The sequence below is a fragment of the Rutidosis leptorrhynchoides genome, chromosome 2, assembly GCF_046630445.1.
Source record: "Rutidosis leptorrhynchoides isolate AG116_Rl617_1_P2 chromosome 2, CSIRO_AGI_Rlap_v1, whole genome shotgun sequence".
NCBI lineage: Eukaryota > Viridiplantae > Streptophyta > Magnoliopsida > Asterales > Asteraceae > Rutidosis > Rutidosis leptorrhynchoides.
The window spans coordinates 498,002,982-498,075,070 of record NC_092334.1 but is presented as its reverse complement, the minus strand read 5'-3'; the positions used below and the strand labels follow the sequence as shown (position 1 = coordinate 498,075,070).

The window sequence follows — 72,089 nt, the reverse complement described above, 5'->3', positions numbered from 1 at the left end:
CCTGAGAATAAACATGCTTAAAACGTCAACAAAAATGTTGGTGAGTTATAGGTTTAACCTATATATATCAAATCATAATAATAGACCACAAGATTTCATATTTCAATACACATCCCATACATAGAGATAAAAATCATTCATATGGTGAACACCTGGTAACCGACATTAACAAGATGCATATATAAGAATATCCCCATCATTCCGGGATACCCTTCGGATATGATATAAATTTCGAAGTACTAAAGCATCCGGTACTTTGGATGGGGTTTGTTAGGCCCAATAGATCTATCTTTAGGATTCGCGTCAATTAGGGTGTATGTTCCCTAATTCTTAGATTACCAGACTTAATAAAAAGGGGCATATTCGATTTCGATAATTCAACCATAGAATGTAGTTTCACGTACTTGTGTCTATTTTGTAAATCATTTATAAAACCTGCATGTATTCTCATCCCAAAAATATTAGATTTTAAAAGTGGGACTATAACTCACTTTCACAGATTTTTACTTCGTCGGGAAGTAAGACTTGGCCACTGGTTGATTCACGAACCTATAACAATATATACATATATATCAAAGTATGTTTAAAATATATTTACAACACTTTTAATATATTTTGATGTTTTAAATTTATTAAGTCAGCTGTCCTCGTTAGTAACCTACAACTAGTTGTCCACAGTTAGATGTACAGAAATAAATCGATAAATATTATCTTGAATCAATCCACGACCCAGTGTATACGTATCTCAGTATTGATCACAACTCAAACTATATATATTTTGGAATCAACCTCAACCCTGTATAGCTAACTCCAACATTCACATATAGAGTGTCTATGGTTGTTCCGAAATATATATAGATGTGTCGACATGATAGGTCGAAACATTGTATACGTGTCTATGGTATCTCAAGATTACATAATATACAATACAAGTTGATTAAGTTATGGTTGGAATAGATTTGTTACCAATTTTCACGTATCTAAAATGAGAAAAATTATCCAATCTTGTTTTACCCATAACTTCTTCATTTTAAATCCGTTTTGAGTGAATCAAATTGCTATGGTTTCATATTGAACTCTATTTTATGAATCTAAACAGAAAAGTATAGGTTTATAGTCGGAAAAATAAGTTACAAGTCGTTTTTGTAAAGGTAGTCATTTCAGTCGAAAGAACGACGTCTAGATGACCATTTTAGAAAACATACTTCCACTTTGAGTTTAACCATAATTTTTGGATATAGTTTCATGTTCATAATAAAAATCATTTTCTCAGAATAACAACTTTTAAATCAAAGTTTATCATAGTTTTTAATTAACTAACCCAAAACAGCCCGCGGTGTTACTACGACGACGTAAATCCGGTTTTACGGTGTTTTTCGTGTTTCCAGGTTTTAAATCATTAAGTTAGAATATCATATAGATATAGAACATGTGTGTAGTTAATTTTAAAAGTCAAGTTAGAAGGATTAACTTTTGTTTGCGAACAAGTTTAGAATTAACTAAACTATGTTCAAGTGATTACGAGTTTAAACCTTCGAATAAGATAGTTTTATATATATGAATCGAATGATGTTATGAACATCATTACTACCTCAAGTTTAGTAGGTAAACCTACTGGAAGTGACAAGAAATGATCTAGCTTCAAAGGATCTTGGATGGCTTGAAAGTTCTTGAAGTAGGATCATGACACAAAAACAAGTTCAAGTAAGATTTTTACTCGAATTAAGATAGTTTATAGTTATAGAAATTGAATCAAAGTTTGAATATGAATATTAACTTGAATAAGAAAGATAACCTACTGTATATAACAAAGGTTTCTTGATCTTAGATGATTACTTGGAATGGATTAGAAAGCTTGGAAGTAAATTAGTAAACTTGAAGGGATTTTTGAAGTGTTCTTGAAGTGTTCTTCCTATGATGATTATAGCTTGATTCTTGAAGTGATTTTTGATGAAGATGATGATTAACTACTGGAAAAATACATTCATAATAGTGTGTGTGTGTTGAGAGAGAATTAGAAAGAGAATTGGAAGTGAAATGGAGTGAATGATGAGTGGTAATTGGTGAGTGGTGAGTGGGGTTAAAAGGAGTTCTAGTTAGTTGACTAGCTCATGGTAGAAGTTAAAATTGATTAGTCATACATGACATAATCAAGAGTGGAATCCCATGCTAGTTCCTATTGGTATATACTCATAGTAAGTACGTTTTGAAGCTGTGTATAATACGGGTAAGAATACGACTAGAATTCTTGATGAAAGAAAAGAATGGAAAAGTAACTGTAACCATTTTCGTTAAGTATGAGTGTTTTGATATATGTCTTGAAGTCTTCCAAAAGTATTTTAATACATCTAAATACACTACATGTATATACATTTTAACTGAGTCGTTAAGTCATCGTTAGTCGTTACATGTAAGTGTTGTTTTGAAACCTTTAAGTTAACGATCTCAATTAATGTTGTTAACCCATTGTTTATTATATCTAATGAGATGTTAAATTATTATATTATCATGATATTATGATATATTAATATATCTTAATATGATATATATACATTTAAATGTCGTTACAACGATAATCGTTACATATATGTCTCGTTTTGAAATCCTTAAGTTAGTAGTCTTGTTTATATGTATATAACTCATTGTTAATATACTTATGGAGATACTTACTTATCATAATCTCATGTTAACCATATGTATATCCATATATATATCGTCATGTCGTTTTTACAAGTATTAACGTTCGTGAATCGCCGGTCAACTTGGGTGGTCAATTGTCTATATGAAACATATTTCAATTAATCAAGTCTTAACAAGTTTGATTGCTTAACATGTTGGAAACATTTAATCATGTAAATATCAATCTCAATTAATATATATAAACATGGAAAAGTTCGGGTCACTACATTAAGAACATTATAAACGATTCACAATAGTTGATTACATCGCGAGGTATTTGACCTCTATATGATACGTTTTACAAACATTGCATTCGTTTTTAAAAGACAAACTTTCTTTACATCAAAAATTGACGGCATGCATACCATTTCATATTACATCCAACTATAATTGACTTAATATTAATCTTGATGAACTCAACGACTCGAATGCAACGTCTTTCAAAGTATGTCTTGAATGACTCCAAGTAATATCCTTAAAATGAGCTAATGCACAGCGGAAGATTTCTTTAATACCTGAGAATAAACATGCTTTAAAGTGTCAACCAAAAGGTTGGTGAGTTCATTAATTTATCATAATCCATCATTTCCGTAATAGTAATAGACCACAAGATTCCAGTTTCTATAAATATCCGTACACTCGCAAGTGTATAAAAGTATTCTATAAATTGTAGGCACCTGGTAACAAGCCTTAACGTTCATGTTTTACCCTCTGAAGTACACCAGATCAGGTGTGTTTAAAATAACCTCGAAGTACTAAAGCATCCCATAGTCAGGATGGGGTTTGTCAGACCCAATAGATCTATCTTTAGGATTCGCGCCTACCGTACATAGACAAGTAGTTTAATGTTACCAAGCTAAGGGTATATTTCTGGTTTAAACCCACATAGAATTAGTTTTAGTACTTGTGCCTATTTGGTAAAACATTTATAAATCAGCGCATGTATTCTCAGCCCAAAAATATATATAAAAAGGGAGCAAATGAAACTCACAATACTGTATTTCGTAGCAATTATGTATATGATGGCACTGAACAAGTGCAGGGTTTGTCTCGGATTCACGAACCTATATTAAGTATATATTATTATATGTTGGTCAATATCTGTGTAACAATTTAGGTCAAGTCGTAGTGTATCACAATCCTAATGCTCGAGACCGACATGCAAAAGTCAACTTGACCCAAAATGACTTCCAAAATCTATACATGTTTATTATATAACTTATATATAGTAGTTTTATATATTTAAATATATTTATCAGATCTTATTATACTAAATAATACAAGTCATTTATTAATAAATAAAATTTTATATTAAAATTCATATATGATAAAAATATACTTTTATATATCTCAAGTAATAAAATTTATAAAATTCACTTAATATCATAAAAATATAGTGATATGTATTATTAATGTAATTACATTACGTGTGGTAAAAATATCTTTGTGCGCATATTTATTTAATAAAATAATATTGTTAATAATGATAATGATAAAAATAATAAAATGATAGTTTCAATAAAAATATTAATTTTTAGTAATAAAGATAATTTTAGCAATAACATCAACTGATAACAGTTATAATAATCGTTTTAATAATAATATTAAAATTAATGATAATTCAGTTGACCATATCTTTTAATCCGTTCATCGAAATCACACGATTTCTAAATGAAAAGTTATTAATTTTTTCTTCAGCTTTTCAACGACATGCATATCATATAACTTATCTCAGTAGCATATGTATCAAATTCGTGATTTATCATAAACTATTTAACGACGAAACTAAGCATACAAACATGCATAATCATATATACTCGAGCACTAGTTAGGGATACACTATTAATATATAAAAGATAAGATATGAATGCTCACGTATCAATATTGTGATTCAATATTGCAGGAAAGTACGTAGACGCAACGAAAATGATAAATGTTAGGTTGACCTCACGAGCAATACCCTCGATCAATACCCATAACCTTCATAGCTATAACCCATAATTTCCTTAGCTCTATCCCATTTGAAAACTTATTTTGAAATCGTCTGAATATAACTCCGTCGTAGTATTTTATGTATACTAATAATATCTTGAAATAATACTAAGTAAATATATATATATATGTAATTCGATTGAGAGAGTTTAGAGAAATATATTTTCAAGTTTCTATGAAATAATGAAACCTATTGAATTCTATTTATAATAGATTTTTGAATTATTAAAGTGAATTATTAAAGTATGAATTATTAAAGTATGAATTATTAAAGTGAATTATTAAAGTATGAATTATTAAAGTGAATTATTAAAGTATGAATTATTAAAGTGAATTATTAAAGTATGAATTATTAAAGTGAATTATTAAAGTATGAATTATTAAAGTGAATTATTAAAGTTAAAGTAAAGTAAAGGTAAAGTTAAAGTATAGTAAAAGTATACAAAAGTATAAAACTATGTACGTATAATACGCGTATAAAAAAAATATATAATATTAATTTAAATCGTTTTATATATTTAATAAAATAAAATATAAATATCGTTATCTTTATCATACTGGTTAAGTATTGAGTTGTCAAAAAGAATAGATTTCTTAAATCACAGTGGACCTCATAACATAGGCCCGTAATCATATCATAATGTATCTGATAATTCAATTATTTGATATTATCTCTTAATTCTGTCGATAAGTATATCGAAACAAATATGTTCATGTAAAGTATCATATATCTAATACTTTGTTAATGTTTTCAGTTAATATTATATATTATATATACATATCTATATACACATAATTGTTCGTGAATCGTCGAACACGGTCAAAGGGTAATTGATTACATGAATGTAGTTCCAAACTTTTTGAGATTCAACATTACAAATTCTGCTTATCGTGTCGAAAACATATAAAGGTTAAGTTTAAATTTGGTCGAAAATTTCCGGGTCGTCACAGTACCTACCCGTTAAAGAAATTTCGTCCCGAAATTTGATCGAGGTCGTCATGGCTAACTATAAAAATGTTTTCATGACGAATATGAGTTGATAAATAGAGTTTTATCATCATTGAGTAATATAGATAAAACAATTTGATTACGCGAAGAGTATAAGTGAAGCTATAGCAAGAGAGTGAAATGAGTAAACGTATATTCATTTTAACCGATGACGTAGTTATGATTGATTTTCGAAATTCATGGGATTTAAAGAAAATCTTTGCAATAAGATTTGGTTCTTCGGCGATTAAGGAAATCAGGATCTTCTTTGATTAAATGCGATAATCTGTCTCGATTTCTCTGTCTGATATTTTACTATAATTCCACCCCCTTCGTTTCTTTATTTCCACAGCTCACACCTTCTAGTCTTTCTCCCCAATTCATACTTTAAAGCATTCGTTAATATGCTTCATCCAGTATTGATTCTTGATATACTCTTAACTTTCATATCTGTCATTCTTCTTTTTCATCTACCACCGGAGGAAGTTATTTTCTTCTACCATTACCTTGGGGTTATTGTGTTTTTTATTCTCCCGTATCTTTATATTGCTATACGCATTGATATACACGGTTTGTAATTTCGGGATTGTTATCGGGCTTTATATTCTCCATTATATTTCGGAGCTTCATGCTTTCGTTTTCTCTTCCCGACCTTAAGTCAAGCGGATAATGGTCCAGAATTCATAGATATGAATTTTTGGATGAACATAGTTAATGTTCCAAGAAGAAAATCTTAATGGCACGATCTTGATTTGGCAAATTACCAGAATATCCGAAAATATAGAGCTATCAAGATGATATGTTCTTAATATGTTTGAAAATTGGGTAGAATGTAAGAGTCGTGTAAACAGTACATGATGACGGTATGTTATGTGAATCATCACGTTCCATTAGAAACTCAGCATGACTTACTGTAATATAATCACGTTGATCAAGTGTCATTATATTATACTAACTCATGCTTCAATTCCCAACACTACTTTAAAAACATTCCTATTTTAAATTCAAATTTTTTTTTTTTTAGAATTTAGAAACTAACAAAGTTTCTTTTTATGTTGTAACGCAGATATTGCGAAGAGATAAAAGATTTCGTATAAGAATAGTTGTGAAAATATCTTCAGGAATATCGAAGATATTATAATAAAAGATACGATAATATGGATGATGAAGAAGATTTGTCTGTGAAGGTTTAGAATAAGAAGTAAGTTGTTTGCTAACGATTTCAGTAGACACTGAATCATTTGGATCCTTTGAAGGCAGGTTTAGTCTTTGTGATTTGTCCACAACCTCCTTCATGGTCTGCTCAATCAGTTTTCCAGTTTCAAACCTTCTCTTTTTCTCAGCTTTACCACCATACTATTCTTTATCATCAAACTTTTGACTGTTAAAGTTGTTTACAGTTTTTGCTGCTTCATCAGCATTTTTCCAATTTCGGAGAACTAGTTCATAGTTTGGGATGTTTTTCAGAAAATTCACATTCGAAGTATGTAAGTCTAGGAGATAGACGTTATATGTATAACTTTTGACGTAAAATTGTCGCGAAATTCAAAATACTGATTGCTAATTCTCAGTAGTTGGTGTGACAATTATTGTTACAGGATGTAGGTGAGTACATGATGGGGTTTTAATGAATAAGTATAGTGGCTTTTCGGAGAGGCTTAAGTCGAAGGTTAATGAAGTTGTTGATAAGTTTACTGCTAATGTGGCGAGATATGAAAGGTTCCCCGGTAACAATGATGAAGGGGTAATTGTTATAATAAGGTTTATTCGTATAAACAAATGAAGGTGATTTGCTGGAGCTGTGACAAAACTGTCTATTTTGGAAAGAGATTGAAAAATTATATTTGGTAATAAATATCAAAGGATCTGACATGGATACGTGTTAAACTATAACTTTGGTTTCGAGAGCTTTTCAGATGCATGACAGTGGGTAATATGTGGTTGGATCATCATCTCGCATGTCTTTAGGAATTTTGAAGTGTTTGAACACATATTGTAATTGTTAATATACATATGATGTTCTAAGATTTTGAATGATACAAATATTTTTTGTGAGTTCCATGAATAGAAATGAGGTTCTAGGACAGTTTTGAAGTCAAAGTATAGTTTTGAAAGATGTAGGAATCTAAGAGTGATGATTTCGGTTATATCTTGAATCGAATTCTGAGATTTCAAAATCAGAATATGTAATTAGATTTTGAATGAGTATGGTTGTTTTGATTTCTATAAAAGAATGTATATTGTTGTGAAAGTAGGGAGTATAATGGATGATTTACTGAATCAGATTCAAAGAATGCAGCATATTAATTGTGAATTTATATATCTCTCGGGTATTACCTGTAACGACCCGGAAATTTCCGACCAAATTTAAACCCTAATCTCTATATGTTTCCGACACGATAAGCAAAAACCCTAATGTTGAGTCTAGAAAGTTTGAAATCTATATTTGGATAATTAGTTACCCTTTGACCATGCCTGACGATTCGCGAACAATTGTTGTTAATATATATATAACTAAATATAAGTGTATATATTAATTAGAAATAAAAAGATATATTTTAAAATATAAAGTAATATATATAATATAACTACACTGTGATTTAAAATAACATCTATATGTAATTAATACTATATGAATTGTAATGTATATATAAAATACAAAAATATTAAACATTCAAATATCATATAAACTAAGTATTACATATTTAACAAATTGTGAAGTTAAGATATTACAATTTTAAGTTTAAAAGTTGTTACATTAATATTTACATTATTAGTATTAATATTAAAATTAATACTAATATCTATTTTACAAATATTACTATTATTTCAAATATAAAAAAAAAAATATAGATATGAGATTTGATATATGTAATTTATTATCTCCTAGTTATTATTTGTATTATCATCATTGTTATTATTATTATTATTATTACTATTAATATTATTATTATTATTATTATTAAAAGTATTAATATTATTATCATTATTATTTTATTTATTAATCTTATTAGTAATATCATTATTATTAACAATATATATAATATCAATATTTTTATAAGATAATTATTATTTAATTAAAATTAAAATAATTTATATAAATAAAATCAGATATTACGCGTTTATGGTGATATGTCTCTATCTAAATTGATTTTTTTTTTATTCTGCTGTTTACATGTGACTTTTGGTCGAATCTATATCTTTATATAAACATCGAAGTCCTATATCTGTGTTATGAATATCTATATTTTTTTTTTAAAAAACCTCTGTACGCACTACTTTTTACCAAGGGTCCAAATTCGATTAATTCTTCAAAATCTAATATTGTGGTTGTATTAGAAATCTGTTACTCATTCTATCTGTGAAATTACAGCTTTTAATCTTCAAAATTGAATTCGAATTTTGTAAATCAAAGTTTGGAAGCAAAAAGGTCAAACCTTGTTCATCCCTTAAATTCGAAGTTTCTGTGATGAATTAAGTTTAATTCACGAGTCAAATAGTTTCAAAAGATGAATTAAAACCTGTTTCGTTTGATAACCTCAGTCTAAAAAGCTGTTAATCTCAAAATCATATATTTTTTTTTTTTTTTCTAAACAACGAGCACAGCAGCAGTTTGATATAATTTTTGTTTTTGTTTTGTTTACTGTTAAACCCAATCAACTCAGTTAAATCGTGTTGTTAAGTCATGAAACCGTTTCACTAAATTGATATTATGGTTGCTAATGTTCACTGGACGATTAGGTTTGGGTGAAGAAGAAGGTGAGACAGTAAAGTATGTTAAATAAATTCGGGTCTAGTAATAAATCAGAAAAATAAAATGGAGCAGATGGTTGGGTACGAAGAGAAGGAACGAGATGGTTGTGGGATCGATTCTAGGCTGTTGCATATTCTATTTTTAATTCTAAATAGAAGCTCTTGGGCTTCTACTATCTGTTGGGCCGTATTATATTTGTTGGGCCGAGTCCCTTTACTCCTGTTGGGCCGAACATTGAGACTGACAGAACGGTTTATAAAATTTCGGGTGCCAAATAATTTAGAAAAACAGAATGGGTAGAGTGGTGTGAGTCTTTGGTCGCTAACGAGAGGTTGAGGGTTCGAGTCTTGATTGGTGCATTTTTTTTGGGTATATCTTTTCTCCTCATTTTTATTTTCATATTCATTATTATTATTATTATTATTATTATTAATATTATTATTATTATTATAAATCATTATTGTTATTATTATTAAGAATTAGTATTATTGTTATTATTATTAACATTAATATTATTAAAGTATTAGGAATATTATTGTTATTATTATTATCAATATTAATATAAGTATCATTTATATAATTATTATTTTTTTTTGTATTATTATCAGGATTATGATTATCATTATTATGAAGAAAATGCAAGTTATTATTATTTTTATTAAAATTAGTATTAAAAACACTTTTGTAACTATTAGTATTATTATTAACAACATCAGTTTTGTTTATTAATATTTTACATAACTACAAATATATCAACCTTATTAATATGAGTTGTATAGATATTTACATATAACAAACTATTGATTTTAAATATAACACTAAACAATTATATATATATATATATGGATATATTAATATAACTATATAAATAATAATCATTTTGAATATAAACATCAATTAAAATATATATATATATAAATTAATATATAAATAAACTGTTCGATTGCAAGAATATGTTTTAATACATATATGAATAATATAGGTTCGTGAATCCGAGGCCAACCCTGCATTGTTCAATGATGTTATATGTATTTTTACTACAAAATACATTAGGTGAGTATATAGTCCCACTTTTAAACTCTAAATATTTCGGGATGAGAATACATGTATTTTATGTTTTACGTTATGGACACAAGTAACTGAAAAATATATTCTACGTTGAGTTGTACCACTGGCATACTTCCCTGTAGCTTGGTAACTAATATTTACAGCGGTATTGTAAACGCGAATCCTGTTGATAGATCTATCGGGCCTGACAACCCCAACCGGACTGGACGACCAGTATTCAACGGTTGCACAGTACTTCGTTTTGTGACTACACTTGGTACGGTGTAGTAAGATTTCATATTAAAGGGAATATGCGACGTGATTGAATGTTAAGTATGGTTACCAAGTGCTCAACCACTTAGAATATTTTTATTAAAATGTTTACATATGAAATCTTGTGGTCCACAGTTATAACGCTGCTAGCATCAAACCTATATATCTCACCAACTTTATGTTGACGTTTTAAAGCATGTTATTCTCAGGTACGAATTAAGTCTTCCGCTGTGCATTTGCTCATGTTAAGGACATATCTTGGAATCGATCATTGCAATGGAACCAAATGTTGATGACTTCGTCCAGGAGGATTAGGACGGGTCTTTACAGGTGGTATCAGAGCGTTGGTCTTAGCGAACCAGGCCTTGCATTAGTGTGTCTAACTAGTAGCTGTTAGGATACATTAGTGAGTCTGGACTTTGACCGTGTCTATCTGTCAAAAAGTTTTGCTTATCATTTCTAGTCGTAAATTATTTGCTTATTATCCTTAGGGAATTGCCTGCTTATCATTCATAAGTCTAGACACGTCTTACTGCATTTAGTGCATCGATAGTGTATAGACAAAATTCATATCTTAGCATATCTGTTACTTTGGACTTTAGTTGACATCTTTTCAAAGATTCTCCGTAATTTACGGGATTTTGGTATTATATATACATATGTAAAGTATGTATAGAAGAGTACCAAATCTAACTTCTATAATCTATTTCATGCCAAAAATTCATTTTTCCGATTATACAAGATGGATTCCGCATCTAGTTCGAATTCCTCAGATTATGACGGCTATGCCGATATGGATTTTCATTCAAGCTCCGAAGGCAGCATCACCGGAATGGATCAACCAATCTCCCATCATCTATTCTGGATGAATTGGGGATGGGTTCGTAATATACTAAGTCACTGGAGACATGAAGAGGGTGATCCCTTCCATCCACCAAATTGCCCTCTTGGCGATGAACCTGAAGCACTTACCGGCGAACCTGTTCGAGAAACCATTTTCTCTCTCATTTCTAGAGTATCTCGTCACGATTATATACTATCCCATATTTCAGATCTTGTTCATTCGCTCACTCCAACCACCAATCATCCCGGTGTACTAGCAGAAGTTAACGAACTTCGCGCTCGCGTGACGGCTTTGGAGAATATGGTGCGAAGGTTACAAACACCAGCAGCATAATCCGTACCACCATCATCAACACCGACAGTACCCATATCACCCTCAACCACAACCGCGTCGTAAACCTCAACATCACAATTTGTACCTCGGATATCAACATCACACATCTCAATATCTCTATCTATACTTCGAGTATGATCTTCATTTTACATATCATTCTATATCGATTATCTTCGCTTTACTTATCGTTCTATCTCATTTATCTTCGTTCGACATGGTAATTATGTAATCTTTAATGTTTTAGAGATCATGTAATCAAGTATTAACGATAAATCAAAAAATTTAATATCTTAGTGACTCATTAGATCCATGATTACATCTGAAGAAAATATATATACAAGTATATTTTCATAAAGATTGTAATTAAAAATTCTTTCGTACAAACTGTTAATGATGAAAATATTTTAACGGGTAGGTAGTACCCGAGGAATATTTAGATCTCACATTAATAAGTTACAGTGTATATTCTTCAAATCTGATTCAACGGTCATTTGCTATCCTACTTACAGTCACCGATATACGTATCTGTTCACCCCAGATTTACCATTTCCATTTCAATTTCAAATTTGGATTTTTATCTATCAGAATCCAACAAGTGGCATAAAGAAGAAACATTGGACAAATTAAAAATTGTTAGAAACACACGAATTAACTAATTGAAATATGTTAAGGATTCCACGCAAACTGTTCCTAGTTAACTGTTCCCAGCTAACTGTTAATTCCGTATTACATTTTATCGCAATTTAGTTTATTGTCATTTAAGTTCTGTTATTTATTTTACGCACTTTAAATAACGGGACACGTATACAAGGTTTCGACCTATCATATCGACCCATCTATATATATATTTCGGAACAACCATAGACACTCTATATGTGAATGTTGGAGTTGGCTATACAGGGTTGAGGTTGATTCCAAAATATATATATACTTTGAGTTGTGATCGACACTGAGACTGGTACACGGGTCACGATACGTATTAGTTAATTCAAATATTATATATTTAATTTATATATGAATATATTGGATCATTGTACAATCGGACTATTGGACTGCTAACTTTGGACAATTAAAATGAATTAAAATATTGATTATAACATATGAAACTAAACTAATCTTCAAGTTTGCCACTTGATTTCATCCTAAACCTCATTTGTATCTCGACGTTTACAATCCGCGTACAAACCTATCAGGATTCTTGAAAATACCTCAATCGAGAAGTTGAACCGACCGCACTTCATCTACAGAAGAAAAGATCTATACACATGAAAAACTCTTGAACCCAAAGTCATAGTTTAACACGTACCGCGACTAATTCTTTAGCATTTATTAGCAAAAAACAACCTTACGATTCCTTTTCAAAGTAGCCAATTTTGTCACAGCTTCAGCAGAACAACTTCGACCTTTCATTCGAAAAAGTCTTATTATAACTTTGATATATACGATTGGTTTTCCTCATCGTTACCGGGAAACCTTTCATACTCCGCCATTTTATCATCAGCATTTAATCATCTAAAAACACAATTCGCCCAAAAACACCTCGGATTGATAATCGACGATTCAGATATGACTGCATTAAATGCAGAGGAAACAGTAAAATTTTAGATGGCCTAAATGGCCAAAAGTTTGATGATAAAGAAGGGAATGTTAGGAATGCTCGATAGAAAATTTAGTGCTGAAAAATGGATTGGGCTAACCGTGAAGGAAACAAAGAACAAATACAAGGAATGAACCTGCCTTCAAATAATGCAAATGATTCAGTGTCTGTTGAAACCGTCAGTATGAACCCTACTCCTTATTCTAAACTTTTTCAGATGATATTATTCATCATCATCTTATCTTAGATATTATAAGATATCTTCATATTCTCCGCTATACATATTCTCCATATTTCTAAAGATATTTTCACAACTATTCCCATCTGCAATCATCTATCTCCCCGTAATATCTGCGTTACAACATAAAAGAAACTGTGTTAGTTTCTAAATTCTAAAACCTTCGAGCTCAAAATAGGAATGTTCTGAAGCAGTGTTGGGAACTGATACATGAATTAGTATAATATAATGAAACTTGATCAACTTCATTATATTACAGTAAGTCATGTTAAGTTCTTAATGGAATGTGATGATACATAGTACCGTTATCATGTGCCATGTTACACGACTCTTACATTCTATTCAATCTCCAAACATATTAAGAACATGTCATCTTGATAGTTCTATATATTTTTTTTAGGGTATCTTGGTAATTTAACGAATCAAAATCGTGCCATTACCATTCCTTTCTAAGAACATTAGCTATATTCATTCTGAATTTCATACCTACAAATTCCGGACCATTATTCGCTTGACTCGAAGTCGGGAAGAGAAAATGAAAGCACGAGGCTTTGAAAAATAATGATGAATATAAAGGCCGATAACAACTCCGAAACTACAAACCGTGTATATCAATGCATATAGCAATATAAAGACACGGGAGAACTAGAAATACTATAAACCCAAAAGTATAGTAGAAGTAAAGAGATCCTTCCGGTGGTAGATGAAAGAGAAGGATAACAGATGTGAAGATTAAGAGAATATCAAGAATCAGGATTGGATGGAGCATATTAAGGAATAAGTAGAGGGAGAAAGAATATTAGGTGTGGAGAATAAGAAAAACGAAGGGGGTGGATTTATAGCAATATATCCAACAAGGAAATCGAAACAAATTGCCGCACTAAATCAAAGAAGATCTTGACTACCTAAATCGCCGAAAACACCAAATCTTATTATGAGGATTTTCTTTAAATCCCGTGAATTCCGATAATCAATTATAACTACGTCATCGGTTAAAACAATTATATAATTACTCATTTCACTCTTCTGTGATAGTTTCACTCGTGCGCTTCACTTGATCGAACCGTTTTATCTATACCTCTCAATAATGATAAGACTCAGTTATCATCTCATATTCGTCATGAAAACATTTCTATTGTTATTTATGACAACCTCTACCAAATTTCGGGGACGAAATTTTTTTTAACGGGTGGGTACTGTAACGACCCGGAAATTTCCGACCAAATTTAAACCCTAATCTCTATATGTTTCCGACACGATAAGCAAAAACCCTAATGTTGAGTCTAGAAAGTTTGAAATCTATATTTGGATAATTAGTTACCCTTTGACCATGCCTGACGATTCGCGAACAATTGTTGTTAATATATATATAACTAAATATAAGTGTATATATTAATTAGAAATAAAAAGATATATTTTAAAATATAAAGTAATATATATAATATAACTACACTGTGATTTAAAATAACATCTATATGTAATTAATACTATATGAATTGTAATGTATATATAAAATACAAAAATATTAAACATTCAAATATCATATAAACTAAGTATTACATATTTAACAAATTGTGAAGTTAAGATATTACAATTTTAAGTTTAAAAGTTGTTACATTAATATTTACATTATTAGTATTAATATTAAAATTAATACTAATATCTATTTTACAAATATTACTATTATTTCAAATATAAAAAAAAAAATATAGATATGAGATTTGATATATGTAATTTATTATCTCCTAGTTATTATTTGTATTATCATCATTGTTATTATTATTATTATTATTACTATTAATATTATTATTATTATTATTATTAAAAGTATTAATATTATTATCATTATTATTTTATTTATTAATCTTATTAGTAATATCATTATTATTAACAATATATATAATATCAATATTTTTATAAGATAATTATTATTTAATTAAAATTAAAATAATTTATATAAATAAAATCAGATATTACGCGTTTATGGTGATATGTCTCTATCTAAATTGATTTTTTTTTTATTCTGCTGTTTACATGTGACTTTTGGTCGAATCTATATCTTTATATAAACATCGAAGTCCTATATCTGTGTTATGAATATCTATATTTTTTTTTTAAAAAACCTCTGTACGCACTACTTTTTACCAAGGGTCCAAATTCGATTAATTCTTCAAAATCTAATATTGTGGTTGTATTAGAAATCTGTTACTCATTCTATCTGTGAAATTACAGCTTTTAATCTTCAAAATTGAATTCGAATTTTGTAAATCAAAGTTTGGAAGCAAAAAGGTCAAACCTTGTTCATCCCTTAAATTCGAAGTTTCTGTGATGAATTAAGTTTAATTCACGAGTCAAATAGTTTCAAAAGATGAATTAAAACCTGTTTCGTTTGATAACCTCAGTCTAAAAAGCTGTTAATCTCAAAATCATATATTTTTTTTTTTTTTTCTAAACAACGAGCACAGCAGCAGTTTGATATAATTTTTGTTTTTGTTTTGTTTACTGTTAAACCCAATCAACTCAGTTAAATCGTGTTGTTAAGTCATGAAACCGTTTCACTAAATTGATATTATGGTTGCTAATGTTCACTGGACGATTAGGTTTGGGTGAAGAAGAAGGTGAGACAGTAAAGTATGTTAAATAAATTCGGGTCTAGTAATAAATCAGAAAAATAAAATGGAGCAGATGGTTGGGTACGAAGAGAAGGAACGAGATGGTTGTGGGATCGATTCTAGGCTGTTGCATATTCTATTTTTAATTCTAAATAGAAGCTCTTGGGCTTCTACTATCTGTTGGGCCGTATTATATTTGTTGGGCCGAGTCCCTTTACTCCTGTTGGGCCGAACATTGAGACTGACAGAACGGTTTATAAAATTTCGGGTGCCAAATAATTTAGAAAAACAGAATGGGTAGAGTGGTGTGAGTCTTTGGTCGCTAACGAGAGGTTGAGGGTTCGAGTCTTGATTGGTGCATTTTTTTTGGGTATATCTTTTCTCCTCATTTTTATTTTCATATTCATTATTATTATTATTATTATTATTATTAATATTATTATTATTATTATAAATCATTATTGTTATTATTATTAAGAATTAGTATTATTGTTATTATTATTAACATTAATATTATTAAAGTATTAGGAATATTATTGTTATTATTATTATCAATATTAATATAAGTATCATTTATATAATTATTATTTTTTTTTGTATTATTATCAGGATTATGATTATCATTATTATGAAGAAAATGCAAGTTATTATTATTTTTATTAAAATTAGTATTAAAAACACTTTTGTAACTATTAGTATTATTATTAACAACATCAGTTTTGTTTATTAATATTTTACATAACTACAAATATATCAACCTTATTAATATGAGTTGTATAGATATTTACATATAACAAACTATTGATTTTAAATATAACACTAAACAATTATATATATATATATATGGATATATTAATATAACTATATAAATAATAATCATTTTGAATATAAACATCAATTAAAATATATATATATATAAATTAATATATAAATAAACTGTTCGATTGCAAGAATATGTTTTAATACATATATGAATAATATAGGTTCGTGAATCCGAGGCCAACCCTGCATTGTTCAATGATGTTATATGTATTTTTACTACAAAATACATTAGGTGAGTATATAGTCCCACTTTTAAACTCTAAATATTTCGGGATGAGAATACATGTATTTTATGTTTTACGTTATGGACACAAGTAACTGAAAAATATATTCTACGTTGAGTTGTACCACTGGCATACTTCCCTGTAGCTTGGTAACTAATATTTACAGCGGTATTGTAAACGCGAATCCTGTTGATAGATCTATCGGGCCTGACAACCCCAACCGGACTGGACGACCAGTATTCAACGGTTGCACAGTACTTCGTTTTGTGACTACACTTGGTACGGTGTAGTAAGATTTCATATTAAAGGGAATATGCGACGTGATTGAATGTTAAGTATGGTTACCAAGTGCTCAACCACTTAGAATATTTTTATTAAAATGTTTACATATGAAATCTTGTGGTCCACAGTTATAACGCTGCTAGCATCAAACCTATATATCTCACCAACTTTATGTTGACGTTTTAAAGCATGTTATTCTCAGGTACGAATTAAGTCTTCCGCTGTGCATTTGCTCATGTTAAGGACATATCTTGGAATCGATCATTGCAATGGAACCAAATGTTGATGACTTCGTCCAGGAGGATTAGGACGGGTCTTTACATTACCTACCCGTTAAAAAAAATTTCACAATTAATATTTTGTACAAAAGAATTTTATTACAGTCTTTATGGAAATATATATGTGTATATTTCTTCAGATGTAATATTGATTTAATGAGTTAATATTAAATTAAACTCATTCGATTTATGGTTAAGGCTAGGATAGATAATTTCTAAACTTTAGAAATTACATAATCGCCGTAGAATGTTCCCCAATGAAGTTATGAATCAATACTTCATCGTTGTGGTATTCCTTGGTATCTACATGGCGTATGACGTCGATGCTCGTGGGACAGATTGTGAAGTTGAGGTTTGCGATGCGGTTGTTGTTGGTGGTGGTAATGGTACTGTTGATGTTGTTGATGGTGGTACTGGTTATGCTGCTGGTGCTGCTGCTGGTGTTTGTAACCTTTGCACCATATTCTCCAAAGCCACTACCCGAGTGCGAAGCTCGTTGACTTCTTCTATTACACCGGGGTGATTGTCGGTTCGGACGAGCGGATAAATAAGATCTAGAATTTGGTGTAGTATACAATTATGACGAGATACTCTGGAAATGAGAGAGAAAATGGTTTTTCGGACAGGTTCGCCAGTAAGTGCTTCAGGTTCATTGCCAAGAGGGCAATGTGGTGGATGAAAGGGATCACCTTCTTCTTGTCTCCAATGGTTAAGTAGATTACGAACCCATCCCCAATTCATCCAGAATAGATGATGGCTAATTGGTTGATCCATTCCGGTCACACTGCTTTCGGAGCTCATGTGGAAATCCATACCGGCATAGCTGTCGGAATCCGAGGAACTTGAACTGGTTGAGGGATCCATCTTGTATGATCAGGGAAAGAATTTTTTGGTATGAAATAGATTGTAGAATTTAGATTTGGTATTCTTCAATACATAATTTACATATGTATATATAATACCAAAATCCCATAAATTACGGAGGAATCTTTGAAAGATGTCAGTCAAAGTTCACAGTAACAGATATGCTAAGATAAGAATTCGTCTATACACTATTATGAAATAAATGTAGGAAAACGCGTCTAGACTTAAGAATGATAAGCAGGTAATTTCCTAAGGATGGTAAGTAGATGATTTCTGACTAAAAATGATAAGCAAAACTTTTGACATGCAGACACGGTCGAAGTCCAGACTCACTAATGCATCTTAACAACTATCAGTTAGACACACTAATGCAAGACCTGGTTCGCTAAGACCACCGCTCTGATACCAACTGAAAGTTGGGGACGCATCCCACTCAGTGCCTTCCTAGCTAACCGCCTGGTGACCACTGAGCGTACCTCAGACACTGATTTTATGGCCCGCCTCTCGGCAACGTACAGCCAACCCTAATAGGGACAGCGAGGAGTAAGAGCCAATGCTTCGTCACATGTAACACTGTGAGAACCCCCTCTATGATTAACCCGCTAATAAACGGCATTAAACCAGCTCTGATACCAACTGAAAGGACCCGTTCATATACATTATAAACGATTCACAATAGTTGATTACATCGTGAGGTATTTGACCTCTATATGATACGTTTTACAAACATTGCATTCGTTTTTAAAAGACAAACTTTCTTTACATCAAAAATTGACGGCATGCATACCATTTCATATTACATCCAACTATAATTGACTTAATATTAATCTTGATGAACTCAACGACTCGAATGCAACGTCTTTCAAAGTATGTCTTGAATGACTCCAAGTAATATCCTTAAAATGAGCTAATGCACAGCGGAAGATTTCTTTAATACTTGAGAATAAACATGCTTTAAAGTGTCAACCAAAAGGTTGGTGAGTTCATTAATTTATCATAATCCATCATTTCCGTAATAGTAATAGACCACAAGATTTCAGTTTCTATAAATATTCGTACACTCGCAAGTGTATAAAAGTATTCTATAAATTGTAGGCACCTGGTAACAAGCCTTAACGTTCATGTTTTACCCTCTGAAGTACACCAGATCAGGTGTGTTTAAAATAACCTCGAAGTACTAAAGCATCCCATAGTCAGGATGGGGTTTGTCAGACCCAATAGATCTATCTTTAGGATTCGCGCCTACCGTACATAGACAAGTAGTTTAATGTTACCAAGATAAGGGTATATTTCTGGTTTAAACCCACATAGAATTAGTTTTAGTACTTGTGCCTATTTGGTAAAACATTTATAAATCAGCGCATGTATTCTCAGCCCAAAAATATATATAAAAAGGGAGCAAATGAAACTCACAATACTGTATTTCGTAGCAATTATGTATATGATGGCACTGAACAAGTGCAGGGTTTGTCTCGGATTCACAAACCTATATTAAGTATATATTATTATATGTTGGTCAATATCTGTGTAACAATTTAGGTCAAGTCGTAGTGTATCACAATCCTAATGCTTGAGACCGACATGCAAAAGTCAACTTGACCCAAAATGACTTCCAAAATCTATACATGTTTATTATATAACTTATATATAGTAGTTTTATATATTTAAATATATTTATCAGATCTTATTATACTAAATAATACAAGTCATTTATTAATAAATAAAATTTTATATTAAAATTCATATATGATAAAAATATACTTTTATATATCTCAAGTAATAAAATTTATAAAATTCACTTAATATCATAAAAATATAGTGGTATGTATTATTAATGTAATTACATTACGTGTGGTAAAAATATCTTTGTGCGCATATTTATTTGATAAAATAATATTGATAATAATGATAATGATAAAAATAATAAAATGATAGTTTCAATAAAAATATTAATTTTTAGTAATAAAGATAATTTTAGCAATAACATCAACTGATAACAGTTATAATAATCGTTTTAATAATAATATTAAAATTAATGATAATTCAGTTGACCATATCTTTTAATCCGTTCATCGAAATCACACGATTTCTAAATGAAAAGTTATTAATTTTTTCTTCAGCTTTTCAACGACATGCATATCATATAACTTATCTCAGTAGCATATGTATCAAATTCGTGATTTATCATAAACTATTTAATAACGAAACTAAGCATACAAACATGCATAATCATATATACTCGAGCACTAGTTAGGGATACACTATTAATATATAAAAGATAAGATATGAATGCTCACGTATCAATATTGTGATTCAATATTGCAGGAAAGTACGTAGACGCAACGAAAATGATAAATGTTAGGTTGACCTCACGAGCAATACCCTCGATCAATACCCATAACCTTCATAGCTATAACCCATAATTTCCTTAGCTCTATCCCATTTGAAAACTTATTTTGAAATCGTCTGAATATAACTCCGTAGTAGTATTTTATGTATACTAATAATATCTTGAAATAATACTAAGTAAATATATATATATGTAATTCGATTGAGAGAGTTTAGAGAAATATATTTTCAAGTTTCTATGAAATAATGAAACCTATTGAATTCTATTTATAATAGATTTTTGAATTATTAAAGTGAATTATTAAAGTATGAATTATTAAAGTGAATTATTAAAGTATGAATTATTAAAGTGAATTATTAAAGTATGAATTATTAAAGTGAATTATTAAAGTATGAATTATTAAAGTGAAGTAAAGGTAAAGTTAAAATATAGTAAAAGTATAAAACTATGTACGTATAATACGCGTATAAAAAAATATATATAATATTAATTTAAATCGTTTTATATATTTAATAAAATAAAATATAAATATCGTTATCTTTATCATACTGGTTAAGTATTGAGTTGTCAAAAAGAATAGATTTCTTAAATCACAGTGGACCTCATAACATAGGCCCGTAATCATATCATAATGTATCTGATAATTCAATTATTTGATATTATCTCTTAATTCTGTCGATAAATATATCGAAACAAATATGTTCATGTAAAGTATCATATATCTAATACTTTGTTAATGTTTTCAGTTAATATTATATTTTATATATACATATCTATATACACATAATTGTTCGTGAATCGTCGAACACGGTCAAAGGGTAATTGATTACATGAATGTAGTTCCAAACTTTTTGAGATTCAACATTACAAATTCTGCTTATCGTGTCGAAAACATATAAAGGTTAAGTTTAAATTTGGTCGGAAATTTCTGGGTCGTCACAATATAAATAATAATTGGAAGTATAATTTGAAATATTGAATGTTGTTATGAAATAGGATATTATAATAATTATTATTTAAAACATATCTATATATACATAGAAGTATATTAAAAATAAATATTAAAAGATTGTAATACTCGTTTAATATTTCGATCGATATTAAGCAAGTAAAATTCAAACTTATATTATTTTAAGATAAACGGTGATCCGAAAATGAGTTCTATAAATTTTAGGCTTAATAAAAATGTATTTAGGAACTATTTGTTAAGTTTTAACACTTTTATATTTTTAACCATAAATGAGAGGGACAGTTGATGTAATTCTTATTTAACAAATTAAGGATCGAATTTTATACCATAATGACTAAAATAAATAAATATACTTAATTTACAAATATGGGATTTTTCTGAATACTTTTATCCGCCACTGATTAACAACGGAGCAAGAAATAATACCTCTAAATTTGGATGTCTACAGATAATTGTCCTAATCTTTCTGTTAGACATCTTGTCTCTTATTATTTAACATGTTATTAGTTTTAGTATATTATTAATTATTGATTATTTTATGAACTGTAAAGTTCGTATAATTGATTCATAGACATAGATTGGATTTGGATATTACTATTATTGCTTGGCTTTAAATAATCTTACATACTTTCACTGACCAACCAAAAATCCCAAGAGATCTTCTTCAATTTAATATCACCAACTTGTTCCACAAAAATATATAAGTTTCTTCTATATTGTTCCGCTAGTTTGATCATCTTTTTGTTTTAAATCACCTTCATCACCCTTCACCACTTCTCTGATGAATCACACCACAATCAGTATTACAATCTACTTGCAAGTACCACTTAACCACCACTACACCTAATACCCACCACAGTTTAACTATCAACACATTTTTGATTTGATTAACAAATGAAAACCAAACCCATCTCGATGAACTGTTAAACGAAACCAGGCCACTTAATTCTACAATTTAGAGACACCATGATAAGTGCTACTAATTCCTGTTTATGTTTCATGTTACTAATGAACAAACGCCACCCTCACTAACCATGGTTCCACACCATCTACAACTAACCTTAAACCTCCACCATGAATCACCACCAACGACCCAAATCACCCTCACATCTATATTGATGCTTCACTGCTCGACTTCTGTAACCACTCCTTTAACCATTGAAACACCACCCTATTTGATCACCGTAAGTCCATCGTACCATCACTTAACCCTCAACGAAAACCCACCTGTAATTCACTATCGTTGTTGCTACATCCTTTTTGTCCCTGATCGATTGCTACCGTTTGGCAGTGGAAAACCCACTATAAACCCCTTCTTCAATCACCATAAATCACTATCACCATAACAACCCAAAACTCACTTATGTTGTTCGAAAACCTTCACTTGCAACTCGTTGAACGTTGTTGTTTCTCTTCTATTTCTGTTCCGCTATAGTAACGAGAATGATGATGATTATACAGCGAGGTGATCATGATACGATTAATGAGATGATGACATTGATGATGTATAATGATAATATATTATAATGATAATGATAATCATTAAATGATGATCGTGATATTTATATACATGATGATGTTCATGTATGATCATGATGATGCATAATGATGGAACAATAATAAAGAAAGCGTGATACCCTACCACTTCCACCCAATTTCTTTTTCCTGCTTCCTGTATTGAATTCAGCATCTTTCTCCATCGGGCCGCATGCCACAAACTATAAACGGTTGGGCTTGTAAACTACAGTTGTTGTTGCATACCGTTTCTGTTTCTATTCTATTTTAATTGCACCATAAACCACCACGAACAATCACCTTCGAACAGCCCTACTTCAACTGCTGATACGCCTATTTTCTAGTTCGAATCAAACCCAGAAAAACAGTAGTAAAAACGATGTTACAGTGAAATTAAATGTTGCTGTTACTCGCTACCTTTTCTGCTCCTATTTCTGTTGAAGTTTAACGCACGAGATACCTGAATGAAGATGATGATTACGTGAAACATGAAGATGATATGATAATATTGATATGAAGCATGATAATCACATGATGATGATAAAAGTGATAGCGAGATCGAATGGTTTTGTGATTTGATGAAGGTTATTGTCAAAGATAAATAATAATGATAATAATCGAAGGTGAACAATAATGAAGGAGGATGATGTTGAACGATGGAGAAGATGAACTTTTGACCTATCGTTCTTAATTTATGTCACTTCTGTCGAAATCCAACAACTCTCACAACCCATCGACTAATATAAAAAGCTATCGGGTTTTTTGGATCCATTTAACCAAATAAATAGATTTGTTAACTTGGGCTCCTTTCATAGGTGGGCTATGTTGTTTCTTGCGCCTGAGATCGAGTAGTTGGGCCGAAATAAGATGAGATTTCAGTTGGGCTGAGTATACGTATATAGAAGTGGGGTACGAATAAAAACAGAAATGAGAGGTGGAGCAGATGGTTGTGCGTTTGATTGGGGTACGAGAGGTCTTGGGTTCGAACCTGGGTTGAGGCATTTTTTTTAAAGGCTTACTTATTTGAGGTAGTTTACTCATTTTTAAATTTATTATTATTATTATTATTATTATTATTATTATTATTATTATTATTATTATTATTATTATTATTATTATTATTATTATTATTATTATTATTGTTATTATTATTATTATAGATATTATTATTATAGATATTATTATTATTATTATTATTATTATTATTATTATTATTATTAAGTATTATAGATATTATTGCTACTATTTATTATCATTATTATTACTTTTACCATTAGGATTATTATTACAACTAAATTAGTATCATAACTATCATTAGTAGTAAACTTATTAGTTTTATAGTTAATATAATTATCAGTATTATTATTATAACTATTATTGTTAATCTTATTTTTATAAAAATTATTAATAGTATTATCATTATTATTATTATTATTATTATTATTATTATTATTATTATTATTATTATTATTATTATTATTATTATTATTGTTATTGTTGTTGTTGTTGTTGTTGTTGTTGTTGTTGTTGTTACTACTTTTATATTAACAATATTATTATAACAAATAAATAATTTCTATATAAGAGTATATATATTCCAACTACCATAATATTACATATAATTATATATATTAAGATTATGTATATAAATATTTACATATAACATATTATTGATTTTAAATATAATATTAAACTATATAAATATTAACTATTTTAAATATATACAAATTAAATATATAAGATGTATAATTTAAGATATAATATATGAATTTAATTGATTACAATTATATGTGTTAATATATATAAATGATATAGGTTCATGAATCCGAGACCAACCCTGCATTGTTCAGCGTTCAATGTCGTCATATGTATTTTTACTACAAAATACAGTATTGTGAGTTTCATTTGCTCCCTTTTTAAATGCTTTTGCAATATATATTTTTGGAACTCAGAATACATGCGCTTTTATAAATGTTTGACGAAATAGACACATGTAATTGAAACTACATTCTATGGTTGAATGATCGAAATCGAATATGCCCCTTTTAGCTTGGTAGCCTAAAAATTAGGGAACTGGCCCCTAATTGACGCGAATCCTAAAGGTAGATCTACGGGAACTAACAACCCCCATTCTGGAAATTGGAATGCTTTAGTACTTCGAGTTTATCATGTCCGATGGATGTCCCAGAATGATGGGGATATTCTATATGCATCTTGTTAAGGTCGTTTACCAGGTGTTCAATCCATATGAATGATTTTTATCTCTATGCAGTGCGAAATGCCTGATATGAGATTATATTTATTAGAAATGAAAATGAAAATCTTGTGGTCTATTAAAAATGATGAAATGAATATTGATGATAAACTAATGAACTCACCAACCTTTTGGTTGACACTTTAAAGCATGTTTATTCTCAGGTATTAAGAAAATCTTCCGCTGTGTATTTGCTCATTTTAAAGATATTACTTGGAATCATTCATAGCATATTTCAAAAGACGTTGCATTCAAGTCATTGAGTTCAATAGAGATTATTATTAAGTAAATGACAGATTAGGTCAATTATAAGTTGGATATTATGAAATGGTATGCATGCCTGTCAACTTTCGATGCAATGAAAGGTTGTCTTTTAAAAACAAATGCAATGTTTGTAAAATGCATCATATAGAGGTCAAATACCTCGCGATGTAATCATATGTTATTGTATTCGTCCTTATGGATTAGGATGGGTCATTACAATTTCTATTGAAAATGATAATTTTAGTAAAAATGATAGTTTTAATATTTATAATACTTTTAATAATATTAATAATGATAAAATAATGAAAACGATATTTTTATCCAAATCAATATCTTACAATATTTTTATTTTATCATGATACTTATACTCATTATTTCCTAATCGATTTGTTTAATATCTTTTAGTCCTCTTTTATGTCGCATTCATAATAATTAATAATAATGATAATAATAGCAATCATAATAATTAGATGATACTAATATTAGTTTTAATGATAATGATACTAGTAAGTATTATAATAATAATAATAATATTAATGATAATACTAATAATAATAATAATAATAATAATAATAATAATAATAATAATAATAATAATAATAATAATAATAATAATAATAATAATAATAATAATAATAATAATAATAATAACTATTAGATAATAATAACTATTAGATAATAATAACAACGACGATAGTAATAATAATCATTTTAACAATAATAATACTAAATTCAATAATAATTCAGTTGACGATATCTTTTAATCCGTTCATCAAAATCACATGAGTTCTAAATGAAAAGTTCTTAATTTTTCGCCAGCTTTCCAACGACATGCATATCATATACCTTATCTCAGTAGCATATGTATTAAATTCACGATTCATCATAAACTATCTAACGACAATATTAAGCATACAAGCATGCATAATTCTATATACTCGAGCACTAGTCAGGGATACACTATTAGTATATAAAAGTTAAGATATGAGTGCTCACGTATCAATATTATGATTCAATATTGCAGGAAAGTACGTAGAAGCAACGGAGATGATAAACTCTAGTTTGACCTCACGAGCTATACCTCCGAACAATACCCATAACCTATATAGCTATAACCCATAATTTCCTTAGCTCTATCCCGCTCGAAAAACCCGTTTTAGAAATAACCCGAACACAACCTCGTCGTAGTATTTTATGTATAATACTAATAATAATACTCCTAACCATAAGATTAATAATAATATTAATCTTAATAGTAATAATAATAATAATAATAATAATAATAATAATAATAACAATAATAATAATAATAATAATAATAATAATAATAATAATAATAATAATAATAATAATAATAATATGTAAATATGTATGCGAGAGAGATAGATTAGAATTGTGAATGAATGAGCACCAGTTCGATCGAGCTTTTATATACCTTTGCTGAAAAACAACCCCATGCGATCGCATGGTTTGTTAGGCTTATAGCCATGCGATCGCATGGCCACCTGGCTCCAGCTCACATCGTTTTGTTGTTACTCTGCCGACGGTTTTTATTATAATTTATATATAATATATTTAATTTATATAATTATTTATATATTATATAATATTTACATGCATAGTTAGTTTGTAATTTTTGTTCCGATGACTCGTACGTTGTCACACAACTTATGTCCCGTTTTCGGTTTCTCGAACGCTATTTCATACACTTAGAAAACTAGTACTTTACGTTTCGTGACGTGTACCTTTATCAAAATATAGACTTAAATTACCCATAAACTATATCACTCCAATGTAACTTGAACGTTCAAGTGTTTTGGTCATTTGCTTCATTAAATTGTCGCCTCGTCATATGTACGCATATACACACACACACACACACACATACATACATATATATATATATATATATATATATATATATATATATATATATATATATATATATATATATATATATATGTATATATAATAGAATTATTTAAATCAAAACATTTTATATTAAAGTTATATTTTATCATTTTGAATATATATATATATATATATATATATATATATATATATATATATATATATATATATTAGAGATATTTAGTTAATAATATAATATTTATTTTTTCAAACATAATTATACTTCAAAGTTCCTTTATAATAGAAGATATTATGTCATAACACGTTTACGTTTTTGAAATAATATATATATATATATATATATATATATATATATATATATATATATATATATTCATAATACAAATCTTTTAATTAAGTTCCTCCAAATTAATAAATCGATTATCTTGTAAAATGTTTTAATAATAAAGTTCTTTTTAAACCGAAAGCGTTTTTGTATGTTTGAAACTAATTCAAATAAATATGATAACTTTGTTTTCCAAAACTAATTATATTTAAGAACCATTTTGTTAAAAGTTTAAAATAATGAAAATCGTTATATCATAATATGTTTTATAAAAGTAAAATCATATATGACACATAACAGGTTTCAAGTTTCAAAATCATCGTTTGTTAGTGAAGCATAAGATAAAGTCCAAAGGTTGATTGAATTTATGAAATCGATTAATGTACAACGTTGATTTCCTTAACTTGTCAATATCCAACATCTAAGTCATTTATACTACACATTCTTACTTTCACATTAAACAAAATGGAAGTTATAATAATTATCTTATCAAAGTCACGGGGAAAAATATCGTAAAGTAAGAATTGGAAATCAAACAGAAATCTCCACTAATCCTTTTCTAGTTCTCGTTAATTGACACATTTGTTCTTACTTGTAATTCACTTTACCATTTTCCGAATGTTGTCAAAAAAAAATAGATTTCTTAAATCATAGTGGACCTCATAACAGAGACTCATAATCATAATCACAATGTATCTGATAATTCAATCATTTGATTTTATCTTTTAATTTCCGTGGATAAACATATATTGAAACTAATACGTTTATGTAAATTATTATTCATCAAGTACTTTGTTAACGTTTTCAAGTCATATAATAATTTCATATCTTATTTTCATATCAACCAAACCGTTAAATGTTTTATTAATATTTCTCAATTTAATAACCACACATATGTATATATTCATACATATCTATTTACACATAATTGTTCGTGAATCATCGAGAGCAGTCGAAGGGTAAATGAATACATAAACATAGTTCAAAGTTTTTGAGATTTCAACATTACAGACTTTGCTTATCGTGTCGGAAACATATAAAGATTAAGTTTAAATTTGTTCGGAAATTTCCGGGTTGTCACAATAAAAGCCTACATTAAAACCTTTTATTGAGACGTGTATTTCGTATACATGTATAACGTGATTAATCTCGTAAAGAGAACTCATATTTAAATTTGAATAATAATAATAATAATAATAATAATAATAATAATAATAATAATAATAATAATAATAATAATAATAATAATAATAATAATAATAATAATAATAATAATAATAATTATAATAATAATAATAATAATAATAATAATAATAATTAATGAGAGTGAATTTTTTCCTCGAAAATCATGAAATAAATAAATAAGTAGATTTAATTTAATTTAATTAGTCATTAATTAGATTAATGACATTACCTTAAGGGCTTAGATTTTTTAATTTTTTTCTTAACAAATGAATTAGCCTAATAATGATATCATCATTATAGGATTTTAATAAAAACTATAGATTAATCATATTTATTTAAGCATTAACCAAGGACTTGTATGTATAAATAAATAATACATTACTCAATTAAGATGAATATTTTATTAGAAGGATCTTATTGGTCGTTTTCGTAAGTCTTTATCTTGTTGGAACTCGAAGAAAAGAGAAAATAATTCAAAAAAAAAGAGAGATTGGGTCGTTTAACTCTTATCAAATATGTGATGAGGAGCTTAGGCATTTATTATTCTTCATTATTCGAATGTCTGGAAATCGTTCTTAAAGAGTTAGAAAGTATTCGTTCTAATTTTTTTGGGTAGCAAAGGCGACACAAGAAAAATAGGGTGAAATGGGATCAAACTTTAGCTTCCTTGGATAGTGGAGGTTTGGGCATTGGAAGTTTACGAGCATTTAATCACGCACTCTTACTTAAATAGCTTTGGAGGTATGTATTGGATAAGGGTTCATTTTGGGCTCAGGTTATACGCTCGATATATGGTACATCAGTGCGTATAGATGAAGATTGGGTACGTGGTTCAAGTGTGTGGCCGATTATAGTGACACTTTTTGGGAAGGATAAAAGGGATGCTATCCTCACTCGAAACGTGTTAAAGAAAAAAGTGGGTAATCGTCGTTCGAGTCGCTTTTGAAAGGATAATTGGCGTGGGAGTGAGTGCTTAGAAGATAAGCTCGATCGTCTTTTCCATAATGACATTAGTGAGGATTGTTTGTTGGTGGGCCGCATTCTCAATGGAGATTGGTTTTGGGAATGAAAACGATCGGTAGAGGAATCAAGAAATCATGTGTTATTGGTTCAAATGAAGATGGAAATTGGCACTGTAATTTTAACCGAGGAGGATGACTCCTACTATTGGTCAACAACAAACATTGGAGAGTATCCCGTTAATCATGTTCGAGGCTATATAGATTCAGCCCTTCTGCCTCGAATTCAACAGCCCGCATTTTGAAGTCCGTTACTTCCACGAAAGGTAAATATTTTCATTTGGTGTGTGACTCTTAATAGGTTGCCTACTAAACTCAATCTCTCCGGTAGAGGTCTAGAAATCGAACATATTAGGTGTATTCTATGCGAGCATCCTGTAGAATGGTTAGATCATATCCTTTTTGGGTGTGTTTTTTGCTAAGGAATTATGACGTCGTGTTGGTATATGGACTTAAGTGCAGTTCCCCAACTTCGAATCGTGGTTAAATTGATTCGATTGGCATATAGAATGGCGAGCTAGTTCGGATAAGAAGAACAAGATTTACGTGATCGTTTCTTGCCTTTTATGGTACGTTTGGAAGTTTTGCAACAAAATTTTCTATAACACGCGTGAAGCAAAGAAAAGTTTGGTGTTTGATTCGATATGTAACTTTTATTTTAATTGGATGAAAGATAAAGGTAAATCAAATGTTTCTTGGAACGAATGCTCTTAAAGCCAATGTAAAAACGATGTAACCTTTGGTGTTGGGTTTCTTCAGTGCCTTACTAAGGAGCCCGTTTTAGCTTATTAATAAAATTGTCATTCCGAAAAAAGAAAGATGAATATTGAACAAACACACGATTAAATCCTTCAATCACAGAAGGCAAAATCTCCAATCATATGAGATCAAATACTTCACTAATCAAACTCACAATCAAAACGATTGTGATGAAGACACAAAAGGTTTACACAGTAGATTACACCCACAAACAAGTTCAATGAATTATGAACTTGTTCTCTCACAAGATTACAGTAAATTGAACTAATGAAAAAGATAAACACAAACCCTAATTTGGATTAATAAACGAGAGCAGAAAGCAGAATGAAAAAAGATGATAATAAAAGGAAAAAAAAACAAATTATATATAATAACTTAAATTGAATCTATGTATCTCAACGCAAGTTTCAACTTTTCAGCTTTGATCACCAAACTTAACTTTGAGAAAATGACTCTAAAATCCCTGCATATTTTTAACCCAAAAATAAGAACTAAAAATATATAAAAAGAAAAAAATATATATATGTTTAGATTGTATGCATCATAATTTTAATATCCCCTTACTCTAAAAATGTTAATAACCATTAAAAAAACCTTCTAGATTTTAACTAACATTCCTCACAAAGAATCATAATCAATTAATCATATTTCCATTGGGGCATTCAAAATTGATCAAATATCAATTGCCCCCACTTTGTATCTCTTTCCTGCTTTATATCTCATCATTTCATCACTCATATTAGTACTACTCTCATACCACTGTAATAATAAAACCCATAAATTTGTGTTCATGATCTGTGGCAAAAAATAAAACACTTTGCTTATTGATGTCAAAAGACAGAATAGCTAGCTCTATTAAGCTCTGCAAAGTTTGGTTAGATAAACTTTGCACTTTCCACCCTTATTTCTTTTGATCAGAAGCTATGGGCAGTACAGTACAAGTGTTTATTGCAATGATTGGTTGTGGGGTGATCAAAGATTAAAGCTTTTCATGGTTGGCATGTTCATTTTGCTTGTTGATGGGGTTTCAAATGATTCTCAGCTTGATCACATTCTTGATATTGATTGTTTGTGATGATTCTTTGGTTGTTGGATCTGCAGGTAACTTGGTTTCTGTTTATCTTCTTTATCTCATCAAGAAATTTATATTCTTTATTTCTTTAGATGTTTTATGTTAGGCAGTGGAATACCTGATTATGATTCTATGATCTTTGAGGTTCTTCTTATACATGTAGTTTCTATTTATTTTATTTATTCTAATTTTAAAACTGTTTATATTATCAAATTTCAAATACTGATTATGGCCAATGTTAGAATTGTTTTTGAATTTATGCTATTAAGTCAACTAATATTCTTTATGTTGTGAATTGTTTAATTTTAGAAAACAGTATTATAGTATAGTATATATAGTATAAATCTTTTATCTTTTAATTGATCCCCTTATTATCGTACAACTGACTTTGTTGCTCTGTATTTTTAAATCAATTATTTTTATAACTTGTTTTACTTGGATAATTAATAATTAAATGTATTCTATTTGTCTCTATTTTTGGTTATACTAAAGTTGTAAGGTTTTTTTATTCGGAGCCGAGTAATCCAACGTCATACTCTAACGTATGCAGCCCATCTTGCTTTTTCCACCACCCCCAAGTACAGTATTTTTGGTTATATTGTACCTAATAAATATATGCAATTTTGACTCTTTTGAGATTAAAAAACGAAAACTTGTGACATCAACTCGAATGTAGTTTGTCTGCACAGACGAAAAGATTGTGTATATTCGTATGATCTATGAAGTCGATAAAACATAAATTGGGTTACATCAACAATCTTAACTTTCTGGTCGAATTAGTCAATTTTTCTAATCGAACATTGACATGATGTATATTGATTCTCAGAAACTATGTTACTGTAATTCAGACATATAATTTTCAGTTTACATATTGAATTCATCGATTGCTAATTACACATAAATCTATACTGATCCTAAAACTTAAAAACTAACTTGTTTAACCTGCAAAGTCAAACTATCTAATCGGATAGCAACCATATCTACAGATCATGGTGTGCCGCGGGCATTAACTCCCACCAGCGATCGATCTTTTCCACCTGATCGCTCTGTTAAACATTTTCCCTCCAACCATCATGCAACAAAATGGATGAAACGAGGTTTTCCTGGCATTTCATTTCACAAATATCATCACGAAAGAACAAAACTTGGCCATTTTGCACCAAGACCCTCATATCAAGTTCAACGACCAACTTACAATCCCAAAGGTAAGCTTTCTTATACTGAAAATATCCCAAAAATAGTACTACATTACTTAAAGGTTTCTAAAGATTTAATCATATCTTGACTAGGTTCATCTATTTCGGCTCCTGCACCATCACCCATTGATCCAACAAGCCGATTGGGTAAGCAAGATTTATAAAGTTTCGATCTTTTTATTATTTCAGCAACCTTTTTGTGGTTATATATATATAATCATAATACATAGTTTGATGAAAATGTTATAATGTTCAAGGGCCTGCAATCAGTCCATCAAGCTACTCGTTGACGAAGAACACAGCTGATCCCCCAACTGCAGTTTTTGCGCTACCTCCACCACCACCTAACGAAGGTAAGCGTATATCTTATTACAAACGTGGTTATAACTATCGTTATCTGGGCCACATGAGTTGATTATATTTGGCGAAATACATAAATAGGTGAAATGTGTGAATTTGTATCTTTAGGGCTAATACCAAACTTTTACTTGTAGACTGTACAACAGTGACTTGCACACAACCATTAACATATACGCCAGCTGGATCACCTTGTGCGTGTGTATGGCCAATTGAAGTTAAACTACGCCTCGTTATTTCTCCATATACGTTCTTTCCTTTAGTCTCCGAACTCGCTAATGAAATCGCCACCAGTGTTTCACTCAATGTAAGTCAAGCTCGAATCATGGGAGCCAATGCAGCTGGTGAACAGCTGGACGAAACCATTGTTCTTCTCAACTTAGTACCCCTTCAACAAAACTTTGATTCGTTCACTGCATTTACAATCTATCAAAAGTTCTGGAACAAAAAGGTTTTCATCAACCCAGCTCAATTTGGATCCTACCGAGTTGTAGACGTTCGATATCCAGGTTTTACTAACTCACAATCTCATACTTGTCAGTATATACAGATCTAATGAATCTTGGAGTTAGAACTTCTAATGGTTTAATGTCTGGCAATATCTGATTTCTGTTGTATAAAAGATAAAAGAAAGTTTGATGCATAAAACATAGGTGTTGTTTGTTTTTCAGTCTACATATCTTATTATATCTTATATTCTTATGTATGTGCACCCAGACTTCTTATGTATGTGCACCCAGACTGCAGACTGTTTGTTTTCCTAAAGATATAAGATAAAATAATGTCTTAACCTGTTAGAAATATGCTTCTAAGTGTTGCAGCTGCAGAAATGATTTAAGTTATTTTGTAAGACATAAAAACAAACACTATTCAAACTTTTAGGTCACGTCTTCTCTACAAAATCTATAGACAAGAACATCTTCAAAAAAAAGTAAAAATCAAACACCACCATAAAGCTTGAAAGTTTGATATAACATTGCTGGGTTTTATATTCCGATTTAATTTCAGGGCTTCCGCCTTCTCCGCCTTCGATTCCTTCAAATAATGATGTCACGGTCGATCAACCTAATTTTGTGAACGATAATAAAGGACAGCCATTAAAGCCTTTTGGAGTTGACATACCGAAAAATGGAAGGGATAATAATAGTAAACCGGATAAAAGCATCGTTGCCGTAGTTAGTTTATCTTCTGTCACAGCTTTTATAGTTTTCATTGGAGCCTTTTGGCTTCTCCTGTGGAAATGTGGATGTTGTTCTACCAGTTCTCAATCAGAAAATCACGATCAGACACGTACGACTGCTCGAGGGAAACTGCCAGGTAAGAATATTTCATTACCAATAATCGTTTTTGATTATCCGGTTAAGATAATCAGTTTTGGATTAGCCAAACTAACACACCCTAACGATATGAAGCAAATGAAACTCATTTAGGGACTGGAGATTCGTTGATAGTCGGAAGCAGGAAAAGTTCAGAATCAATGTCGTTCAGCTCGAGTTTAGCAGCGTACACCGGGACGGCCAAAATTTATAGCTTGAGTGAGATTGAGAAAGCAACAGATCACTTTAATTCCCAAAGAATACTAGGAGAAGGCGGTTTTGGAGTTGTTTATAGCGGTGTTCTTGAAGATGAACGAAAAGTTGCTGTAAAAGTTCTTAAGCGATATGACAGGCAAGGCGGTCGTGAATTTTTGGCTGAAGTTGAAATGCTGAGTCGTCTTCACCACCGAAATTTGGTTAAATTGTTTGGAATTTGCACAGACGATCAGTTTCGTTGTCTAGTTTATGAGCTTGTTCCAAATGGAAGTGTTGAATCCCATTTGCATGGTAAACAAAAATTACTTTGATTTGTTTCTTGATTCTTGATTTGATCTATCGAAAAGATGTAAAATTTATGTTTTTTGAAATTTCGGATTCAGGTGCAGACAAGATTAACCGTTTGAGCTGGTGTGCGAGAATGAAGATTGCGCTAGGGGCAGCTCGTGGTTTAGCTTATTTACATGAAGATTCGAGCCCTCGTGTCATTCATCGTGACTTCAAGTCAAGCAATATATTACTCGAAAACGATTTTACACCTAAAGTTTCAGATTTTGGTTTGGCTAAAACTGCATTAGATGGTCATAAGCATATATCAACACATGTCATGGGAACTTTTGGGTATCATTCTTGTGTTTTTTTCATGCATTAGGTTTTTTTTTTTTTTTAATTCTATTGCTTAGTTATTCAATCTGTTTTTCAGCTACCTGGCGCCAGAATACGCAATGACAGGTCATCTTCTGGTAAAAAGTGACGTCTACAGCTACGGTGTAGTTCTTCTAGAGCTTTTAACTGGGAGAAAGCCAGTGGACCTGTTGCAGCCACCTGGTCAAGAAAATCTTGTCGCATGGGCTCGACCAATGCTTACAAACAAGGAAGCTTTAGAGTCAATCATTGACCCCGAAATAATGATGTCAAACACACCATTTGACAGTATACTCAAAGTGGCAGCCATAACATCAATGTGTGTGCAGCCAGAAGTATCACACCGCCCATTCATGGGTGAAGTAGTTCAAGCCTTGAAACTTGTTTGCAATGAGTTTGACGAAATAAGAGAAACTACTTCAAGAAGCTGTAGCCTTGATGAAGATCTCGACTTTGAAATGATGGATCAATCTGAGATTCATCATCGGATGAGTAGTGGGTACGAATACGATACACATGTTGGATTATCGACTAGAGATTTGAGTACTATTGAAAACGAAGGAGGTTTAGAGTCTGATTCGTTCAGAAGACAGTTTAACTCTGCTCCTCTTAAAATGGGGAAGAAAAAAAAGTTCTGGCAACGGTTAAGAGGCTTGTCTAGAGGAAGTATGAGTGACCATGAACACGAACATGGGCATGGGTTTTCGTCTAATTTATAAAAATAGATTCTTTTTATATGTAATATAAAAAAGAGAGTGAACTGGGCAGCTTTAGAACATGTTCAAGATTGAAAACAGTTTTTATGATTGATTCATGTAATCTGAGATTCATCATCAGGTCATCTATCAACACTAAAACTCATCAGATAACAGTAAATGTGACGATGATTAATAGGCTAACAAAGATATCGTATAGCAGAGGAATCAGTATGCCATGAATATAACAGCTTCGGGGGAGAAACAAATTAACTTTTGCGTACACTACAAACACATAAATTATGTAGTATATTGGTGTACAAAGAAATGTGTTATACTTCTTTAACAAAAAAAAAAAAAAAAATCCAACGTAAACTAGACGAACGTGGCAATAAACATACCAAAAACACAACCAATAATACCCATGTATACAACATTCGTTCTAAACTAGACATCTAAAACACAAGTTTCACTTAATTCAGTATTTTCGGACACCAAGCAACATTCAAAGCAAAATCTATATGGTAAAGCCGAAGTACAAGGTTACCAGTAAACTCTATATTCTCTTTAATGTCACATGTCCAAAGCCCGTTAACATATCTTTTCCGGGATATTAAACAAGTTTTTCATAAATACAAAAGTGGTTTACCAGAAGTTTAAAGCTCGTTGTTGTGTCGTGAAGGGCTAGTGTATTCTGTTTCATTCTCTGTTATTACCTCAGATGAAGCAGTTGATGATACACCACTGTTACTCTGAACGATGTTTGATGATTGTGATGGGCTCGAAGTATTTCTTTGCGCGTCAGTGTTCACAGGGGGCCTTTGCCCTTCCTCTGCTAATTTTCTAAGGAGATTTGTAACTGCTGGAAGAAATTTCGTTGATAACGAGAGAATTCCTGGAAGCTGTAGGCATGCAAATATCAAAAAAGATGAAACAAAAAACAGTTGGGCAAAGTTGCATTTTGTATCAAAATATACATAGATTGATGAAAATATTATAATGTTCAAGGGCTTAAAAGGTAAACTCACTGAGCCATTGCGGAATTCACCAGATATATCTAGTTGGACCCACAAAGCTTTCAGCAACAAGTAACTCACAAAAATAACGAGCAGCCACAAAGGATTCCTGACAGATAAAATTTCAATATAAGTTGAGCCTGGTTTCCTCTAAAGAGGCAATATGAAGATGGAGATTAGTAAAGACAAAAAGAACCTCAAAAGAGTCATAAACTCGTTGAATCCAAGGATGACCATAGCTGCGATAGCCCATGGAGGCGGCAACCAGTTGTTATTGCGTTTATTTGCTTCCTGAAAACAATAGTATAAAATGTTAAAATGATTAAGAAATTCATAATTTAAGTAAAAAAACTGATAGACTCATACTTGGGAAGCGATAGCTTGAGAGATGGTATATTCAGTTTCTCTTTGAAATTGGTTCCACAACGATTTGCACTGAACGGGAGTTATGAGTGTCTTTGTAGGTGGAACCTAAATATTGTCAAAGCTCACATTACAAAGACACGTAATAATGAAAAGAAAAAGAAGATTGTATACCATAACGAAACATGATACCTCTTCCCATGTGCTCGAGGCCAATGGGTCTGCTTTGCTCTTACTGGTCCCTTTCTGTGGGTCCACCAAAGCAAGGACTAGAGTATCCCCAATCGTGTCGGTGTCTTCATCCAAACGAATTGCGGCTAATACCGACAACAACTTTAAAGACTGAAAGGTAAATGTGATTATATTAAAATGCTTATATGCCACGTTTTATAAGACTAGTACATCTAATATCAAACATCAAGGCTCATAGTGTGATATATCGATTCTTACAGAAGACCGGGCCATTTTAGTTATAGCTCGAATATCCTCCTTTCCCGTCCAAACTCGCGGCATTGAATCATTATCATGGTTGAATATCGATGTAAATCTGTATGATTTCATGGATTAAATAAAGTCACACGAAAATATGGCTGACATATTCCATAAGTGCTTGCATAGATTACCTTTCTTTCATGCGGTACAAAACTTTGGCGGCTTCTTCTTTTGTCTTCCCTTCAACTACTCCTCTGGCATAATTATTCAACTTTGAAATCATATCTCTCTTAGCTTGATCATCCATTTCAAATCCAGAAAATGCAAAAGAGAACTCGGAGACGGCTGTTTCAGTTACACGGTGCAGAATTTTCCTGATTGCAGGCCATGTATCGTCACTGCCTCCTTCTAGAAGAGCTTCCACAGGACTATATAACGCTTCTTTTACTTTTGACTGCAAACAATGCACAAATCGATCAACAATGGTTCTATTTAAAGCTTATAATTACTAATTTATATTACCTCATACAGTGCAAGAAGTTCAGATAACTTCTCAGTTCGAACTTCGGCAATATGTGATTCTAAATCGTTTGAAAACTTATCCCTTACTTTAGTTGAATCCCATTTGGATTGCTTAATAACGGCATCTGTAAATTCAGAAATTTAACGTTTGACTATTTGATTATTTACAAAAGATGTGACTCGGGAATTGACACTTGATAGCTGACCTTCACATTGTTCTTCAAATATTTTCATGAACTTCTTTGAGCATTCACGAGCGGCCAAGGCAAACCCCTGTCCTCCATTCAAAGCATCACTAAGGGCTTTTTTAAAGTTATCTAATGTCCTAGATCGTATGTGTTCCAACATCAATTGGTACGCCGGTTGAACAAGCTGAATATATCAAAAGATGCCACACAATGAGAGCATACTACAGATAAATAAACAATAATGACATTTTGCAAGTGTTGACAAAAAATAGATTACCTGCATCAACTTCTCTTCCAATTGCTTTCGTTTTGCAGATCTAACACTATCTTCAAAGTAAATAGCTTCTTCATCATAACTGAAAACATATTATTAAAACACATAAAAAACTTGCAATTTTGAATAACATTATCATTATATCAGAACATTATAAATGCTTCCAAAACAGGACGTTATCCTTAAACCTGGATAAACATTTCGAAAGCAGTGAACTAAGCTTCTTTCCAAAGCCTGGGACAAGATTAGATTGCACAGCCTCTTCTAATTCGACCCAATCCTGCAACACTTGTTTAGTTGAAATGTTCAAACAGATTGTAATGGGCTAATTAATAGCTAAAATGGATACCTTGTTTGAAACAAATGAAGAATATTTCTCATTAGCAATTTCATCACATCGTACAGTTGCCACCATGACCTTATGGGCAGGCAAATCAAGATCTTTATTCTCCTTAATAACTTTCCATATTTGCTGTGAACTAAAGGAAAAACCAGAAGCAGGAACAACTCCTCGCCTATCGCCTGCTAGACCGCCGGGTGCGATAGATTGGAAGAACTTCTGCCTCAAACTAGCCACCTTCCATAATTAGAAACCATATCAGTGTATTATCATCACATAAGGTGTTCAAAAGGATCCAGAATGAATCTTAAACATACCTGTTCTTTAAACTGTTCTTCTTTTTCTTCATAACTAGACAGGGCAACAACTTGAACCTGGTAATTCAATTAAAGAGAGTGGATAGGTGTTTTATTTTTATGAACAGTTAAACAGATGATTATAGAAGTGATATAATCTAGGTTCTTACATTAAAAAATTCGCTCAAAGGGGTGCTTCTATGGGCTTCTGGCTTGGGAACAGAATCCCAAATCTACAGGCAATGAAAGATTATCATAAGTGGTGCACTTGTGTTAGTTTTTTGGTGACAAGAATACGAGATGTAGTATGTATGATAAGACATAGAAATATACCTTCTGAATATCCTCCCTCAAGACAGGCTCCAGATTTTCAAGAGGTGTCTGTAACAAATATGAAGATAATTTAATTATTGTATTTTCAAAGGTATACACATTTGATCTGGACATGTATTATAAATAAAACTTACCCTCGTTTTATCACGTATAACGAACATTAAGGTTGTTTTACGTGGACTAAATAATCGCAACATGACCTGAAAACACATATCAAGAGATCAACAAACAGACCATGTTAATTGGATAGGGTAGAGAACTGTAAACTGTACCTGAAATACGGTTTTCAAAAGTGGTTTATTTGCAGCCTGCTCACGCCCAATATCGTGACACCACCTATTTAACAGATGTTTATCAAGATACGCAACTTAGGTATACAAGATCAGATTATCTGAAGCTATCAGTAAACTTACATGTTTATAAGCACTATATCTGAAACAGCAAGAGCAAAAAGTGCACTTTGTTTCTCGAATGCAGTATCATCCTGGACAACATACAAAAATCCAACTATAAGAGAAAACAACGATGAAACAAAAGTAACCAAAATCAACAACAATGTCTATTATCGAAGATAACGACAAAATGAATTTGACCCAATATACCTCTCCTCGCTCTCTTCCATCAGTACCCTCCAGATCCATTACAATTGTGCACGGTTCAATACCGGGACATCTTGCTATCCAAATACCTTTGGTGGTTTGAGTCCTGAATAAAGAGAAATGGGAAGTGAGCTAAATGAATGGAAAGAAAACATGATGAAATAAAGAAATCACAAACATGCCTTCCCCTGTAAGCATCCATTTCCCTAAAGTTGGTATGAAAAAGATGATTAAGAAGTGTGCTCTTCCCTGCCGAAAAGCATACTAATTTCAGAACGTACACATGAACTATTTTATGCCTAAATCTTAAAAAGTAAATATCTTTAAGTAACAACAAATTCTTTTGCATCATGTAAAACATGAAAAGGGTCTCTCTTGAATGGCATAACTGAGACATACCACTACTCTGTGGGCCCATGATAGCAACAACAGCATAAGAAAGTCCACACTCTCCAAGTTTGACTTGTTTAATAAAATTATCAAGTCCAACTGCATTGAAAGTACCATCTCCTTCTATAAGATGGGTAGAACAACATTCCACTTCTTTGTCTGAAAAAAAAAAAAAAAAAAAGATCACTTGCATACTTAGAAATGAGCACACCATACTACTGTAAAACTTAACATCTCTTATTTAAAATGATTATGATTCAACGGTATAAATTAACATGATCAAAAGTTCTACACTAAGCTTCAAATATTTCAAACAGAATAATTACTAGTTAGCATAAGTAACGCACAAATTATTAACCCTCAACCCAAACACATCACAGCTACACATCTTAGAGATTCAGCTTTCACTAGACCTTTGTCCATATACACGGGCGGAAGTAGTAAGGGACAAGTGAGGGCACCCGCCCCCATTGGATTCGAAATTTTTAGTGTAAAAAATTTGGATTTTATTATTTTGCCCCAGTGGATTTTTTTGGTCCAAAAGTCTTCCTATTTTGCCCTCAAAGCAACCATATTTTGCCCAAAAGTCTCATTATTTTTCCCAAAAAACTCCATATTTTACCCAAAAATCTTCATATTTTGCCAAAAAAATTACTACGTTTTTAAATTTTTTTTGCCCCCGGTCAAAAAAATTACTGTTTCCGGCACTGTCCATATATTTTTTCCCAAATCCAACAAAAAAACACACATATTTTAAGCCAATAATAATCTCGTCTTAAAAACTCTCATCTTCTGCAAGATAGCAAGTGAAGATAGGGCACTTTACAATTAACGTTAATTTTAAAATTAAATAAAACTTAACTGATAAATGAAAAATCAAACAGTAGCATTAAACCGCTAACTAGTATCAAAATCAAAATTGAACTAATATTAACAATTGTAAAACACTCTGATCTTACATGCACAACATCATATCAATCAATTTGCTGGTCTCGATTGAATCAATCATTTCAACGCAAGTCGTTAGGGTTTTGACTTGAAAACTAAACAATAAAATCACTACACAACTAAACTATTGAATCAAATGAAGTGCCTACCCATTGAAAACAGATGACGTTGCAAATTGATGTCAGGTTTCTTGAAGAAGAAGTAATCAGTGTGCGATCTCAAAGAAGAAGAATGAAATTCCCCTTTTCTTTTGTAGTTGTTTGATGTGTTCTTCAAAGGTGGACGTCTCCCACACAGGTGTGATATGATAGATATAGAGAATGTATATACAGAGTATTAATTATATTATTAAATTACTAATTAATAAATTAATTGTATATATTTTGTTTGTGATTGGATCATCAGTAATAAAAGAAAATAATTGGAAAGTAGGTGGAAATAGTAAATGGCTAGTAAAACTTAAATAGCGGCAGTAAACGAAATATTTTTCATTTCTTTTTTCTTTATAGACGATTTGTTGGCATTAGATCATTGATTTCAACAATCTTCCATTCTAGCAGTACTCCTGAGTAGAAGTTCGTGAACGAATTCGATAAAACGTCTCTATAGGTCAATATATACCACCATTATTGGTGTTCAATTGTTTTAAAGAAAATCATGTCATCCCTAACGATCGAACTCATGACCTCTTCATATTCCATCACTCAAAGGACATGGATAGTATAATAGTATGCCCACAACTTTTTTTTTTCGAAAGGCGAAAAATCCATTAAACACGAAAAAAGGCCTCATTGAGCTAAGCCCAGTACAAAGTCCACATACCAATTTACAAACCACAGTAATGGACATAAGAGAAAGCCCTGTACACACCAAAACTATTAGAAACATACTCGAAATAACAGGAAAAAACAATATAATACCGAAGCAAGATGGAATAGTTACATCAGGAAAAGGCTGCTGAGCACGCAACCAGGCCAGTGAGATTAATCGCAGAAGGCAATAGGGTTAGTTAGCCATTGGAGCCAATCTAACCCCAACCTTTTCTTGACACGGGGCGTGATCCATTCGAACGATTTAAGTTGAACCTCCATTAAAGCCGTCGAACCACTCCAACATTTTTTTGAAGAAAATTTTTGATTTCGGTTTCTCCAAATTAAGTAGGCACATGCCCACTCCACCGTTTGCCATAAACGCGAACCAAAAGAAGAAAGAGCACGATTACATTTTCCCCGAAAGGCTTCATTTACACTTAAGTTTGTACATCCCCCGAGACCCCACCAATTATAAACCCGATCCCAAACTTCCATCGAATGTCGGCAAAAAATCTTCGAATGTTCAAGAGTTTCCACATCATCATCACATAGAGGGCATCTCACGGAGTCAAGGTCAATACCTCGCTTATCGAGTTCGGTACGGACTGGTAGACGCCGCTTAAGCCCACAACTTTCTTTTTATCGTATTATGATAAATTATACATTATAATTATTTATATATTATATTATATTATATTATATTATATTATATTATATTATATAGCAATTTCAAGTAAATAGTTGAAAAACACATAATAAAAGATTCAAACATGTGAAAAAAGGATCATTGAAGTTGAATAGATAAATAAGTTGTTTAAAAAATTGAACTTTTTTTATATATTTATTAAGTTTTTTTTCCAAAAAAAAAAATTGTACTTTTTTAGTTTTACTCAATGGTGATAAAACTCTATTTTACAACTCATATTCTTCATGAAAATATTCTAGTTGTCAGCCATAACGACCTCAGTCAAATTTCGGAACGAAATTTATTTAACGGGTAGGTACTGTCACGACCCGGAAAATTTCGACTTATTTTTAAGTCAAATATCTATATGATTTAATATTTCCGACACGATAAGCAAAGTCTGTTAAGTTGAATCTCGAAAATTTTGAACTGTTTTCATATATTCATTTACCCTTCGACCATTGCCGACGATTCACGAACAATTAATTGTAAATAGAGATGTGTGTATATATATATATATATTATAATTGAAAATATAATTTTAAATATTATATGTTGTTGTTATTAAAATTAATTATGTAAAATAAAATAAAAATATGATATTATGATAATTATTATTTAAAACATATCTATATATATAAATAAAGTATATTAAATATATATTTTGTGATTTCGAATCTATTTAGTAAACGACTGTAACTCTCAATTGCAATTCGGTGGATATTAAACAAGCTAAATATGAACTTATATGATTTTAAAATAAACGGTTATCTGAAAATGAGTTATCTAAATTATAGGCTTATTAGAAGTATATATATATATAGGAGCTATTTGTTAAATTTTAACATTTTGTATATTTTACCTATGATCGAGCACTAATAATTAATTTAATCTTTATTTAATAATTTTAAACAATTTATGATCATTATTATAAAATAATGATTAGAATAAATAAATATAATTACAGTAAAATTTTGGGATTTTTCAGAGGACTTTTATCCGTCATTGATTAACAACAGAATACGAAATTTAATCCGCAAAAGACGACGGCTAACGTTATCACACGTTTATATTTTAAATTATATTATAATTAAAACACCGTACCTAATTGATTGAAAAATGGATATTACTGTGTCCAATTGCATCTTTAAGAGTTATATATTATATATATACAATTGGATGACTGATTGATATATCACTAGCTTATAATTCTATCTCTCACCATCTCCTAACTTCTGTAGTGTTTCTATCTTCTTCATATTGTTTTTTACCCACACCTTGAACCAACCGACTACCCTAACACCAGCCTCACCCTCGACTATGATCACCACACCTTGCACCACCTTCTAATCTGTCACTCATCAGCATCGCCTAACATCACTTTCCATCACTATTAAACACTTCCACCACTTACCATCTTCAATATCACCACCTTTCTTTATATATGTTTGATGAACCATCGGTAAAACATAAACCCATCACCCTCTCAACCACCGTAACCACCTTCATTTCCTGCTGCTGTTGTATGTTCCTGTGTTCGAAATCACCACCACACCAAACCCCATTAATGAACACCCGCCACTATTCCATTTCTATATATTTATATTTTTTTTCGAACCACCCATACAACCACACCATAACTATCGAACTTAGTACTTCTGTTTAACTATTTCAGTTCTTTTCTATATCTTGTTGCAACTATCGAACCACCACTACCACTACGGTTCCTACTGTTATACCTTCTGTTTATGTTCGAAGTAAAAACCATAATCCACCATTGAAACCAGGTTTCTACCGCTTGTTTCTGTGTTTGAAACGAAGATAAACAACTCACGAAAATTCATTACTGTTGCTATTTTTACTGAAGACAATTATGGAAGTTAATAAATGATGAGGAACTGTTAGAGTATAGTGTATGATGATGATGTTCTCGGAGAAGATGATGAATAGTACATGAAGGTCGAAGATGATGATTCGCTGTAAATGGTAGATTGATGGTAACAGTGATAACGTAAGATGATGATGAAACAAAATGTGTTTTGTGAAAATAATTAAATTAAAGAAGAAGGAGAAATAGAAATAAAACGTGTTATATATAATTGGAGTGATAATAATTTCAGAAAAATAAGTTATACCAAATGGTTAGGAGTGGTGTCGGGTTAACGAGAGGTCGCGGGTTCGAGGACGGGTAGTGGCATTATTATTTTTTTGAAAGCCTTTAAATGAAGGTAGTATTTTTATTATTATCATTATTATTTTTATTATTATCATTAATATTATTATTATTATTATTATTATTATTATTATTATTACCATTATATTATTATGGTTATTATGATTAATTATTATTATTACTATAAGTATTATAAAAATGATTAAAATTAAAAATTAATATATGACTTAAATGAATTATTAATATCGTTATTATTATTATTATTATTATTATTATTATTATTATTATTATTATTATCATCATTATTATTATTTTTATAATAAATAAATATTATGTATATAAAAATATCAAGGTTGCAAAAGACGCGAGACGGGGTCGAGACGGTCGGGTCCTAAAAGGGTCGAGACGGGGTCGAGACGGAGGTCTAGACGGATGTTGACTAACGTTGACTTTTAAATAAAAATGTTATATATTATATATATATATTGTACATTACATTATTTAAAACATAAGCATTTCACACATGTTTAAATACTTCAACATTTCAAACATAAAAAAAGAAACCCTAAGTAATAGCACAACGTTTAATTTTTTTTTATTTTTTTTAAAAAAAAAACTTGAAAAAAATCAGAAAAACCCGTTTTTTCCCGTCTCGGACCGTGTTTGACCGTCTTTTGACCGTTTTTTGGCCGATTTCCGTTTTTTCAAACGTTTTATGTATAAACGGGACGGGGCACTCCAAAATCCGTCTACACCCCCGTTTTTTCCGTTTTTTACAACACTGAAAAATATACTTATAATAATTATATATTAAACATATTAACATTATTTATATAAATATTTACATATAACAAATTATTGATTTTTAATATAATACTAATCATATATATATATATATATATATATATATATATATATATATATATATATATATATATATATATATATATAACTATATAAATATTAATTATTTTAAATATATATATAAATTAAATATATAAGATATATAATTTAAGATATAATATATAAATTTATTCGATTATAAATATATGTGTTAATATATATATATATATATATCTATATATATATATATATATATATATATATATATATATATATATATATATATATATATATATATAATGATGTAGGTTCGTGAATCCGAGGCCAACCGTGCATTGTTCAGTTCCGTCATATGAATATTTTTACTACAAAATATCATATCGTGAGTTTCATTTGATCCATTTTTACTAAATGCTTTTGCAATATATATTTTTGGGCTGAGAATACATGAAATGCTTTTATAAATGTTTGACGAGATAGACAAAAGCAAAACATTCCTCGAATAAATTATTATACAGACGAGAGGTTTTGTAGGTTATTATACCGAATATTTCCCCTGATTTTTATAGTTTGGTAACCTAAGAATTAGGGAACGACACCCTAATTGACTCGAATTCTAAAGGTAGATCTACAGGTACTGACCAGCCCAGTCAAAGATTTTGAACTGCTTTAGTACTTCGAGGTTTATATTAAACAGACGAGAGGTTCTATATTTATCATACTGATTGCTATATGCCTGTATGTTTTGGGGATATTCTTTATGCGCATTATATGTTAAGGTCATTTACCAAGCAAGGTTATATATAGAGAGAATGATTTTTATACACAGGTTATGTGTATGTTATTTTATACACGAGATATGTGTACGGTTATTAATATTTATGAAAAATGGTTTCGTACACGAGATAGGTGTACTGTATTTAAAAATCGCAAGGTAACATTACAGATGGGTATAGGATACAGACCCATTTGTGCCATGCATATTTAAACCTTGTTTCATGACCCGTCCTAATCCATCAGGATGAGTACATTACACTTGGTTACATCGCGAGGTACTTGACCTCTATATGATACATTTTACAAACATTGCATTCATTTTTAAAAAACAAACTTTCATTACATCGAAAGTTGACGGCATGCATACCATTTCATAATATATCCAACTATAATTGACTTAATAATAATCTTGATGAACTCAACGACTCGAATGCAACGTCTTTTGAAATATGTCATGAATGACTCTAAGTAATGTCTCTAATATGAGCAAATGCACAGCGGAAGATTTCTTTCATACCTGAGAATAAACATGCTTTCAAGTGTCAACCAAAAGGTTGGTGAGTTCATTAGTTTATCATAAACATTCATTTCCATTATTTTAATAGACGACAAGATTCTCTTTTTCATAAATAACATTACACTCGCAAGTGTATAAAAATCATTCATATGATGAACACCTGGTAACCGACATTAACATAATGCATATAGAATATCCCCCGCATACTCGAAAGTATGCCATAAATATTGGCAATCGCAATCACCATTTAAATCGAAGTACTAAAGCATTGCAAATTCCAGAATGGGGTTTGTTAGGCCCATAGATCTATCTTTAGGATTCGCGTCAATTAGGGGCCATTTCCCCAATTCTTAGGTTACCAGACTTGAAGGGGCAATATTCGGTATAGTAATCCAACCATACAATGTAGTTTCAAGTACTTGTATCTATTTCGTCAAACATTTATAAAAGCAGCGCATGTATTCTCAGTCCCAAAAATATATATTGCAAAAGCATTTAAAATGGAGCAAATGAAACTCACTATACCGTATTTTGTAGTAAAAATACACATGACGACATTGAACAACTGAACAGTGCAGGGTTGGCCTCGGATTCACGAACCTATATCATTTATATATATATTAATACATATAATTGAAATTAAACAAATTTATATATTAAGTCTTAAATTATATATCATATATATAGTTAGAATAGTTAATATTTATTTGTTTTGATAATATTGTTAATATGAAAGTAATAATACTAATATTTTATTATTTTAATATAGATGTAAAATTTTTTTAATGATAATACTAATTATAATAATAATAATTTTTGTGATCATAATAATATTAGTAATGATAATGATAATAATAATAATAACTAAAATATTAATAATTTTTGTTAATGATGATAATAATAAAAATGATGTTTTTAATAAAATGATAGTTTTAATATTAACCATAATTTTAATAATACTTATAATAATAGTACTAATAATCTTAATATTAATATTATTGGTGATAATAATTATAATAATACTTATGATAATAATAATAATAATAATAATAATAATAATAATAATAATAATAATAATAATAATAATAATAATAATAATAATAATAATAATAATAATAATAATAATAATAATAATAACTACCTTGAATGGGAAAGGCTTAATAAAAAATAAACTGCCCCGGCCCGGGACCAAACCCGCGACCTCCCGCTAACCCATTAATGCCTTTAACCATTCCTCTGTCACTTCATTTCTGATATATTTTGTAACTAAAATATATATAACCATTCATTATGTTTGTTCTACTTCTTCTACTACAACTCAATCCGCAATCATCATGCTCATTATTACCTTATCATCATCATACTTATAACTCTAATCATAATCCTAATACGATCCTAATTCTTAATCTTTCATCTTATATATCATCGTTATATTGTGAGTTTCGTTACTATTACATCATCTTTAATATTATCATTCTCATCAACCCGTCTCCTCTCTTCCATCAATATCACCCAATGATAATTATCATCATAATCCTATCATATACCTACCATCATCTAGCATTATTTTAATTGGATCATCATTATGATTATCATGACTCGCCATCATCATCATCATCATCATCATCTTTCCGTGACTTCGTCATGTAACATGCATCATAATTACCATCATCATTTAACATCATAATCGATTATTCCTATGATCATCACATCATCTATATCATTCCCATGCTCATACTTTTCCCTTCTTCGGTTCATCAGTAAGAGTAGATACCCACGGCCCAATTAAAACACAAAAACTCACGGCCCAAAGTTATAACCAAAAGCCCAACTATTTGATTAACCCACTAAGGAATATGATCTACAAACCCACTAATCCAATTAAAAGAATTCGGTTGATAATTGAACAAGTAGACAGTGAGATTGAGCTGTAAAGTAAAATCATGACTTAACATCAATAATTCCATTAATACTTTCATCATCTTCCACTAAAACCACATCATCATAAAAAAAATATAACACATCATAAGGAGTCCCATATTGGGTCGGCCACTTATTCCTTTTAATCCCAACATGATATAATATTATACTTAATCAAGTGGGTTTTATATGTTTATAAATTGATTGGCCATAAAGGAAAAAGGAATTCGCAAGTGGCAGCCTCCAAATTCCCAAAACAGTTTAGTAAAAAAAAAATATAGAAGTAGCGACAGAAGTAAAGTGTGCAGCTGCAGTATGTTGTTTGATATTTCATGGTGTTCAAACAAATGGGAAACAGTAGGAAGAAAGAAACAGAAAGCAGAAGCTTAGTCGAATAAATATGGTAAGGTTTGGGTTGTTTTTCGAACATAGGCAGGAAGCAAGTAATAGGTGAAACAGAAAAAAAATATTATAAAGAGAAGGGTGGTTGAAGTGGTTTTTGACTAGAAGGAAGAAAAAAAAGGGACTCCCTTTAAGTAAATCCCTTTTTGTCAACCATCATGTGCTGTTTGTTCCACTTGTATGAGATAGCGCGCCATCTATTGTTTTAAATCCAAGTTGCCGAAATATTTAACTATAAAACTGTGAACGTATCATACCCCTTTTCATTTGCTAAAGTATTCAAAGTGTGTGGTTTGTGGGTTTTGAGTTTGAACAGCAAAACTGAATTAATAAAAGAAGTATTGCAGCAGCTAAATTGGTGGCGTTTAGTTGTGCGAATATAAACAGAAAAGAAAGAAGTATAGCGGCTCTGGTGATGGATGATGGTGTTGATTAATCAAGAAACGAAAATAGTAAACATGCGTGTTCGTGTGTATGCAGTGATCGATGAAGAGGTTTGTAGGGTGTGGAGTGTTGTTTTGGAAAATAGGAAGTGGGTTCGCATTGGGTTTCTCTCAGACAGAAAACAGATGCAAAATAGAAGTATTCAAACAAAGGTGGTTTTATTTTACAAACAGAAAGTAATAGCAATAACCTTGATTGAAGTTCATTGTTGATCTTACTCGTCAATCGTAGTAGTAGTTGGGTTTAAAATAAGCATGTATATTTGAGTTTGAAGAAGACAAGTGGTTTTTATGTAGTAGTAGTTTGGTTCTCGTGTTATGTCGTGGGTTTGATGATGGTGGTTTAATGGTGTAGGGTAGCGGTGTAATGGTGGTGGATGATGATGGTTGTTGAATGGAGAAGAAGAAGAAGAGTGAGATTGGTTTGTTCTCGGTTGAATGTATTTTTACCTATACATGCGTCTCATATATATCCATCAAATTCCACTGATTGAAAAAATTAATAATAATTATAATTATAATATAATATAACTTAAATTATAGAACGTGCTCAAGTATCCTACATTTAGCAGCCGTGTAATTCTACAGGACGTTTTCTCGGAGTGTGATATCGTGTTCCGTCAGTGGAGGATAAAAGTCTTCGGAAAATTCTTAAATTTTTACATTAACTATATTTATTTATTTTGGTCATTATGGTATGAAATTCGGTCCTTAACTATTAAATAAAAATTACATTAATTATTCACTCCAACCCCAAGTAAAATATAAAAAGTTTTAAAATTCAACAAATAGTTCCTAAATACATTTTTAATAAGTCTATAATTTGCAAAACTCATTTTCGAATCACAGTTTTTTTTAAAATAATATAAGTTTGATTTTAACTTACTTATTATCGATCGAATGACAATTGAGCGTTATTGTTGCTTACAAAATAAATTCAAAACTATATATATATATATATATATATATATATATATATATATATATATATATATATATATATATATATATATATATATATATATATTCATTATACATTATTTACATATATGGTTATATTTTAAATAATAGTTATTATATATTATTTTATTTTACATTATTAATTCTAACAATTACGTCATATAATATTTTAATTTATATTTCAAATTCATAAATTTTAAATATATATATATATCTATTTACAAGTAGTGGTTCGTGAATCGTCGAGAGCAGTCGAAGGGTAATTGAACAGTTTCAAAATTTTTGAGACTCAACATTACAGACTTTGCTTATCGTGTCAAAATTATAATAAGATTAAGTTTAAATTTGGTCAGAAATTTCCAGGTCGTCACAGTACCTACCCGTTAAAGAAATTTTATCCCGAAATTTGATTGAGATTGTCATGGCTAACACTAAGAATGTTTTCACGATGAGTATGAGTGGTTAAATAGAGTTTTATCATTATTGATTAATATAGATAAAACGATTCAATTATGTGAAACGCACGAGTGAAGCTGTCACAAAAGATTGAGATATAGAAATAGATATTCGTCTTAACCTTTGACGTAGTCACGGTTGGTTTTCCAGAACACAAGGAATTTAGAGATAATCTTCAAAATCTATATAAGATTTGATTCTTCGGTAATTAAGGAAATAGGATCTTCTTTGGTTATATGCGATAATCTGTCTTGACTGCTTTGTCTTAATATTTCAATATAAATGAACTTCCTTTGTTCCATTATTTTCACAGTGCTCATCTTTTATACCTCAAATCATATTTCCAAAACATTTGAAAAATTATCAGAAATCACTGGAAAAGATAGAATTATCAAGAAAATATGTTCTTGATTTGTCTGGAGATTAGGTAGATTATAAGAGTCGTGTAATATGGTACATGATGACGTTATAGTCTGTGAATCATCATGTTTTATTAGAAACTCAGCATGACTTACTGTAATATAATCACGTTGATCAAGTGTCATTATATTATACTAACTCATGCTTCAGTTCTCAACACTACTTCAAAAACATTCATATTTTAAACTCGAAGGTTTCAGAGATTTAGAATCTAAAATAGTTTTCTTTTATGATTTAAAACAGATAGCACGGAGAGATAATTATTATCGGACGAGAATATTTATGAAGATATCTTCAGAAATTTTGAGGATATTTACAATGAAAGATATGATAATATCATAGAATTTTAGAATCAAATTGTGATGAAGAAATTCATTCACAATGATTTAGAGCGATTAAGGAGCAAGGTATTCGCTAAAGATTTCATCAGAATCATCAGGATTCTTTATGTATAGGTTTAGTCCTTGTGATTTGTCCACAGTCTCCTTCATAGTTTGCTCAATTCGTTTTCCAGTTTCCAACATTTCATTCTTTATTATCAAACTTTTAGCCATTTAGACCATCTACAATTTTGTTGTTTCCTCTGCATCTAATGCTACCATATCTGAATCATCGGTTATCAATCCGAGGTGGTTTCAAGAGAATTGTGTTTTTAGATGATTAAACGCTGATGGTAATATAGTGGAACATAAAAGGTTTCCCAGTAACAATAAAAGAGCACGCTTATATATCAAAGTTTTAATAAGGTTGTTTCGAACGAAAAGTCGAAGTTGATTTGCTAGAGCTATGACAAAATTGACTAATTTGGAGAGGGATTGTAAAATTATTTTCGGTAATAACAACGCCACAGGAGCTATCACAGATACTTGTTAACGTTTACTCAGTTTTCGAGAGTTTTTCAGGTGCATAACTATACGCATAAAGCTTTCCTGCCGTAGATAAAGTGCGGTTAGTTCATCCTCTAGATTGAGGTGTTTTCAAGAATCATGAAAGGTTTGAACGCAGATTGTAATCGTCAAGATACAAATGAGGTTTAAGATGAAATCAAGTGGCAAACTTGAAGAAGTGTTTAGTTTCATATGTTATAATCAATATTTTAATTCATTTTAATTGTCCAATGTTGGTAGTCCACAGTTAGCAGTCCACAGTTAGTAATTCAATAATTCATATATAGTTTAATATATAATATTTGAATTAATTAATACGTATCGTGACCCGTTATATACATGTCTCAGACTCGATCACAACTCAAAGTATATATATTATTGTAGAATCAACCTCAACCCTGTATAGCTAACTCAAGCATTACTGCATATAGAGTGTCTATGGTTATTCCAAATAATATATATAGATGCGTCGATATGATATGTCAATACCTTGTATACATGTCCCGATATTTAAAGTGTGTAAAAGAAATAACAGAAATTAAATGACGATAAATAAAATTGCGAGAATATAAATTGCGATAATTAAATTGCGATAAATAAAATGTAATCAGTTAGCTAGGAACAGTTAGCGTGGATTCTTAACAAAATTTCTCATAGTTAATTTGTTTGTTTTTAACAAATTTTATTTTGTCCAACGTTTTCTTCATTATGCCACTTGTTGGATTCTGGTAAATCAAAATCCAAATATGAAATTGGATGAAAATGGTTACTCTGCGGAGAACGGATACGTATATCGGTGGTTATAAGTAGGATAGTAATTGATTGTTGAATCAGATTCGAAGAATGTACAGTGTAACTTATTAATGTGAAATCTAAATATTCCTCGGGTATTACCTACTCGTTAAAATATTTTCACCGTTAACAGTTTGTACAAAAGAATTCTTAATTACAATCTTTATGAAAACATATATACATATATATTTTCTTCAGGTGTAATCATGGATTTAATGAGTCAATAAGATATTAATCTTATTTGATTTACCGTTTGAACTAGAATACATAACCTCTAAAACATTAGAGATTACATAATCGCCATGAAGAACGAAGATAATTGATGTAGAACGATATGTAGAACGATGATTATACTCCGGGTACAGAATGAGATGTTGAGGCATGTGATGTTGAAGCTTGGGTTGTTGGTGGTGCTGGTATTGATGTTGGTGGTACTGTCGATGCCGGCGATGTTGCTGAAGCTGGTACATTTTGCACCATATTTTCCAAATTGATTACTCGAGCGCGAAGCTCGTTGACTTCTTCTATTATTCCGGGATGATTATCGGTCGGAACGAGTGGATGCATAAGGTTTAGAATTGTTGATAGAATATAATCGTGATGAGCTACCATGGAAATGATGCTGAAAATGGTGTTTCGAATAGGTTCGCCAGTAAGTGCTTCAGGTTCTTCGCCAAGAGGGAAATTCGGTGGGTGGAAAGAATCACCTTCTTCGCGCCTCCATTGATTAAGTCGACTACGTACCCATCAGATGAATTGGGGATGGTTGATTGGTTGATTCATTCTGGTGATGCTGCCTCCGGAGCTTAGGTGAACATCCATGTCGGAATAGCTGTCGGGTTCCGAAGAACTTGAACTAGTGACGGGTCCCATTTCGTACTTTCGAATAAAGGATTTTTCAATATGAAATAATTTTCGGCTATCGGATGGTATTCTAATTACATAGAATATCTATATATAGAATAAAAGATTTCGTAGATTACGGAGGAATTTACAGCATATGTCAGGCAAATCTACAGTAACAGATACGCTAGGATATGAATTATCAGATACGCTAAGATATGAATTTTGTCTATACACTATTCATGCAATCAATGCAGTAAAATGTGTCTAGACTAGGAATGATAAGCAGGTAATTCATTAAGGATGATAAGTAGATAATTTTCGACACTAAATGATAAGCAAAACTTTTGACATGCAGACACGGTCGAAGTCCAGACTCACTAATGCATCTAAACAACTATCAGTTAGACACACTAATGAAAGACCTGGTTCGCTAAGACCATCGCTCTGATACCAACTGTCATGACCCGTCCTAATCTATCAGGACGAGTACATTACACTTGGTTACATCGAGAGGTACTTGACCTCTATATGATACATTTTACAAACATTGCATTCGTTTTTAAAAGACAAACTTTCATTACATCGAAAGTTGACGGCATGCATACCATTTCATAATATATCCAATTATAATTGACTTAATAATAATCTTGATGAACTCGACGACTCGAATGCAACGTCTTTTGAAATATGTCATGAATGACTCCAAGTAATATCTCTAATATGAGCAAATGCACTGCGGAAGATTTCTTTCATACCTGAGAATAAACATGCTTTCAAGTGTCAACCAAAAGGTTGGTGAGTTCATTAGTTTATCATAAACATTCATTTCCATTATTTTAATAGACGACAAGATTCTCTTTTTCATAAATAACATTACACTCGCAAGTGTATAAAAATCATTCGTATGATAAACACCCAGTAATTGACATTAACATAATGCATATAGAATATCCCCCGCATACTCGCAAGTATGCCACAAATATTGGCAATCGCAATCACAATTTAAATTGAAGTACTAAAGCATTCCAAATTCCAGAATGGGGTTTGTTAGGTCCATAGATCTATCTTTAAGATTCGCGTCAATTAGGGGTCATTTCCCTAATTCTTAGGTTACCAGACTTGAAGGGGCAATATTTGGTATAGTAATCCAACCATACAATGTAGTTTCAAGTACTTGTGTCTATTTCGTCAAACATTTATAAAAGCAGCGCATGTATTCTCAGTCCCAAAAATATATATTGCAAAAGCATTTAAAAGGGAGCAAATGAAACTCACTATACTGTATTTTGTAGTAAAAATACACATGACGACATTGAACAACTGAACAGTGCAGGGTTGGCCTCGGATTCACGAACCTATATCATTTATATATATATTAATACATATAATCGAAATTAAACAAATTTATATATTAAGTCTTAAATTATATATCATATATATAGTTAGAATAGTTAATATTTATTTGTTTTGACAATATTGTAAATATGAAAGTAATAATACTAATATTTTTATTATTTTAATATAGATGTAAAAAAAAATTAATGATAATACTAATTATAATAATAATAATTTTTGTGATCATAATAATATTAGTAATGATAATAATAATAATAATAACTAAAATATTAATAATTTTTGCTAATGATGATAATAATAAAAATGATGCTTTTAATAAAATGATAGTTTTAATATTAACGATAATTTTAATAATACCTATAATAATAGTACTAATAATCTTAATATTAATATTATTGGTGATAATAATTATAATAATACTTATGATAATAATAATAATAATAATAATAATAATAATAATAATAATAATAATAATAATAATAATAATAATAATAATAATAATAATAATAATAATAATAATAATAATAACTACCTTGAATGGGAAAGGCTTAATAAAAAATAAACTGCCCCCGCCCGGGACCGAACCCGCGACCTCCCGCTAACCCATTAATGCCTTTAACCATTCCTCTGTCACTTTATTTCTGATATATTTTGTAACTAAAATATATATAACCATTCATTATGTTTGTTCTACTTCTTCTACTACAACTCAATCCACAAATCATCATGCTCATTATTACCTTATCATCATCATACTCATAACGCTAATCATAATCCTAATACGATCCTAATTCTTAATCTTTCATCTTATATATCATTGTTATATTGTGAGTTTCGTTACTATTACATCATCTTTAATACTATCGTTCTCATCAACCCGTCTTCTTTCTTCCATCAATATCACCCAATGATAATTATCATCATAATCCTATCATATACCTACCATCATCTAGCATTATTTTAATTAGATCATCATTATGATTATCATGACTCGCCATCATCATCATCATCATCATCTTTCCGTGACTTCGTCATGCAACATGCATCATACTTACCATCATCATTTAACATCATAATCGATTATTCCTATGATCATCACATCATCTATATCATTCCCATGCTCATACTTTTCCCTTCTTCGGTTCATCAGTAAGAGTAGATACCCACAGCCCAATTAAAACACAAAAACTCACGGCCCAAAGTTATAACCAAAAGCCCAACTATTTGATTAACCCACTAAGGAATATGATCTACAAACCCACTAATCCAATTAAAAGAATTCGGTTGATAATTGATCAAGTAGACAGTGAGATTAAGTTGTAAAGTAAAATCATGACTTAACATCAATAATTCCATTAATACTTTCATCATCTTCCACTAAAACCACATCATCATAAAAAAAATATAACGCATCATAAGGAGTCCCATATTGGGTCGGCCACTTATTCCTTTTAATCCCAACATGATATAATATTATACTTAATCAAGTGGGTTTTATATGTTTATAAATTGATTGGCCATAAAGGAAAAAGGAATTCGCAAGTGGCAGCCTCCAAATTCCCAAAATAGTTTAGTAAAAAAAAATATAGAAGTAGCGACAGAAGTAAAGTGTGCAGCTGCAGTATGTTGTTTGATATTTCATGGTGTTCAAACAAATGGGAAACAGTAGGAAGAAAGAAACAGAAAGCAGAAGCTTAGTCAAATAAATATGGTGAGGTTTGGGTTGTTTTTCGAACATAGGCAGGAAGCAAGTAATAGGTGAAACAGAAAAAAAATATTATAAAGAGAAGGGTGGTTGAAGTGGTTGTCGACTAGAAGGAAAGAAAAAAAAAGGGACTCCCTTTAAGTAAATCCCTTTCTGTCAACCATCATGTGCTGTTTGTTCCACTTGTATTAGATAGCGCACCATATATTGTTTTAAATCCAAGTTGCCGAAGTATTTAACTATAAAACTGTGAACGTATCATACCCCTTTTCATTTGCTAAAGTATTCAAAGTGTGTGGTTTGTGGGTTTTGAGTTTGAACAGCAAAACTGAATTAATAAAAGAAGTATTGCAGCAACTAAATTGGTGGCGTTTAGTTGTGCGAATATATACAGAAAAGAAAGAAGTATAGCGACTCTGGTGATGGATGATGGTGTTGATTAATCAAGAAACGAAAATAGTAAACATGCGTGTTCGTGTGTACGGGGTGATCGATGAAGAGGTTTGTAGGGTGTGGAGTGTTGTTTTGGAAAATAGGAAGTGGGTTCGCATTGGGTTTCTCTCAGACAGAAAATAGATGCAAAATAGAAGTATTCAAACAAAGGTGGTGTTATTTTACAAACAGAAAGTAATAGCAATAACCTTGATTGAAGTTCATTGTTGATCTTACTCGTCAATCGTAGTAGTAGTTGGGTTGAAAATAAGCATGTATATTTGAGTTTGAAGAAGACAAGTGGTTTTTATATAGTAGTAGTTTGGTTCTCGTGTTATGTCGTGGGTTTGATGATGGTGGTTTAATGGTGTAGGGTAGCGGTGTAATGGTGGTGGATGATGATGGTTGTTGAATGGAGAAGAAGAAGAGTGAGATTGGTTTGTTCTCGGTTGAATGTATTTTTACCTATACATGCATCTCATATATATCCATCAAATTCCACTGATTAAAAAATTAATAATAATAATAATTAAAATATAATATAACTTAAATTATAGAACGTACTCAAGTATCCTACAGTTAGCAGCCGGGTAATTCTACAGGACGTTTTCTCGGAGTGCGATATCGTGTTCCGTCAGTGGCGGATAAAAGTCTTCGAAAAATTCTTAAATTTTTACATTAACTATATTTATTTATTTTGGTCATTATGCTATGAAATTCGATCCTTAACTATTAAATAAAAATTACATTAATTATTCACTCGAACCCCAAGTAAAATATAAAAAGTTTTAAAATTCAACAAATAGTTCCTAAATACATTTTTAATAAGTCTATAATTTGCAAAACTCATTTTCGAATCACAGTTTTTTTAAAATAATATAAGTTTGATTTTAACTTACTTATTATCGATCGAATGACAATTGAGCGTTATTGTTGCTTACAAAATAAATTCAAAACTATATATATATATATATATATATATATATATATATATATATATATATTCATTATACATTATTTACATATATAGTTATATTTTAAATAATAGTTATTATATATTATTTTATTTTACATTATTAATTCTAACAATTACGTCATATAATATTTTAATTTATATTTCAAATTCATAAATTTTAAATATATATATATATATATATATATATATATATATATATATATATATATATATATATATATATATATATATATATATATATCTATATCTATTTACAAGTAGTGGTTCGTGAATCGTCGAGAGCAGTCGAAGGGTAATTGAACAGTTTCAAAATTTTTGAGACTCAACATTACAGACTTTGCTTATCGTGTCGAAATTATAATAAGATTAAGTTTAAATTTGGTCGGAAATTTCCGGGTCGTCACAGTACCTACCCGTTAAAGAAATTTCATCCCGAAATTTGATCAAGATTGTCATGGCTAACACTAAGAATGTTTTCACGACGAGTATGAGTGGTTAAATAGAGTTTTATCATTATTGATTAATATAGATAAAACGATTCAATTATGTGAAACGTACGAGTGAAGCTGTCATAAAAGATTGAGATATAGAAATAGATATTCGTCTTAACCTTTAACGTAGTCACGGTTGGTTTTCCAGAACTCAAGGAATTTAGAGATAATCTTCGAAATCTATATAAGATTTGATTCTTCGGTAATTAAGGAAATAGGATCTTCTTTGGTTATATGCGATAATTTGTCTTGACTGCTTTGTCTTAATATTTCAATATAAATGAACTTCCTTTGTTCCATTATTTTCACAAAGCTCATCTTTTATACCTTAAATCATATTTCCAAAACATTTGACAAATTATCAGAAATCACTGGAAAAGATAGAATTATCAAGAAAATATGTTCTTGATTTGTCTGGAGATTAGGTAGATTGTAAGAGTCGTATAATATGGTACATGATGACGTTATTGTCTATGAATCATCATGTTTCATTAGAAACTCAGCATGACTTACTGTAATATAATCACGTTGATCAAGTGTCATTATATTATACTAACTCATACTTCAGTTCCCAACACTACTTCAAAAACATTCATATTTTAAACTCGAAGGTTTCAGAGATTTAGAATCTAAAACAGATTTCTTTTATGATTTAACACAGATAGCACGGAGAGATAATTATTATTGGACGAGAATATTTATGAAGATATCTTCAGAAATTTTGAGGATATTTACAATGAAAGATACGATAATATCTTAGAATTTTAGAATCAAATTGTGATGAAGAAATTCATCCACAATGATTTAGAGCGATTAAGGAGCAAGGTATTCGCTAAAGATTTCATCGGAATCAGAATCATCAGGATTCTTTATGTACAGGTTTAGTCCTTGTGACTTGTCCACAGTCTCCTTCATAGTTTGCTCAATTCGTTTTCCAGTTTCCAACATTTCATTCTTTATTATCAAGTTTTTGGCCGTTTAGACCATCTACAATTTTGCTGTTTCCTCTGTATTTAATGCTACCATTCCGAACGAACCACACTCAACGGTCCTCAAACATAAGTCCCAATCCGACTTTCCTAGACAATTCTTCCTAATGAATAGCCTTTAACAACCAAAATTGTCACACGCGATTTATCAAATCACAATCCGAGCACTAAACCTTGCTCAGTCCCTCACATCGGGAAAAACTCAACCAATCTCGAACCGAGATAGCAACCCCTAGCATACCATACCAAGTACACCGTTAGTAACCACCGCTCGTCAAAATAAAGTCAACTATCTAAACCGACGAAGACCGAATAGAAGTGAATCCCTACAGATAACATTCACCACTTAACATCCCTTGTAGTGCACAACACGACCAATACGCAACTACCGTAACATCATAATCCAACGGCTAAAACCGATTGCGCCCAACGACCATGGCAACGCCAATCCCAAGGTGTACAAAATCGAATATTGTCACACCCGTAACATCATGTGAGCGAAACACGGCTATCGCATCACTAATCATACAACACGGTCCTCACGACCCCCACCATTGGCGTATAAAACAACCAATAGATCAAACAACATGGTCATTACGACCCCACCATCAGTGTATAAAACAACCGATAGATCACACAACATGGTCCTTACGACCCCACCATCAGTGTATAAAACAACCGATAGATCACACAACATGGTCCTTACGACCCCACCATCAGTGTATAAAACAACCGATAGATCACGCATCATGGTCCTTACGACCCCACCATTGGTGTATAAAACAACCAATAGATCACGCATCCAACAACATGAAGGCTGGCCAAAAACTACACGCGCCTCAGTGAATCCGCAACCACACGCGACCCACTACCTCCAACGAACAACAATCGGGATTGGCCGAACTACACGCGCCTTAGTGAATCCGAACTACACGAGAGTCACTATCCCAATAGAATGACCGCAACCACACGCGTCACTTGTGAATCCGAACTACACGAGACTCACTCCTCAATACAATGACCGCAACCACACGAGTCATTTGTGAATCCGAACTACACGCGACTCACTTCCATAATACAATGACCGAAACCACACGAGTCATTTGTGAATCCGAACTACACGTGACTCACTTCCATAACAAGATGATCGAAACCACACGCGTCATCGTGAATCCGCAAACACACGCGATCCACTTCCCAATCTCAACACTGGATGAAGTCAGAGGACCCCGACAATAGTCATGCTTCACCGGTATAACACCACTCCCATGATGAAGTCAGCGGACCCCAAAGGTCATGCTTCACCAATCAACGCCCTTTTGGCCTCGAACAACGAGTAGCGTAACATCGTGCTCTGCTACGCCATAGTGAATCCTAACGGATACCACTAACCATTCACACAATCGAGCAAGAACCACCTATATCAAACATAGGTACAAAACAATAATTCTCTAAAAGAGAATCCACCACGCACATCCCTTAACCGAGGGACTTCACCTTGCTCGTCGAACACGTCCATTATCTCTCAACGAGATTTCCACATTATCACCTCGGTGATAATTCACATCCAAAACCATAAGTACAATTTAACCGAAATTGTACTCTACCACAAATCGACCAAAACTAGGTCCCAACACAAATCTCGGATCAACTAAAAGTGTCATCCGAAATCTCACACTAAAACCTCCTCGTACGGGAGTGTAACTCCCCCACTTGGAACTACGTTCCAAAACCGCATCTTGTACAACCGTACAATGCTACCAAAGGTAGACTTTACCAATAATTGGGTTCATACGACCCATCACCATATCTTGGTCCAACCTTGAGCATACGAAGGATTTCAACCAATCCTTAAAACACTTCGAACGAAAAGTGTACCGCAAATTACGTAAACTTTAATCCCGCAATCATCCAATTGCTTTAGTTTGTCAAATTTCACCCGATCACTCATGTACCTAAGGGTTTCACTTCGGTACCCTAAGTACAATGTAACCGCAACAAAAAATCAGAGTCGAACACCACGCTAGTAGGTATAAAAGAGGCACCTAATGTCGCGTCACGTAGACTCCTTTACCAACATACATCGAGATCCAAAACACTTGATCTCAAGGGTTTTAATCCACCCGACGAACCTCATGGTTCATCACTTCAACACGAGAGTGAACACGCTCTAACATCCGAACACCAAAGCCCATACCCATGGCTTGGTATAAACACTCTACAAATATCAAGTAATGCTTGGTTGCACCAAGTCTTACGCCCTTCGCCCGACAATCAAAACGTCACCCTAGGGTACTTCCATTAGGAACGTCACCCATAACCATAACATGCACAACACAATGCATTTAACAAACCCGAATTCAAATGGCACATAATAAATAATCAAAGGACATATTTATTAAAACGAAACGTACCTTAACGTCTCCTTGCTGCACCCGTCCCCACTAACTTAGGACATTCTGACTTACGATGTCCTTCTTCTTGGCAAATGAAGCACACCATGCCATCACCCTTTGACACCGAACATTCCCAAGACTTGTGACCCCTCACGCCACAATTGTAACATCTAGACGCACTAGAATCCGATATACTCATCCGCGTACCACCTGTGCTCACACTCGGACCCTTAGTCCTCTTACTTGGAGCACCATACGATACAACCCTTCTCTCACTTGAAGGTTCACCAATCTTTGATCGCGTAGATGACTCGAAACCTCTAGCCACGGCGAATAATTCCGAAAACGATTTCGCGTAACCCCGGCTAATCTTATTCTTCAAGTCATCATTCAAAGTTCGATAGAAATCTTGCATCAACAAATGGTCATTCCCCAAATACTCCGGGAAAAAATGAGCCTTTGCCATAAAGGTCGTCTTGAGAGTATTCAAATCCATAGAACCTTGTTGCAAATTTCGCAACTCATTACGCATTTCTGACAAATCGGCTGAAGTCCGGAACTCCTCGAAGAATTCCTTCTTAAACTCGTCCCACGATAACGCCATAAACGTTTCACCACCGACAAGATCAATCTTACCATCCAACCAATCCTTCGCCCTACCTCGCAACAAACTAGTAGCGAGTCTTGTCCTCTTCTCGGGAGGGCATTCAATAGTACGAAAACACCCTTCGACATCCGAGATCCAAGTTGTGCTTATCAAAGGATCCGATTTCCCGTCATACATCGGGGGTTTAGTCCTCATGAAGCTTTTAAGACAACGCTCCATTTCACCACTACTTTGAAGTTTGGAATACTTCCTATCCATTTATTCTCGAAACGCACTCATTTGCTGCGCAACGGCGGCCGCACCTCTAGCGTTAAACTCCACGTCGTTCGTCTCGATCCCACTTCCCGTCGCCATTCTAAGGAATGCAAAGCGATTAGATTACGAACGTATAAAACACACACTCCACATCGCCCCATCTTGCTAAACACTCGTCGTACATCACTTGTTAGACACGATTTGCACCTGTAACAAGGTTTGCAAGTCCTTATTACGCACACATGCCGTATCAACTCGTTAGTACAACGACCGCTTCGCTCGATGATATATGCAACCACAAACAAAATTCTACGCGATATAAACACCCGCGAGAATTATTATCACAACACAATAATATATTAATAATATCCGCATTACTAATATAAACGTTAGTCCACCTACAAACAAGGCACTAACTATAACCCATTCCGACCCGTAATCCTACAAGTCCCGCAACAAATTAAGCACACACAAAAGTCTAAGTCTAGGCACCTATCTCAAGTCACCTAAATCCCTTAGACCATGCTCTGATACCACTTGTAACAACCCAACCCGTTAACCGACCAAAAACGTGCCATAAAAAAAAAATTCTGGAACAGCATATCTGGACAGCGTCCAGATTGCTGAACGATGTCCAGCTCTGAAGGACTGGACGGCGTCCAAGCCCTTTGGACGTCATCCAAATGGTCTGCCAGATTCTGATCTGCTTAATGATTACACACGGGCGAAAAACCCGCTTCCTGACACTTTTAAACCAAAACACTTTCACAATATGTTATAATAATTAAAACTAAGAGTTTTCCATAATAAAACCGAGTTTTACAACACCGGGCCCACATCGACCCAAATTACCACAAGGTGACCATTTCGACCCAATTTAGTTTATACAAAACATAAACCGAGCATGGGATTGGGGATACACCACCCAATCCTAATCGAACCAAAAGCAAGTCTTCTAAAGCAAACTACGCAAGCTCACTAGTTCCCACGCTTACCCGAGCCACCGCATCCATGCAATCTATAAAAATGTAAACAACGAGAGGGTAAGCTAACGCTTAGTGAGTGATAATATACTACATACATATATATGCATAAAATGGACACGCCACACAAATAATCAAATACCGCATACCGGAGCAACCAAACATAAAGGCAAGTTAGTCTAAGCATACCGTACGATCACTAAGCAACAAGATAAGATACAACGACAAATATAAGTCCACCCACGACGATGTGAACAACGCCAAATAGCTACACCCAGAGGGCTAGCTACATCACAACAATACATTAATATATACATATAACAATATATAAACGTCCAAGGTTAACCCCTTAACCCAATACCGAGAACCGAATACCACAATGAAGATTGGCCGAACTACACGAGCCTTAGTAAATTCGCATACACACGAGACTACCATCTTTAATAACACAACATCGAGGTTGGTCGAACTACACGAGCCTTAGTGAATCCGAACTACACGAGATCACTACCTCAATAAGATGACCGAACTACACGCGTCATCATGAATCCGAACTACACGAGACTCACTTCCGATAAGATGACCGAACTACACGCGTCATCGTGAATCCGCATCCACATGTGATCCACTTCTCCAACTCAAAACCCACGGTCACGGGATTATAAAATCCACCACATCGGGGTTATCCACATCACAACAATATCAACCCTTTGCCAATTGGGGTTATATACTCCACATCACAAACACGTGTGAGAACGTACACATAAAACGTGTACCTTGCCAAAGGTGGTCAACCAAAATGCACAACCGTGCCAATTGGACCTAAACGCAAGTCCATCAAATCCACCTATATGTGAAGTGAGCTCTATAACCGAGAACCACTTCACCCGACCCGCACCCATCCTACACATACACATGTACATAGGATATTAACACTCACCTTGTCGCCTTGAAGAATGCTATCAAATAATTCGCAACTCGCCGATGGAATGTACCTATTCCATTATCACAATACAAACAACACAATTAGGGTGGACTTACAAACCAACCTAAATTGACACTTAGTGCAATTTCGACCCAAATGCACTTTCAAGCACAAACCGCGCCCAAACTAACCAACATTCACTAACACGAGTGAAAATGGTCCTAACACACCGATTAAACCCGAACACAGGTGTTAAACACGTGTCTTACCTATTTTGACACCAAAACCCTAATTCGACCCATTTCAAAATTAGGTAACCAAACACACCCAAAAGTGTTCCAACACTTCCATAAGTACTAAACCTACTGATTAAACTCAAGATCAAAGCCTAATCAAGGTCAAATCGTCAACCAACCCAAAACCCGCCAAGTGACAAGAATAACTAGTCACCATAAACCCATTTCATCACCTAAAAGGGTTTCACAACAAATATAGCTCAAACCCTAACTTGAATATCAAATCTAACAAATGAAATTCGGAGTTTGAACTTACCAATACTACCACAACGTAGCTAGGAGCGAGATGAACAACTTTAGAAACCGTGCTTTGATGGGAATCCGACTCCTTCTTCTCCAAATCAAGCCCTCTCTCTCTAAACTCTTACTCTCTCTCTAGATATGGTTGAGAGTGTTTGTGTTGGTGAAGATAAGGTTGAATGAGCTCAACCTTTGCCCATTTGTGGCTTAAAACCGGCCACCAAGTGAAAATACCAACATACCCCTTTTAAAACCTTAAAATATCACAGCTGGCCGGACAGACCAACTGGACGGCGTCCCAAATATTGGACGGCGTCCAGCTCCTCTTTACTGGACGGCGTCCCGATTAACTGAAATTGAAACAGGGTATTACAATCTCATATATATCCATCAAATTCCACTGATTGAAAAATTAATAATAATTATAATTATAATATAATATAACTTACATTATAGAACGTGCCCAAGTGTGATGCCCCGTACAAAACCATCGTGTACGAATCATCAACAACAGGATCATTACAAGGTCAAATACTATATGCGGTTTCAAAAGAAGTTTGCATTCATGAACAAAGGTGATGTCTTAACCAACATCAAATGTCTTACAACAAAAGTATGCTTCAATGAACAGAAGCAATTAGTAATAGTGCGTGACCCATTGGTCGTTACAAATCATTGTTTCAAAAGGTAACATAGTTTGAATGCAAATAAAATGTTTCATGCGGTGACAACTCTAACAAGCACAGCGGGTGTCTACAAAGCATGACTAGTACAGCGGAAGCAAGCAAACCTTAAGCACCTGAGAAAAACATGCTTAAAAATGTCAACACAAAGGTTGGTGAGCTATAGTTTAAGTATAACAGTAATGTAATGTAGGCTACGAGATTTCAGTGCTGCAAAAAGCGTTTCAAAATAGTATGATAAAGTATATGTTTAACCTTGGGCACTTGGTAACTAACTTAACGTTTATCACCCCCTGAAAGTACACTTGGCAAGTGCGTATATTTACGAAGTATTAAACACCCGTTAAATGCTAGCGCTACTAGCCCGAGTGGGGATGTCAAACCCTATGGATCCATATCTAAGATTCGCGTTCACCGGTTCAAAAACCAATGACTAAACGTTACCGAGCTAAGGGAAAAGTTTATGCCGTTGTATAACCCACACATATATAAAGTTTAAGTACTCGTGCCTAGTATGTAAAACATAAAATGCACATGTATTCTCAGTTCTCAAAATAGTTAAAGTAAAAAGGGATGCTATAACTCACAGTGTAAAGTAGTAGTAAAGTTGATTCGGGAAAGTAAGCAAGTATGTAGGTCCGGAAAGTCATCAACCTAAGTAAAAAGTTAATAAGTCAGTAAATCGTCTCAATAGGTTTATAAGTATGTAAATTAGGTCTTAAGTATCATCATCATTCATCATCAAACAAAAAGTATAAAGTAAGTTTCATTCTAGAATAGAGTTTAAAACAAAGGCTGACTTCGATCAGTCGCCACGGCCTCTATACAAACTGAATTGAGGTGGGACCAGTGGCCATGGCTCCGTATATGAGTCCTTTAGTTGCTTTAAAAATTCCAGAACCATACTCGTCTTCGTTTGACCGTGGCGACGGTTTAAGTGCGAGTAGGTCAGAATTTTCAGCACAACATTAAAAGGACATAGTGACGTTCGGAGGGCCATAGATCCTAAACCGTAACTCGGATTAAGACGAGTCTTAAACAAAAAATTATCTAATCGAACCGAGCTAACTGAAAATCAACTTTACAGTAGCCCAGGTGTTCTGATCAGACCCAAAAAACAGTAGGTTTAGTGTTCCAGTGGGTTCTTGGTGCTCGATGCTCATCACGGTTCTCATCCTTGATGCATATAGCTTCAAGTGTACAACTCGTTGATGTGTTTACATCATCTTAACCAAGGTTTGACCATCATAACACTTGTGTAAGTCTAAGACATGTAGCACAACTCATTTAAGTGTTGCAAGTAGTTTGATGAACCAAAGTTACTTCAAGATCTTAGATCCGACACATTCATGAACTCTAAAAGTAATATTAAGCTACAAACTTGAAAGTAAACTAAATAATCAAGATCTTAAGTTGTAGAACATAGTTCTTAGTTAGATCTTGAAGATCCAAGACCCAAAAGTCTAGATCTAAAGTTACTAAGTTAAATCCTAAATCATAACACTTGAATCTTTACTTTAATGAAACCATAAGTTATGAAACTTAGATTCTCATCTTGTAAAGTGTATGTAAGCTCATAAGCTCTTATTTACAACAAAATAAGTAGACCATAAGCTATAGAAACTTAGATCTTTCATAAGTATATGAAGTTATAACTAGAAAGTTATACTTCCATGTTCTTAAACTTATAAAGCTAACTTTTAGTTTCAAGAAATATGAGATCAAGATTAACTAGTAAACTTGACCAAAATAACAACATCACAACTTTAAAGTACTTACAAAAGAAAGAATTAAACTAAAGTACAAGTATTATGTTCATGTTTGTTTCATACTTAGGAAGATTCAAATCAAAGTTTGGATCTTAGGATTTAAGTCTACAAAACATGAACACAAGTATTATAATGAAACTTATGAACTTTAAATCTTGAAAACATTTAAGTGTAGAACCATAAACTAGAAAGTTTAGATTCCTTGTTCTTGACTTCATCAAATAAAGATGGAAGTAACAAGATTTCATGAAGATACTAGTTAGAAAACTTGATCTTTAATCATAAACAAGAAACAACAACAAGTAACAACAAACTACAACTAGTAAATGATGATGATGGATGGTGGTTTTAATGGAAGAAAAAGAAAGAAAGTAAAGCTTGTTACTTACAATATTTGAGAGAGAAAAAAAGAGAAATGAAAGTAGTAAAGTGAAGTGTGTGTAAAAATGAGAGAATACAAGCAAATAAGTAACAAATAAAAAAATTTTGTACTCTCCCTCCCATAATCAAAGTGGACGGTTTTTTAAGCTCAAAATGGAAGGAATCAAATGCACTTTCAAGCATGGGGAGGAGGTGATAGCTTAGAGTGGTAATAAAGTAAAATGGTGTTGAAAAATGGTGTAAGTATATAAGTAACTAGATTCCTTATGACTAATCAATCCATGATCTTAATCTTAATAATTCATTAGCTTAATGATGGGCTAACAAGTCCATTAAGGAAGTAGGGTGGGCTTCCAAGTCCATATCAAATAATAAAAGCCCAAGTCCAAGTAAATAACAAATTAAATAAATAAGCTCAAGTAATTAACTAGTAACCTTAGTTAATTAAAAATGATTAATAAAAATTAATCATGAATGTAAATAATATTTGAAAATATTATTCGTGTAATATACGTGTGTCACAAAGACGATTCGGGCCATGCAAAGTCATGTACGGTAACAAGTAAATGCATAAAAATACATTCATTAAACACAAGCATTAATAATAAATATTATTAATTAAACGTTGGAAAATCCAGGGTCGTTACATTACCCACCTGTTAAAGAAAATTTCATCTCGAAATTTTAAGCTGAGGTAGATGGAGGAGTTGGGAAAAGGTGAGGATACTTCTGCATCATTTGATCCTCTCGTTCCCAGGTAAACTCAGGTCCTCGTTTGGCATTCCATCGTACTCGGACGATCGGAATTTTGTTGTGTTTCAAATTTTTGACCACACGGTCCATAATTTCAACAGGTTCCTCCACGAAGTGGAGTTTGTCATCAATTGTAAGTTCCTCCAATGGTATGACATGTTCCGTTTCAGCAAGACACTTCTTCAAATTTGATACATGAAAGGTAGGATGAACGGAGCTCAATTGAGTTGGAAGATCCAAACGGTAAGCAACGGGTCCAACACGCTCCAAGATTTCAAAAGGACCAATGTATCGTGGGTTGAGCTTCCCACGTTTTCCAAAACGGATCACACCTTTCCAAGGTGCGACCTTCAACATTACACGATCACCCACGTTGAATTCAAAGTCTTTACGTTTTAGGTCGGCATAACTCTTTTGACGATCACGGGCCGTCTTGAGTCTCGCTTGAATCTGGACAACCTTCTCAGTGGTTTCATGGATTATCTCGGGTCCGGTAATTTGCGTTTCGCCTGCCTCGGCCCAACAAATAGGAGATCGGCACTTGCGGCCATACAACTCTTCAAAAGGTGTGGCATTAATACTCGAATGATAACTGTTGTTGTAAGAGAATTCGGCTAATGGCAAATGCCTTTCCCAGGCCTTTCCGAAATCGATAACACAAGCACACAACATGTCCTCCAAAGTCTGAATCGTGCGTTCACTTTGCCCGTCGGTCTGTGGGTGATATGCAGTACTCATGTCGAGACGGGTTTCCATGGATTCTTGTAAAGAACGCCAAAATCTGGAAGCAAAACGGGGATCGCGATCTGAGATGATCGATAAGGGTATACCATGACGAGATACAACCTCTTTTATGTATAGCTGAGCTAGTCTTTCCATCATATCCGTCTCCTTCATGGCTAAAAAGTGTGCAGATTTGGTAAGGCGGTCAACAATAACCCAGATGGTATCTTATCCGCCCACCGTCTTTGGTAACTTCGTAATGAAATCCATTGTTATCCTTTCCCACTTCCATTTCGGGATTTCCAGTTGTTGAAGTAATCTAGAGGGCCTCTGATGCTCGGCCTTAACTTTCGAGCAAGTTAAACACTTACCAACATAAGTTGTAACGTCCTTCTTAAGATTAGGCCACCAATACTGTTCCTTAAGATCGTGGTACATTTTGCCCGCTCCTGGATGAATCGAATATCTCGACTTGTGGGCTTCATCTAATATAAGGTTCCGTAGATCTCCATAACGGGGTACCCAAATTCTTCCGGCATAGCATCGGAGCCCAGTCTCCTTAACTTCGAATCGAGAGATGAGAATGTTCAAGTATTCATGAGATATATTTTCCTCCTTGAGAGCCTCATCTTGGGCTACTCGGATCTGGCTATTGAGA

The 72,089-nt window shown here is 32.0% G+C and overlaps 2 protein-coding genes across 3 annotated transcripts; one reads left to right on the top strand and one right to left on the bottom strand.

The window, feature by feature from the left end:
- The first annotated feature begins 32,148 nt into the window (after positions 1-32,148).
- LOC139892716 (receptor-like serine/threonine-protein kinase ALE2) lies at positions 32,149-36,887 on the top strand. 2 transcript variants are annotated; one of them, XM_071875834.1, is made up of 9 exons: positions 32,149-32,441; positions 33,399-33,617; positions 33,702-33,755; positions 33,866-33,961; positions 34,103-34,474; positions 34,974-35,282; positions 35,396-35,788; positions 35,881-36,118; positions 36,201-36,887. In XM_071875834.1, the coding sequence occupies exons 1-9, from the start codon at positions 32,360-32,362 to the stop codon at positions 36,859-36,861; spliced, it is 2,424 nt and encodes an 807-aa protein (XP_071731935.1). In that variant the 5' UTR covers positions 32,149-32,359; the 3' UTR covers positions 36,862-36,887. The 2 variants fall into 2 exon arrangements, with proteins under 2 accessions (XP_071731935.1, XP_071731934.1); XM_071875833.1 differs by having other exon boundaries at positions 35,378-35,788.
- Positions 36,888-37,493: 606 nt separating this feature from the next.
- LOC139889489 (protein ROOT HAIR DEFECTIVE 3-like) lies at positions 37,494-42,834 on the bottom strand. The gene is made up of 22 exons (XM_071872437.1): positions 42,688-42,834; positions 41,600-41,749; positions 41,383-41,449; positions 41,204-41,306; positions 41,015-41,085; positions 40,874-40,937; positions 40,736-40,801; positions 40,602-40,649; positions 40,439-40,501; positions 40,290-40,346; positions 39,982-40,209; positions 39,821-39,912; positions 39,636-39,714; positions 39,377-39,542; positions 39,171-39,295; positions 38,840-39,102; positions 38,667-38,763; positions 38,409-38,558; positions 38,220-38,324; positions 38,050-38,144; positions 37,866-37,962; positions 37,494-37,739 (listed from the first exon to the last, which is right to left on the bottom strand). The coding sequence occupies exons 1-22, from the start codon at positions 42,689-42,691 to the stop codon at positions 37,494-37,496; spliced, it is 2,436 nt and encodes an 811-aa protein (XP_071728538.1). The 5' UTR covers positions 42,692-42,834.
- Positions 42,835-72,089: the final 29,255 nt, after the last annotated feature.

Excerpts from the sequence above, each read along its gene's own strand:
- LOC139892716 (XM_071875833.1), top strand. The coding sequence starts at position 32,360 with ATGGGGTTTCAAATGATTCTCAGCTTGATCACATTCTTGATATTGATT. Across the intron at positions 34,475-34,973 it reads TGTAGACGTTCGATATCCAG|GGCTTCCGCCTTCTCCGCCT; the intron begins GTTTTACTAACT and ends ATTTAATTTCAG. Across the intron at positions 35,283-35,377 it reads TGCTCGAGGGAAACTGCCAG|CAAATGAAACTCATTTAGGG; the intron begins GTAAGAATATTT and ends AACGATATGAAG.
- LOC139889489 (XM_071872437.1), bottom strand. Across the intron at positions 39,715-39,820 it reads CTTTCGAAATGTTTATCCAG|TTATGATGAAGAAGCTATTT; the intron begins GTTTAAGGATAA and ends ATATGTTTTCAG. Across the intron at positions 37,963-38,049 it reads GAGTTTATGACTCTTTTGAG|GAATCCTTTGTGGCTGCTCG; the intron begins GTTCTTTTTGTC and ends TTTATCTGTCAG.